The sequence below is a fragment of the Apaloderma vittatum genome, unplaced genomic scaffold (genome assembly GCF_000703405.1).
Source record: "Apaloderma vittatum isolate BGI_N311 unplaced genomic scaffold, ASM70340v1 scaffold22444, whole genome shotgun sequence".
NCBI classification, from domain to species: domain Eukaryota; kingdom Metazoa; phylum Chordata; class Aves; order Trogoniformes; family Trogonidae; genus Apaloderma; species Apaloderma vittatum.
Window position 1 is genome coordinate 1 of NW_009713539.1, and position 64,247 is coordinate 64,247.

The following is a 64,247-nucleotide window of genomic DNA, read 5'->3' on the forward strand; positions in this document are numbered from 1 at the left end:
AGCCCCCGGCGGTGATAAAGAGTGCGCGGAGATGCTCTCAGATACCTTCAGTGCCTCGCAGCCAAAACAAACGGGTGACAGAGAACTGAGCTCACTTAGCCGAATCTTAGGTGGTGGCTTTTCTTGCTTATGTCATCGTAAAAAATGCGCCTGCCCAGCTGGGTCTGCCTCCCTCAAACCGGGCCTTCGTGTGTGTTGTGCCTGTGGGGCTTTCACAACTACTTCTGCTAGGCAGAGCTGCTTTTTTGTTAGTGGTTAATTTATTCCAATTACAGAAGAAGATCGAGTAAGTAGGAGGGGGATTTTGAGTGGTGAGAAATACATTCTTTAATTGTGCAACTGATGTCAGTGCTCAGCCTGGCTTGGCATTTTGCTGCGACTGTTCGGTATAAACCAACTGAAGTACAAGTGAGGGCTTCTAGTGAGAAAATAAAGGACTTGCAGATTTGGAAAGTAGAGTATTTCTGGTTAAAAGGTGTTTTAGCTCCATGTGGGTTTGGGTGATGTGTTGTTTGGGTTTTTTTCTGCCTTACTTTTGTTTAGTTTTGTAACCTTTAGGAAGAGGCTCTTCCCATGGGCTCAGCATGCCATCTGTGAATCACTGGTGACTCCAGGCAACAAAAGAAAAATCAGTAGACACCTGACCTGTTCTTCCTTGCCTGTGCAGTCAAACTTTTCAGAATGCACATGTTACGGGGTGCACAGTAATCCCTGAGGGGAGCCAGTACTACTCAGGCCTTTGCTTAAGGAAGAGAAAAGGGATGTTTTGTTGAGTGATGAATTCAACTGCCATGACCATGAGGTCAAAGTCCAGTTCCTGCCTTGTCACTTTGTTCATTTCTCTGTGAATGAGTGCCTCAATCTCCAATACATACCGTTCTCTTTTTTTTTAGCTCTTTTTTCTTTGTTGCCATAGCTTTCAAAGGAATTTTAGATTTCATGTACCAAGTAGCTTACATAGGCCTCATGTCCATTCTGTCCATTCTAGTATGGATATTTTGGAATAATGAAAGGAAGGTGCTTTTCTCAACTTGTCTGTTGCCACAGACAATTTGAGGCTCTAGCCCTAAAGGCTGTGCAGGGACTTAATTTCGTACAAAAAGTCTATTTTACTCTCAGGTGTGTGTAGCTCATGTGTATAAAGTAACAGATGTTTTTCACCCATCTCAGCAGGTTAAGGTGGAGACCTCTTGCAGTACTTTTTCCACTAGCTAGCTTTGGCCTTGGGTTGCAAGTGTGACTTGGGGAAGCTACTGCTGTGGTGAATAAAGGAAGGTCAACTCAAACTGCCTGTCACTTGGATATGAGTCTGCCCGGAGGACATGTGCAAACAACACCCTTGAAGACACTCATCTCCCCATCACAGTCTAACAGTAGCTGGCAAGCTGGGATCACTGAAGTACTGCTATTCCGACTGCAGCACAGAGCTGTGCTGCTGGAAGTTAGCTGTGTCTTTTTTTTAGAACTGATAAATATATAGTAATATCTCTATTAATATATAGTAGTTAGTTCTGTTTCTGTTTGAACTGTATCTGCCTTCTATTTTTTAATTTACTTTCACAGTAATTAAGCGTTGTTTCATATCCTCAGGGTGCACGTGCAAAGATAGGCTGTCTTGCCTGCCTGTACTGACAGGCATGTTCAGCCCCACTAGTCTTTTCTGTCTCTTCCTGGGTTTCTGTAGATGGGAATCTGAACTCCCTTGTGTTATTCCTTTGGGTTTTGGTGCTTCTTTCTACGTCCTGTGCAGAGTACCCATAGCCTCTCATACTGGGGGAGCATTGATAATGTGACATGATGGAGATGGAAGCTCCTGTTGAAGACAGAGGATCTCCCAGCTGTTTAGTGCTGGCTTGGAGCCTGCAGATGTGAGAGAAGAGAGCGACCCTCCAGAGCCTTCTGTGGCAGCTGATCGTGGGGCTCAGGGTGGGATTTGTTGGTGATGCCCCTTATTCAAGATAAGGTAAACTTTGTCTGACTGGAGTGCACAATTTCAGAGGTTTAGGCTGTGGCCCTACCACCGCGCGTACGATTTGTCCTGGTGCTGTGTGAATGCACACAGAGCTGCCTGAGCAGTGCCCGCTGTCAGTCTTCCCCTTCAATCAAGCAGTGCCACCATAGCCTGTATGAGGAATTGGTTGCAGCTGTTCTGGTGAATCTTCTCAAGGGAAGGTTTTATTTTATCAGCTTGCTATTCAGAACCTCATTTAAAGACTTCTTGAGGCTGCCCGCTTTGGTTGGAGATGGCTTAGACTCACTAACGATATGGCCCTTCAGGAGTAGGTAACTGTTTATAGCTGGGCTATAACAGTGCGCACAGTCTCTTAGGGTGTTGCTTACGATTCTAAGAGATTCTTATTTCAGTCTGGCCTTTTTAGTCCAAATTTTTTTGTCATAGCCTTGTTTTTGGATGTTTTCCTGAATTTTGCTTTATTTGGGACATCAGGTGATATGGTGTCATCGAAACACTGCAGACGTAAAGCCATTCTGCAGTAGAATTTCTTGTCAACCATTTCCGTAAGAAGACATTAGTCAGCATGCAGTAATTTAGCCTTCCCAGATAACTCCAGTGCTTGCTTTGAATAAAAACAGCTTTTTTTTTCTTTTTTTTTCTCTAATCAGGTTCTACTGACTGCCACTACTTGTAATAGATTTTGACATCTTCCATTTAGAAAGAGAAGTACAAAGAATTATTCTGTGATCCTGTGATAAACTTGTGAGCCCTGCTTTATGGATCGGCAGGGATGAGAAATGTGAATTTGGCATCTCTTCAGTCTTTGAAATGATGCCAGCATGTTAGGTTGGGTACACAGGGTAAGACAAGGGACAGTGGGAGCTGAATAATGTTTTAAAAAACCAAATAAGCTTTGCTTTAATAGGAATCTCAGCCCCACAGTGATTGTGCACCCTGTTAATCGAAGTGCAGCAGTGTCATGTGTCCTGTGGGAAGTTATTTATCTTCCTGTGACTTTTGTTTGTGGAAATGAGACACTAATCAGCTTGGTGTCACTAACCAGCTTTGGTCAGCTGCCACCCTTGGTTTTTGCCAATGAATTGCTCTGCTTATGTTCCCTTTATCACATGGCTTCCTTTCAGCCCAGAGTTTTCTAACTAAACTTGAGCCCTTTTCTTCATGCTTACAGTCTGCATCAGTACGTACAGTGCCTTTGTGCAGCAACAGATTATGCTGGTCATTTGTAATAAGCTATTTTCAAGAAGATGTGGAAAGTTCTAGTGTGATAGCAGAGCGCTTCTACCTTAAGCTTCGTCCTTGTTCACTTGTGGTAACTAACTAGTAAAGATTTTCAAGTCTTTTGCAAGACTTGAAATAAAGCTTCAGGCATAAAATACGTATCCTCATTGAAAGTATCTTCATAAATGATATGGTACACATATCATTCAAAAATTCCCTTCCAAAGTCCTTAATTCTTACATGTAGGTGTTTTGGCAAAGGCCAGAGATAAGATAAAATTAGCCATATAATGAATTAGATACTACAGCTAAATAGGAGTGTCAAAAACGCATCTAAATGTGTTTTAGTTTGTCTTACGTTCAAGAACTTCTGCTAGCAGCAATTTGGGTAATTGGCACTGTTACAGTAGTCATTGCGGAATGTTTTTGCATAACCTCTGTAGCACAGACATCTTCAGCATTTTTGATTTTGCCTCAAAACTGCAGAAAGAAATCATGGAGGAGGGAGCCTGGAGAGCAGTTGAGCAGAAGCTCTGAATTGTTTGGGAGGAAATAAAGTAACCTGAGAATAGAAATACACTGATGTCAGTGAACTATCTCTTCTGGTGATTTGGAAATGGTGTGGAGACTGCACCTTCTTTAATTTAGTTGCATTTTGATGAGGAAGAATTTCTGTTCTGCAAAGCTTGGCATCTGTTTTCCTTCTCTGTAAAGTTCAATGTGTAAATTTGGAGATATTCAAGGTGTCCTGTCAGTATTTGTCAACATGTCAATATTTGTTCCTGTTCCATAAAGTACACTTGTGAGATACTTGTAGGATACACAGCAATGGTTATAAGTTGAAATGCAGATCCTGAAACAGGTCTTAGCACCAGGATCGTCCTTGTGAACTGCTGGGTTTTTTGGGTTTTGTTGTGGTTTTTTTTTTTTTTGTGCAATTAGCACAGCACTGATAGCCATGCCAAACTCCAGAACTGTTTTTTTCAATAGTACAGGTGCATAGATAAATGAATTCTTGCTGGAGATAAGAAAAGATAAGAGTGTGGTATGTGAAAAATGAAAGTGGAGAAGTGCTTTGTGACATAATTAGTTGTTTATAACACTTGGGTGTGTGAGGGAGATGGTATTTATTTTCTTTGTGGCCTGTAAGCAAAGGAATTTCTCCAAACAGTGCGTTTAGGTGGAGCTCGTGGTAGATACCTCAAGTTTCTTTTAGCAGCATGTAGTTCTGTAAAGTTTCATTAATCTACAGAAATGCTCCTCTAGGAAAAGGAAAAAGTTGATGTTACTGTATAAACTGTTAGTTTTGCTAAGCATGTGTCTCACACCTCTGCTAATTTGTGCTGTGATTAAGACAGAGCTGGAGAGGCTGTAGCTGTCCGGTACCAAGGGGAGCTTGGTGCCAACTGCTGGCAGCCAGGAGACTTATCTAAATATAGAAAAACATGGGCCTTTTTGTGGGTTCTTTGGTATTTCAGTTATTTGAAAAAGCTCTGGGAAGGATCTTTGTCATATGTCTAAGTGATTTGAAAGCAGCTCCTGTAACGGTGTATGTGTGGTTCTCTATGTTGCAAAAAAAATAAGAGAAGATAAAAACCCCCAAACAATCCTCTGCTGGTCGTTTCTAGCCAGAGATATGTTTTTCAGAGAAAACCTACATTAAAAGGCTGAGCAACTGCACATGAAAACGCATGGATTTTCCATTTAATTCTGCCTGCAAATGCTCACTCCTTTTGACTTGCTAAGTCCTCATTTCAAACTTGAGTTGAGACTAAGTTTGGAGATTTTGTTATGTGCTGAAGCTGTGTGGGGATTTTTTGTTCTTTTTTTTTTTTTCAATCTCTGCACTTTTCTAAAGAAATTCCAATAGATCTTTAGGTTTCTTGTATTGTATTTGTAGTACATGTAACTCTCATGTATAAATTATTCAACTTTCCCTTGCAAAAGTGTTTTACTTCCTTAAAGAAAATAGGGGAATTTCCTTTCTTTAGCCCACTGCAGGAAATTTAAACAGTATGTTTTTGCATGTTTCCCAATGTAAAGTTTAACTTTGGCTTTTGCTCTGAAGTTTTATATGGAGTGTACGCAAAGGTACTTTCCGGCTCCATTGACTAGGAAATGTAGCCAAACATAATAAATGCAGTTTGCTGAAGTTACATGAAGCACGACAGTGGTCTTGGGGAAGACAATACTTAGTGATCACTACTGTTTTTAAGTGCACGTAACAGAGTGGAGGACAGCTGGTGCCACAGGGAGAGAGAAGCTCTATTGGGTGAGTTTCCACTTCCAAAACCTAATAAGCTGAAGATTTCCACCTCTTCTTGACTGTGGTGTAACAAATAATTTATGTGCAAAGTGGTTTATATTACAGAAAAATTGCTACTATCATTCATATGTGGCAGCAGGTATTATTTGCTTAAAGAGCTTGCGTCTTCAACCTGTTGGTTCAAGGTTTTTCTTTGAGTACTTTGATCTGTGACGTTTCCATTGTCTTCAGTAACCTTTGAATTGGAAATTTTGAATCTCTTAGTTGTACTGATCTGATTTTTATTCTCACAGATAAATAAGTTTCTGCATTTTTTATTGTTTGGTTTAGTAAAATCTCTTTTTTTAATTATTAGTTTTCAGTCAGTTTTGGCATCTGTTTAAATAATGCCAAGTGATCCCTTAGCAATGAAATAGTACTGTTCTTGTTCTTTCAGTTGAGCTGTATTGGATGATTTATTTCAGTGTACTTGGGGTTTTCTCAAGCATGGAGAACTGTGCATCCTTCACAGGGGCTGCTGTAGTGAATGCTAAGCAAGCAACATCGTACTTTTAAGCAAGCAAAATAATGAAATGCCATACAGAAAAAATATTAGTCTCTTAGCAAAATCAATCCCGTACAGAAAAAATACCAGTCTTTTAGCAAAATCAAATACTTGATGTAGATTTAGTATGTTCTGTCTTTAAATATAAAAAGTCTATGTGACCAGGAAAAATACTGCTCTTGTAAAGCGTGCAGGGTAAGCTTCTATAGATTTTGGATATGATAGTATTTTGTATACTGTTACAGAGGCTGTTTTTTGTAGGCTGTCTACAGCCTATTTGTCCTGAGTGGCTCTTACTTTAAACATTTGTTTCCTGGGTCTCAAACTGTCACTTTGGAACCATAAAAAGAAGTTACAGGCATTAAAGGAGTAGCATATTTTTATAATAGGTCATGTAATAGGGCTTTAGGTTTTGTGGTAGGTACTGAGTTTGGCCTGAAAAAGAAGACTGTTTACTTCCAGCAGTCTTAATTCATGTCTGAGCAACAGAGGTATAGGTTAGAACAGTTCTGGGAAAAGATTTTTTTCAAAATGTTTGTTGCTATTAAAGGTACTTGGTGGAATGTTTTCTTAATCATCTTTTGATCTTCCTTCTGCTCTGTAGGACAGAGAGGTGGGGTTCAACATGCAGAATAAAGAGCTAATTGCCCCAAAAGAGCTTTGACTCAATTAACTTATGGATGAATGGGGAAGGTTGATAACGTGGCAGTTTTTCCAAGTTGGCTGTGCTTTGCTGACTGGAGGCAGCCGAAGACTTGTTGGAAATGCAGATGAAATGGCATTTTGCTGAGCAGAAGATGAGAGGCCAGTGCCAGGCTGGGCTGGGCAACTGGGGCAAGGGGGAGATTGCTGGTACTGATGGGAGGATGGTGACCATCCTCCCACCTTTGTGTTGGTGGTCACAGTGGTCTGACAGTAAGATTAGGGCATGGCTTCGCAGCATTTCCAAAGGTATTCACATTCTGGATTTGCCTGATGTCCCCTGAAAGTTTGTCTCGCAGGTCCATCCCCTTGAGTCCAGAATGCTTGATAGGCCCCCTTCTCCCTGCTCCACTCACGTGACCTGCACTGTCCTAGAAGCACAACTCTTCCATTGATTGACACGTGGTCCATAATATAATTAGGGCGCAGTCCATCGATGACTTTGAAAATTGGAATCAAAGCTGTAAGCTGATGTTGGGAGCTGTGGCAGGGATTGTGTAACAAGAGCGTGGGAGAGGAGAGATGACGCAGAGCTCTGTGTTTAGGGCAGAGACATGCTCTACTATGTGTAGGTTCAAGCTAATTATGCCAGAAGAAAACTGTATATGTGGTTGGGTTTTTCTTTGTGTTTTTTGGTTTTTTTTTCCAGACTAACTGCCAACCTTCATTTTCATCTCCTACAAGTAGCCATCCATTTCTCGTGTTTATGTGAGGGATTTTGAACACCATTCAGTCATTCAGAACACCTCCTTATTGTGAAGCAGGTTAGACCATCCAAGCTTTTGCCTTTGGCTTCCAAGTCGAAGGGGAAAAAGGGGATTTTTACGGCGTGCCATTAGAAGCTGCCCATTTGCTGAGTTAGAGTAGCTCCTGAGGAGGGCAGACTTGTTGAGACTTGCTTTCATACTTTAAATTGCTGATTGCTGCAGTAAACCAGTTTTTATATCCTGGAGTATAATTGTTTTTCATAAAATTATCTCTAGCAGTGCTACTTTGTGTTATGACCCTGTCTGTGCTTGCAAGCCGAGCAGCCCTGAGCTTAGTTACTGTGCATGAAGTCCACCTCTGGATTTCCAAGTAGGAGGTCAGATGAGTCAGAACTTTGAGTGATTCAAGAAGGCTGTGTAGCTGCTGCTGAACAGTACGTTACTGTTTCTCCTCTGCCTTCTACCTTTGCATTTGGGAGCTCTGCCTTCCTGATCCGCTTCTAAATAATGTACCTGACATCTGTTTTACTACTACATGCTATAGTATATGTTTGTATCCAGAACTGATGCAACAGGCACAGGTAGAAGTTCTTTAATAGTTTTGTAGGTCTGATTTAAGAATACTCCAAATGTTTTTTGGCTTTCTTCTGCTAAGGTTTTCATTATCCAGTTTGTGATTTTACAGTATGAAGTGTTTAACAGCAACACCACTTGTCTGTCTGCACCCCTTCCTTTCCCTTGATTCATATTGTGTTCTGCACCCGCTACTGGAGCATCATCTCCCGGGCACAGCTGCTTTTAGAGCATCACAAGCCAACCCTTGCCAAGCTTATCCAAATTCAGTTCCCATGTGGGTATGACATGTATCTTGGCTACTTTGCCTAAGCAGACACAAACCATTCACTTCTGATGTGGTTGTATGTTCCAGATGTGGTTGTATGTTCCACGGTGGCAATGTTAGGGATTAATTTCAGGGACATTGCAGCCAAACACAAAGAGACGTATAGTTAAGCTATGTTTGGCAAAGCCCAATACTATCTAAACAGACTGTGGGATGCTTATCTGCTTTGTGTTAAGATGTCCTTTTATCATGCATGCGGCGAGCTTTAAAGCTGTAACTCAAGGTAACACACAGAGGAGAATTTAATTGCAGGGTTTTGGCCTTGCTCTTTTAAGAGACTGAATTCTGGGCTTTGTGGTAGAAGCGTATGTTTAGCAGGAGTAGACTCACTGCTGTAGGTCCCTGAGATTCTTAGATTCTGTTTCATGTGCTAGATTTAATTCCTGACTGGTGAAGCAGAAGACAAGTGAACTAGTATCACCCATTGCTTCTTGAAGAGTTTCTGTAAGTTGATGTGCTGTACTTACTTTGCTCTGGTGCTCTTGCAAACTGATGAACTTTTTGTAGAATGACAATAGCCACTGTGGCTTCTCCAGGTATCTGCCTTTGTCTTGGTCCATGCTGCGTATCACACAATGTGGATACTTTGTGCTATTTGGAAGACCTGTGAGCTCTTTTTAAATATGCATTTGAATATAAGTATTTTACAGTGTGGTTTGTAACTTATCATGTGCAATGTCAGAGCACTCTCCACCCACTAAAATGTTCAGTGGGATGGAGTGACTTCTTTTACTTGGAGAAGTCTCATGCTGACTTGTACTTTAAGTATTATGACCAGAGTTACAGTGAGTTTTGGCTGTTTGTAGCACTTCACACCAAAAGGTCAGCTTATCCTTGGAACATATACAAGCTTAGCTCTTTTTCGTCTTTATCTTTTTTTCTCCCCTTAGTTAAAAAAAATAATCTCTCACTTTGTTTTCACATGGAACAAAGTACTTTTCAAATACAAGAAGAATCTGCTATTCGCCGCTTTCTATATGAGTTAACTGAAAACTTAATAAAGCATTCAGGGATTCACAATAAACTGTAACCGATTACAGATGTCTCTCTGCTGCCTTCCAGGAATGGATAGTGGATGTCTGTTAATGTACATTGTATAGTATGTAGTGCATAGAATGTACATACATTGAAAAACTTCAAATCTACTAAACCTGCTTTTTCTGTTACTTTTTTGTGTCTGGAGATACTTGACACACTGACTCATATCTCCTCTATTTCCACTTGTTCCCTGTAGAAAGCTTTTTGAGCTGGTGGCAATATCATCTTAATGGTCACTGCTTGCATCTCTTTGTTCTCTTTCGCTGGTTTGTTCCTGTACAGTTCGTTCTTTGGCACATGCTGAGCTGGAGAAGGGAGCAGTTGTGGCTGAAATTGTGGTGTGTGTTATGGATTAGGGTTTTTTTAAGTTTGGATCTTCTGTTGTTGTTCTGTCATCTTTCTTACTGCACAGCCATGGTCAACTGAACAGGTATATAGGGCTGAAAACAGTTTTTTGTGTTTGATATTGGAGAGAAAGGTAAATTGCACATCACATGGAATCTGCAGGCTGGTGTTAGAGATGTGGGTTGTTCCCTGAGAACATTTTATGGGAAAGTAAGATGCTTTTCCTGAGGCAGGGAAAATGCTAGAATGCTTCTCCTTATATTTTGATAGTGCCTTCATGCATGTGAAGGGACAGAGTTTCAGGGAGGATAGTCATGAGAAATAATTTGGAGTCGTTCCACATGAAAGAACCTCTGAAGTGGATTACAGTGAAGTACAAAGGTTGTTTTTATAGTGTTTTTTTCAGCTGGCAGTGACAAGTTGTATTATGAAAGCTCTTAAGTGATGTGAGTTCCTAAATCCAATTTCTCAAAAGTGACTTGGCATCTTTAATTGCATAGGCGTCTTTGGTGATTGCTCCTCCTGTATCACATAGAGAAGTCTCGGTGTGGTGTGTGCTGGTATCCAGACGACCTCCTTATGAATGAGCAGATTGGAGTGGGCTCTGGTAATTATAAACTACTTCGAAAAACTTAGAATCACTAAGGCAACTTAGAATCATTAAGTTAATATTTACTTATGTATCTTATATAAACCTCCATTTCATCATGCTGATGCTTTTTTTTTCTTACTTTTTTTTGGGTGATCTTGCATATGATACATCCATTAATGGGTAATCATATTTAAAAGTATTGAAGATGGAAAGAAATGCATCACTGTTTTCACTTGAAAGCTGAAATGCCTGGAGGGCTCACATCACAGAGCTATACTTTTGGTGGCATTAGCAGGTTTGAAACACTATTGGGCTCCACAGTCAGCCAGCAGCAGATTTGTGGCACACACTTTTCTGAAAAAGTGTGCAAAGAGTTGGCAATGTGCTGCTTCAATGTGGCCATGCTTGGATTTCACAAATAGCATTTTCTGTAAGATCCTGACATTTGTGTATTTTCTCAATCTTGAAAGGGTTATAATGCCAGGATTATTTCAGTGTTGGCTTAGCTTCTCAGTAAGAAACCGTTTTGCTTCCTGAAAGAGATCAGTCCCATTCAGCATTGCAGCCAACGGCCACTTTGTCAGAGGAGGTGGAAAAAAAGTTCTTTTGGGAATACAGTACTATTAAACTTGTCCAATCCTCAGGACTTCACAGAGAAGGCACTTATTAAAGCATGCACTAAGAGCAGAAAGAAGAAAAATGGTAAACCAAATTGCTGAAAATGGCAAAGAGCTATTGCTAAAGGGTAAGTACTTTGTGTTGATTTTAATACCTACAGAGGATTATAGCATTCTGAAATTATCAGCGTTTCTTAGCCGAAGAATAAAATCATTGCACTCTGAAATGCAGGATTATTAAATTGCTAAATCCTTTGAGTTGTAGGGTATCAGTCAACTTGATTGGTAAAGCTGTTCTCTAATCTAGTTTTGCTAAGTACAGTAGAAGTCTGATAGTAACTTCGCACATGTTTATCTAGGGATAAGTTGAAGATCTGTACTTAATTGTACACTTAATTCAGTACTCTGGTGCAGCCTAACTGTTGCATACGTTATTGTCTGCGAGCTTAGACTGTTTCTTTCATGCAGAACACAAACAAATGCAGCCTTTAGAACTCTGAACTGTTTCAGAGGAACTAATGTATTATCAAACAATACAGCTTTTTAATTTGCTTTTTGGTCCAACTGTGCTTTGTGTCAGTTTCGTAGAGGTCAAAGCTGTTGCTGTTTATAAATATGTACGTGGTACCTGCAGTGTAGTGGGTAACGAATTTGGACAAGTTTACCTTGACTTGGGTAAAATTCAGTAAACTCGGAATTTTACTGACAGTGTCAATCTAATAGTGAGGTAAATTATGTTATGTATTAGTCTTAAAATGGTGAGTGAACACATTATATTCTTAAAATACCCATGAGCGTGGATAGTTTGGCCTTTAAGCTGCAGTATCTGATGGAAGTGTGTGTCGGGGTCTGGCACGCAGAGTTCAGTGGTCAGTGTAACCGATAGTTTGAGCCTGTGTTTTAAGTACAGAGCATTTCTTTACTGCCTAAAAACTATCCAGGTAAAGATCTGCCCTTTCATTCTGCTATTCTTTCCTCTCAAACAGCCTTATTGTTGCTGGGTGGTTATCTAGTGCACCTTTGGCCTTTGTTTTAATAAAATACTGGGTCAGCCTGGAATTTACAGCTCATGCTTTCTGCCACCTTCGGTGAGAAAGACCTGGTAGCCCAAGGTCTTAACTGAACTGGCATTAACAGATTTCAGTTGGTTATTTCATTACCAATGCCTAGTTTGTAGTGTGAATGAATTTTATCTAACTAGATGCGATGCTATTTGTTTCATGTTTCTCCTATTCTTGATTTAAATATAATATTCCTAATGAAAAAACACACACCTAAACGACCTTTACTCCCCCTTCAAACCCGACAACTTAGTAAAGGTTTCAAAATGTTTTGAGAACTGTTTTTTCAGAGCCTGGAATGTCGCAATCAATCCTTCGCTTCTGCAAAATAACGAAATTCTCATTTTCAGTTTTGAAAAATATGAAAGTTAAGTCGTAAATCATGACTTTCTGGTTTTGCATGAAAAAAGTGTTCTGGATAATACTGACTACTTTGTACCTAAAGGAACACAAGTATTCCTCATTATCAGATTTGTGCTTGTAGTCAGAGTTTTCATTTTAGAAATGCTTGTGTTTCTGGCTAGCTATGTGTTGTCCATAGAGAAACAAATATTTCCAGTAGGCTGTATTTTTATTTGTGTTATTATTTTTAAGTAAGGTCTATACTTTGGACTGTTACTGATGTTGTATTAGGATTTTTGCTAAGCAGTTGGAAGTGAGTAATTTAGGAAAAGAAGCAGCGTCTGAATTCTGTGCATAAAATGTATAGTGATGTCTGAAAAAATATAATTATAAATTGAGTAATTTGTTACGCTCTACCAAGAAGGAGACTTCATAACATTCTGAGAGTAGGAATTTTGTTTAGCCCAGCCACATGTGACAAACTATGTGAATATAGTGTATAAGCAGGTTTAGAATGTGTTTGAAATCAAGGTGTCATCTACATGTTTCTTAGGCTACGGTAATGTGACAGTCTCATGATATACTTTGAGAATACTCTTAAAAGCTTTGCTCCTGAAATGTGGAGATAGGTCGTTCTTGAGCTGCTTGCAAAGGCCAAGAAACTTGTTTAGGGCCTTCTGTTCTGCAGCAATACTCAGCCCCACACACCTCCACTGCTGCTGGGTGAGGAGGAGAACGCCGTGGGAACGTGGCACAGCCTCTTGGAGGAAGCAAGTGCTTGGGAAGGTGGTATCATCGGTAACATCTGGTGAGCGCCTTCTCAAGAACTGTGTTAAAACAGTTTCTTGTGTAGAAACAAGCCAAGACCCCAAAGTAGTAAAACGGACACGGATGGATTTTTACATTAAAACTTTATCCTTAAGGCTATGAACAAACGTCTTCACAAATAATGTTGTGACTAGTAAAATTACCTGGTTATGCAAGGAAGAAGTACTCTACGTGAAAGTAATTACTGTTTGCAGCAATCCCATTGTTCTCCAACTTTTTTTATTCCTGTAGAATACCTATCTTGGGTGCATTCATTTGCTTCCGGGTCTTCTGAGAACAGTCAGTGTAGCAAATCTATTTTGGTTTTGTGGTCAAAAAAACCCCACCTGAATTCTGGCTTAATTGCCAGTTGCATAGAAATTTGCAGATATTGACACATGAAAATCTGAAAAAGCATAAGGAAATCTTAACAGAACTAACTTGCTTTCCAAAGCGAGATAAATTTTTCATACCTGAAACCATCTATAAATTAGGGTTTTTTTATTTAGCTCAGAGTCTCTTTAGAGGTAATGTGCAGCATGCCAGGGTGTATGTACAGGAGAGGCACTCCAGGGATCAGCTAATTAGCCATCTCTTTCTGAGTAAAAAGCAAGCATACAGAATGGGATGAATATAACGACATTGTAGTTGAATATAGCTGCCTGCTGTTTAGATAGCTGAAATTAGATTAAAGGAAGCCTGCACCAACTGCTTGGGTATCAACTCGAATTTCTAATCTTGGATTCTAGTGTTATTTGTAGAGAGAATATTAAAAGTATGAATTACTATTTTTTTATACTATGATTTTAAAAAGGTGTAAGATTAAATAATGTTCTCAGTACATGAGAATGGCTCAGTTTGTGTGCCTGTCACAGGCTTTGTGACCAGTGGTGCTTGTAAAATAGCGCCTGAATGACAGAAAAAAGTGGTGTTAGCTCCTCTATGGTCTGTTTCATTACTTTTTTTTTTTACTGTATTGTAGGCAATGGAGTCCATACATGCATAGTACAATTACAAGTGAGATACTAGCTCTTATGCTGCTCCAGAAATTAAATTACATTGAGGGGAGGAGTGTTGGGCTGTCCTTTGAGCTGGATTTCCACGAAGTATCTGCTGTTTGTCAGTTAGAAAGAGGTAAATAAACCAATGGTTTTTTTTCCTTTGTCAAGCCTGGCATTACAGCTCTGACTCTGTAATCTGATTCACAGTAAAATTCTTTGAAGAAATTTATTCCCTCAGTTAAGATTTAGCAGGTAGGGAGGACTAAGGCAGCTCTGCGTGCCACCGTCACAGCTCGTGGCTATAGCTGAGATACATGTCTGTAAAAGCAAAGTGGCATAAGTTTGTTATCGAAGTTCGGCTCTCCTGGGATTGATTTATTTATTTCTAAAAAGTATTGTAGGCTTCCCTGCAGTTTAGTTAGCATGACTGTGTTTTCCCCTGTCCTCTTAGCTGTGCTGACTGGCCCGAAGCTGCTCAGCCCGTGTCCATCTGTGCCTCCGGCGTGCCTGAGCTTGTCAGGTACATGGAGCTGCCGTAAGAACTGGGCAAGTGTCTCTCTGAGTTAGTCATGTCCCGGTGGAAAGATCTGAGGTTGTTTTAAGACATGCTAATTTCCACTTATTTAACTGAACACGGTGAAGTCGGGGAGTGGTGGTTTTCTTTAAGGGAGTTCAGAAACTGGCAGTAGAGAAGAATAAAATCCCGACAGGTCGAGTCATGTAGCCACTCCTGTCACCTTCTGACAGGGATGGTTCCTCTTTCGGTAGTCTGGATGAGTAGACTATCACTGCGAAGCTTCCTGATCTTTATGATAGTCTCTCTGTGCCTAATTGTTCAGCTTTACTTTATCCTCACTAATCTTCTTTATAGTTACTTTCATATACCTGTTGTGTCTGTAATTCTCTCTAAATTCTGGTTTTCATCTGTCAGTTACTAAACATAATGGCTTGCACAAAAGACTTGCACTTGGCATGCTCAAACAGCGAAACTGTGTCTCTCTGGCCTAATCCCCTTACAGTAGGAAGGCAGTATCGTGAACGCTGTCCTCTGTGTTCTTTTTTTTTTTTAATAGTAAGTAAAGACAACATAAACCTTTGGAGAACAAAATAGAACCATTCAGTAGCATATCTGCTACAGTTTTGTCACAGTGTTTTTTCTTGGCAATGAGAAAAAAGACAGAAGTTTGGACATCCATTTATTGCTTTTATTCTGGCACCTGGGCTTGTGTGTTTGTGTCTATGGGGGGATGCACACTTAGGATTTTTAGGTTTTGTTCCAGAGACCATCTTTGATATTTTGTGGAACTTGGGTGATCCACATGATGATGAACCTTGCTCCACACACCTGTGTCTGTACCTGAGTAGGGGAGCTTTAAAAAATTCAGGGAACTATGGTGGAGATATTTAGATAAACTATATATTTGTAGTGCTGGCCTCAAACCGAATTATTTCGTTTGGAAGAGAACTGGTAGCATTCAGAAATAAAATGCCTTAATTATTGAAGGATAATGAAGGCTGAAAAGCAGTGAAACAACTGAAGAGGAAACATTAACCTATTTGGAATATAGCTTGCCTGCCTCAGAAACTGAGATTAATTGGGGACTAAGGCAAATAAATTATTCTCTGTTGCAGAGTATATAGGTCCTTCTTTAAGAAATGTTCCTTGCAAAACAATCTTGCATGATGAAAACTTACACCACATAGCTACTGTCCAAGACCAAGGACTTGATAACTAAGAATGTGGAAATCTGTACGTATGGCACAAGATGGTGCTTGCCCAGGAGACTTCATGGTTCAGAATATAAACTCTCCTCGTGTGAAGCTGAGGCAAGAATTCCCCGGAGTAGCTCTCCGAGGTCACCTCTGCTCTCTTCCAAAACTGATGGAGATAACAAGCTCTTCCCATGCAAGTAAGTCTCTTCTGAAGCTGCTGGCATCGCTCGGTGGCAGACAGAATATAGTAGACAAATGTTTTATTGCAGTACATCTTGTATGCTGTGCTGCGGTCCGTTCTATTCTATTTTGTCCAAGCACATTTGTGATTCTTATTGAGGAAATGGTCATAGTCACGAAGCAGAATATGGAAAGAGATAAAATGAGATAGACTCTTTGATGCTGTGCTTTAGGACACTTCCAAAAAGTGGAGATTGCACAAAATGTGCAACTGTGGTGAAGGTGGTTTTGGCGGTCATTTAATCAGCTGTATTTAACTTAGCAGTGTAGTACTCTTCTTGAATTGGCACACGTCTCTGCAACACCCAGTCCTACACATTGGTGAAGTTCAGACAGGTCATTGTTGTAAAGAACTTGAACATAAGCTTATACTCGGTTGCTTCCTGTTGCAAGTGTACAGCGTTTGGGTGGGGTTTTAGTGGGACATTTCACTGGATCAGTAGAATCATGCAGCTTGAAAGTTCATTGTTATTTTTGCATTGTTCACAGCAATTGATTATCTCTATATACTTTGAGGCTAATGGAATTAATGCTGTAAATTTGATAAAAAGCCAACAGTATTTCTCCTGCCATTTGAACACTTCTCTCAAGATAAAAATGTTCACTATCAATCTCAGAAGGAATACTCTCTTTATGTTTGCTAATTCTACTGATTTTTCTATTGCAATTTGCTTTGTTTGGGCTTCCTGTGTGCAGGAAGTGTATAAAACCAGGACACCAAGGAGTCAAAGTCAGAGGGAAAGTCTAGTGGGAAGGAATTGGGTGGTGCTTGAAAATGCAAATGGAGAATGAGAGATGAGCTGGATGCTCTTTTAGAGAAGAGAGAGAGTGAGTTTCTGAAGAGACCAAGTGTGAAAAAATTACTAGAGGTAAAATGAAGATACATTTAAAAAATAATGCAAATTAACTTGAAGAATCATCATAAGTCACTTGTCCTTGTCAGACACAGAGAGATGGGATGAAGTAATCTTTCTTAACTAAGGATAGGTTATACCAGTGATGGTAATGAGAGGCTTGGTATTTTGAAAGAGCAAAACAATTGTCATCTTATATAAAAATCTGAGCTTGAATGTATGAGTTATCTTGACAACAGTGTGATTTTATGCATGAAAAGAGTGAGAGTTTCTGTAAGCACTGCAAGGAAAGAAACGCCCATTATACTTTTTTGAGACAATGGTAAGCTGCATGTGTAAGGTAAGGCTCCTGATGGAAGAACTATGAGAACTAAGAAAACAAAGAATTGATTTAAAAATCACTCAGTGATTTAAAAAAACCCAGCCAAACAAAACCCCAAACCAAACAAAACCCCAAACCAAACAAAACCCCAAACCAAACAAAACCACCTATTTTTTCAAAGGTTCAGCATATAGGAAATGAGAAAACAAAGCAAAGTTACTCATGACGTTGCTGTGTTTGGTTAAATGTGACAATGAGAAGATACGGCACAGACCAAAGCCTTGAAGAATCAAGTAGACAGAATTTCTGTTGATGTTGTCCTTATCATTTGCACATGTGTCTCATTTAATGAGTAAAACCTCTGTGGCACATAACTCCATTTCCTCAGCAAAAACCGCAAATGTACTTGGACTGCATTAGGGTGGAGGGGACTGCAGTGTGGCTTCCAATACATACTGCAACTAAATTGATCTTGTATATTTCTGCCAATGTAGACATAAAAAAATACAGCAAGCAAGCAGTTTTTGCAGATTTTTTTAGTTAATGTTTGGCTTTGCTGAAGTAGATAAACATTTTATTTTGATGCTGTGTGGCTACGCTTACTGATATTTTTCTAGCCGTGCAGAAAAATTCTACAATGTACAGCAATAAACATCTCTTATGTGTTGGTGGGGTCAGCAAATAAGCTGAGCCCACCTGTGCTAACTAACATTGTGGTGTTAGTTGTCAGAGCTGTGAGAGAAGAAATAGGTGCATAAATACAGCACACTGCTGTCTACGAATATTTTTGGTCAGTTAAGTGTTTTCTTCCAGAAGGCTAAAAAGACCTCTGTTTGTGAATATTATTTTTCCAACAGTTTTGTTCGAAGCACCTGTGAGCAATTTCCAGCAAATTGTACTTCTTTCCGTGCACTCCTTCCCCTCAGTGAGAACTGGACTGAACTTTCTTGTAATTTTTTCTACTTGTAGCAACTACTTTTGTAATGGTGTGGTATATGCTCACTGTGTCCAGGGGAAGAGTCTTCTGTTTGCCTGTTATGCTCAGTTGGTAATTGATTCATATTGCAAAATGTAGAGATAGTTTCATTTCAATTATATTAAATAGTTTAGTATAGCCTTGTTGAATTGATTACTTTAATCATTGAAAACATGAACCCAAAAATCCAGCTGTTTAATCTCCCGCATTTTATGTACTCAGTGTACAATACTACTTTAACTGACAGGATTTTCTGTGTGAGATAATTAGGTTTTTCTTTAATTTTCGATTTATTTAATGGTTACTTTTTTTTTGTAAACAGAGATTAAAAAAATATTCCTTGAATTGCTCCTTTCTTAAGGAGATACTCTTGGAAATCTCTTTAATTTGTGTTGGCTGAAAGAGCAGGGAGTGAAGAGTTACAGGCAAAAGAAAGGAATTCTTTTTGTCAAGCAGAGTGTAAAGGGAGCCACAGGTCTGAGAACTTACAAATAATAGAACCAATTTAGTGTGGGATTTTTTTTTCCTCCAGAGCTCATTTTGTACTGTAGTATCTTTTATTTTTTTAAAGTTACTTGTTTAAAGTTACTTGTGGCAAAAAGCTCTACTGACCTTCCATATTATCTTTTTTTTTTTTGACATTGTTCATTGCACATGTGAATGCTTTGCTTTTGCTGTACTTGGTATTACATTTGAACTTAGGAGTGCAAGAAGAGTCTGAAGAATGCCCAGTCTAAATATTCAAAATACAATAAGAGTCAAGGCATCATGAAGTGAGCACATTTGGTGTCTGGGATTAGTGGACATAGTTTAAAAAAAAAACAAACAAAAAACCAAAACCACACCGACAAACCACCCACAACACAAAAAGTGGGGGGGAACACGACAGGGATGGGCTTTGGTTGATAGTTGTTTGTACTGTAATAGCAGAATCTAGTCTTTGAATTATTCAGTCTTACTAAATCAACCTGATTTGATTGGACATACTACTCAAAAGTTACTCTTATTATTACTAATGATTCCTAAGTACATGAGAACTCTCTTGTCAGTGTTCTGTGCAAGAAATAGTTATAAAAGGGAAAATAAAGGATGATGTTGTAGCTGTGACTCTATGGGTAAATTTTACTTTGAGGTGACTTTTTATTCTATTTTAATGAAAATGGAGGAATAGAAATAGAAGAAAACTCTACCTTTAAAGTAACACCTCTGACTTAACATTGCATAACTTTAGATATTAGAAAGAAACAGATCTAACTGACCAACCAATTTTATTCTTCCCAATTTTTGTGTCAAGGTTACAAAGCTTCCTTGGGATATCTGTCTTTCTGCTCGTATCAAAACATGCTTCTTTTCTTTCTTTACAGGTCATGGCAACCATAAAGAAAATAGTCCTTTCCTGAACAGTTCGGAAGCTAGCAAGGGAGGCGATAGTTACTATGACAGAAATCTGGCTTTGTTTGAGGTAATTCTAACTGGCTTTTGTACTTCTAATGTGATTTGTGATCTTTTAAGATGGGAGGGATCGAGCACGTTGTGTAAAGTGGAGGACAGAGTGCTGCGAGGTTCCAGGCAGTGTCCTGTTATTACTATAACAGTAAGAGGGATTTCTCCCCCGCATGCTTTTTTGTGGGTGTATGTATGTACCAGTAAGCAGAGGTATCCTGTGTGATAGAAAAGCTCACGTATTATGAGCACTCGGGACTATGAGGCAGAGAGGTGTGACTGTGGAAGGAAGGAGGACCAGACTGTCATTTGGGAGGCTACTTGGAGCCACACTGAGTCCAGCAGAATCCTCCTCAAGCATCCTCACCTCACTGCCACTGCATTAAATGCAAATATGTCATGGTGCACTAAGACTAAGTTTCTAAAACATGTGAAAATGTGTTTTAGAAGCTCAGGTGCTGGGAAGAGGTGCAGAGGGTCCGTCTGCTTCTGCATCTGCTTTACAGCTGAGCTTGAGTTACGTCTTCACAGCAAGACTGGCAGCATGTACCCATTTCCCGTTCTGGGAACTCGGTGTGAGGCAGCAGGAGCTGGCTCTGCACCCCGCCAGGTTGGCGCCTGCAGAGTTCAGCTGCGTGGCATAGAGCCTGGGCAAGTCTAACTAACCTGCTGCTGGGTAGGAATGCACCGTGGAAATGCTACAACCACGTTTGCAGGCAGTGTGCTTCGGCTAAAAAACTTGGAAGCTTGCTCCCAGCTGTGGTGTGTCCTCCCTCCAAGGCACAGTAAATCTGTGATCAGGATAAACTCACTTGTAGGTCGTGGAGAGCTGGCCGCTTGTGGCACGGCTGCCTTTTTCCTAAGCAATAGCACAGTGCTGGGTCTGTGAGCTCTTTTCTCTGCCACTGAAGAGAGGGAGGAGCATCCCAAAGGCCGCGCTGCTCAGCTGAATGGGAAGCACGTGTTGCCTCAGCCTCTCTCTGGAAGGAATCAGAGTCGAGTTTTTGAAGATGTGAACTGCAGATCAGATCAGAGGAATTAGTGAGAAAGGGGTGCCTGGCTCGTGGCATCTGTTCAGCTCTTTGAGGTCAGTTTCTGTATCAGGTACAAGGCACGTAACACTACTGACCCTACCAGAAACTGTTTGTGATGATACGTGAAGGTATGATAAAACTCCAGATGGTGAAACCTTTCTTAATCAGGATTTATTTCCTGTATAAAAACTTGTTTCTCTTTATCATGCGTTACTTATTGTTCAGTTAGACATGTACAACGTTTTCATTTCAAATAGAAAGGGGAAGGGAATGGCTTGGTTCTGATTTTTTTTTTCTTTTTCCTGTTGAACTTACTTTCAGAAACAGAAGTTAGATGGCAAGAATGTAAGGGTGTGAGGCCTCGGTACATGTGGCTTTTGGGATTTTTATCTATATCCACATGAATTAGATGGCATAGTTTGAAAAATGTAATAAAATTATCAAAGTGCATGCATGCCTACAATGACCAAAGTTTAATCACAAAATCTCTGATTTTTTTGGCAACTTGACCTTTTTAAAAGTGTATCTGTTAATGTAAGCTGACATCAGAGCTACATTAAAAGTATGGATTTATTTTCTTACAGTCCCCAGGCTCAGACTTCTTTATCGCTGTAATTCATGGGTTTTCAGCTCCTAAGAAGAAGGCTGCAGACCTGTTGGCATAATCTTTTCCTGTCAGAGTTGCCCTCCTTTCAGGAAATGAAATCCTCTTATCAGAGGTTCAGGCACAGTGAAATATTCTGTTGTTCCCTGGATAATTTTCCTGGTGTGTTCCCTGGCAGCCTCGGGCATGCAGAGGAAGGAGTGACCCCGGCCACCCTTCATTAATGCTGTGAGTTGCAGAAGCTGACTGGTTGTCTTCTTCCACAGGAAGAACTTGATATACGACCAAAAGTGTCATCTCTGCTTGGCAAATTGGTTAACTACACAAATCTTACCCAAGGTGTTAAGGAACATGAAGAAGCAGAAAGTACTGATGGCTCAAAGAAGAAAGTGTCAAAAGTAAGTAAAGATTGTCTCTATGGCCAGCTGATGAGTGGGGTGATTCTGTATGTGAGTTTTGGGGAGCTGGACTCCTTTCTGCCTTATCTTAAGCCATGATAGTGTCACAAAGAAATACTGTGGAACGTTGTGGGTAACCAGATGTTCCCAAAGAATTGGGGCAGATGTAATGGTTAAGCCCTGTGCACGACAGGGCAGTTAAATACCCTTGATATGGATTTAGATAAGGAGGATAGGCTTTCAGTGGTGAATTGAATAAAGAACAGAACAAAACCCCAGGCTTTTCCCAAGCTCTGGTTTAGGTGCCTGGCAGTTTCTGATACATCTCTAAGCCTGGTAGATACGGCACAAGATTTGCAGGAGACAACACCCTTCTAGAGTGATGGAGGTCAGATTGGATGCCCTGGGGCAGCTCAGGTGTCCGTTTGGTTTTAGGCACTTAGGCAGCTGAATTCTGCCCCAAAGGATCTGCTTTTCCATGGTTAGCCCATTTGGGCTGGCCTTGGGATAGCTAGGTGGAAGGTGGGGTTTGATTGTTGGTACTTAGATTTCTATCAGGAGAGCTGTGTTCTAACTGCTCTTCTCAGTGCTCTGGCAGTCAGTTACTGCTAAATGCAACCATGCCTCGAGTGGCATGGTTGCATTTTATGGCACTTGCAGGCCTGTCAGTTTGCTTGCAAATTTTCTCAAAAGAAAGTTTTCCAAAAAGCCAAGATAGCACTTGAATTCTACAGACTTTTTTAGTACTGTCTTGTTAAAGTCTGAGCCATTTCAGAAAGAGATGGAAGTGATAATGTTGAAAATCAGCACATTGTTCTCAAAAAGAATGCATGTTACCCCATGCTGAAGGCCAGATTCCAGCTCCCTTACTCACACTCCAGTTCCTTGCTCTACTTGTTTTTTATGCTAGTGTTAACCAAGTTGTTCAGTCAACATGAGGCTCAAAATTCAATTTTATCCCAGACCACACGCGCTAAAAGTACTATAATATTTTGGTGAATGTGATGTCATTGCATGCCTGAGTTGAAGGTTGTCTGGGTGCAATAACTGCGTTCTGGTACTAAATGTTTACATTAAAAAAAAAATAATTTAAACATTTTAACTGTGAATTTCTTTTATGTGATACTGGCTCTTCTACTATTTGCTGAGTCTATCCAAAGGTTTTAGCTTTGCATTGCTAATATGAAATGTCAGCTGCACCTCTGGTTTAGCATGCTTTTGGTGGGAATAATGTCAAGCACCAGCTGTTAACATGGTGTTATTACGTAATCTAAAATAATTTTCAGGCTACTGCCATCAAAAGCAGATTGTTTGTTACCCTAGCAAAGATGGAATGGAGGGGGATACGGTAGGTACAACCCGTACTGTTTTGAGAAAGTTCTGATAAGTTTTGCAGTTTATTTTGTTATTAGTTGCCTGACCAGCTCAGACCTGGGTAAGAGGCAGTCTAATCTGAAAGCTGGTCCCATCCCTGTTGGAAAAAGAATTGGGAGATTTTTGGTGATGGGTCTGTAGTGTGAAGTTGGCTAATGCCAATGCTTCACAAAGTAAAAATGGGACAAGTAGCAGGAAACTAAGAAGGTGTTTTAAATCCTGAGTAGAGTAATACATAATGTTTGGTGTTAGTATTTCTACAACTAGGTGTGACTTATGTGAACACTTGCATATTTTTGAGACTGTTTACTGCCAGAAAAGAAGGAGTATTGTCCATGTTAAAGAAGGACTGTTGTCCTTCTGTGGTAAAATAGAGTTTGCGCTGAGTTATGCTTTCCCATGTCCCAAAAATGTGTGTTTGCAGACTTCTCAGATGTTTTTTGTGGAATGGGTTGGGTAACTATTCCAAAGGTGACAATATCATCCTGTGTTAATATCTCAGTATTTTCTGTGTAAACACTGTGGTTTCCTTATGTGAATCCTTGCCTGGCATATCTGTCTCTGGGCTAAATTGTATCAGCTGCACTATCATAACTGTAGTTTGAATTTCTTCTCCCTCTCATGCCATAAGCAACATGAGATTTTTAAACATCTTGCAGAATATAAGAAGGTTGAATATTAACGTGGCCAATAATTATAACCATTAAAAAGAGGAAATTCAAAAGCAGTAACTGTACAGTGCTATGGATTGAACGTAACTGGAAGCTGTGCAAATGGGATTCTACACCTTTGCTTTTAATCATCTTTGAAGTATAAATCAATGTGCTTCTGTTAACTCATCCATCCCAGCATGGTAGCACCAGCGTTGCCAACTGACTGGCTGCTGAGTGCTACACTGGGTGCGCTTGGCAAATACGTACCCAGCCAGTGTGACAGAAGGCAAGCTGCCCATCCTGAAGTGTCATGTACTGGGATTGGCAACTTGTAGGCAAGAATCAAGAGCAAGGACAATGAGCAGATTCTAAATCTGGTATTCAAATATCAAATGAGGAGAGCAGTCCTTTCAGCAAATGAATATATAGTTCTCTATCTGAGCAGGTAAGACAGGTCTCTCGGTGAATACCTTTCTGTGACTGGTATGCCCCTGCCCTCCAAATCCATTCAAATGACACAAAAACCCCAAACAAACCCAACCCAAAAAACAACCACAAAAAAACCCTCAAAGCAACAACAAAAATACAGACACAAAAAAAGAGACAATGAAGTTGTGTGCACATCAAGTGGCCAGATCTCCAAGGGGGCAGTGTTGAAAAAATCAGATCTCGCTTTCAAAGTTTAAGGTTAAGGGACTAGAGAACGATATGCTTTAGCTTTTGGAGGTTGTTGTTGTCAGCACCCGCTTTCTGTAGTGACAAGACCAAAAGAGACCTGAACATTATGATTTCCACAAGCACTGGAAAACACGACATGACTACGCCCTCTCTGATCTCTTGGAATAATTGCTGTGGTGTTTGCTGAAGATGCAAACCAAGATGAGGACAAAGCAGCTTAATATAAACGTATGACCCTGCCTCAGCATTCCCATCAAGTATTTTTGATAGTAACATTTTGTGTTAGATATATCAGATAAAATTAACACAATTTGGTTTCACAAAACTATTAGGAAAGCTTTTTCACTGTGAGGGTGACAAAGCACTGGCACAGGCTGCCCAGGGAGCTTGTGGAGTCTCCTTCCTTGGAGACATTCAAAACCCACCTGGACTTCTTCCTCTGTGACCTACTGTAGGTGATCCTGCTCTGGCAGGGGGGCTGGACTAGATGATCTTTTGAGATCCCTTCCAACCCCTGACATTCTGTGATTCTGTGTAATGCTATTCCATGTAACAGGGTAGAAAATGGGTTGCTTTTTATGTTTCTGAATAAAGTCTTCTATTAAAGCACTTAACAGACACAGTGCTAGAAAATGTTCCCTTCTCATGATGGAAAAAACTATATCAACTATTTTAGCTCATGTATCTTTAACAAGGCAATTAGTTTCTGCGTGGCTGTTTGTCCTCATGCTACAGAGCAACCACAAGAGCTGTCATTATTGATCAATGTCCCTGAGCCCTGCAGCCAAGAGCTTTGATAACCCATCGTGCTGGCACAATGGAAATAGTGTCCTTCAGACTCAGATCAATATTTGTATCAATTATGTGTCTGCAGCTAATTAGAGTGAGCAGACACATCATCTGCATCACTGAAATTGAGACTGTTTTTGAGATTTTTTCTGTCCTTTCTTGGTTGATCTAAACCAGCATTCTTCAAAATGTCTTTGTTTTATTTCCTTTATGCAGCATGAGGTGATTATTTTTTTTCATTTGGTGGCTGTTGAGACTGAACATAATACACTTGTTATTTCAGATTACATTCTGCTGAGGCTTCAGCACTGGTTTAGTATCACTCATCACAACCTGCTATAAAAACAGTCAAGTCACTGCAGATTACTGGTGTTAAATGTTGCTGTGAACAAGACTGGTTCAAGTTGTATTTCTGGATCAGTCTTTCATACCACTGTTTTTATTCCACAGGGTAAGAAAATTTTGAGTAAACTCTTACGCCAGAGGTACATTTAGTAATAGTGTGGCTTGAGTTTTGTCTGTGGGCAGACACACATTTCCTAGGCTGCTCTGCTCTGCCTTAGTCTCCTAACTGGACAGCTAATGCACAATTCCTCTTCCTCTGTGGCAGAGTAAGAGGCCACTTAAGAGGGAGGGGAAGGAGATGATGAATGGTAGAGCAAAGCTGCCTTCTCTGAGGGCAGAAGATAGAAGATAGCTGAGCTGTGATGGATTCTTACGCAAAAGAACAGGTGTTGGGAGATGTGTGAAGGGCAGGCTGAAAGCTCACCTGCTTTCATAGTGCTTGGAAAACTGTCGTATAGAGTATGCAATAACTGCTCCACTTGCTTCTCTGGCATCAGAGCAAAGGGTTGAGCTTCTTCCCTTTTCCCAGGTGCCAGTTTTGACAAACTCTTAGAAAACTCCTTTGCCTCCGAGCATGTCCAATAAATTCACTTGGTGCTGGGTTCAGAGATCCTGTGAGGGGGGTGCTTGGGGGGCCAGTTAGCTCAGTCGGTTGAGCATGGCACCAAGGTCATGGGTTTTGATTCCCGTTCGGTCCCCATGTGTTGCCTGATCTAGTCGAGAGGTGGCGTCCCTGGCGGCAGGCAGGGAGGCTGGATTAAAATGATCTCTAAGGTCCCTTCCAGCCTAGGCCATTCTATGATTCTATGAAAATGACGTGGAGCGTCTCTTAAAGAGAGGCAAAGAGTACATCGGCATTGTCAATAGCAGGCCCTTGTGCAGGGCAAAATCTGCCTGGCAACATTGTTCAGTCCTTTCTCCGTTAGTTTGTGCAGTTGAAGATGCAACGTGAGTCCATGTTTCAACCAAAGCATCTAAACCTCCTCTTCTTACTGAAGTGGATATTCTGACAAATACCCCGAGAAGATCCTCTGCTACTGTAGCATTGGAACAACTTGTTTAAAAATCTGTACTTTACCCTTATCAGGATATTTATGCACAAGCATCGTTTCTGTTACTATCAGTTTTCTGTCCTTGCACATAATCGTGTGTGTGGGGAGAGTCTCATTGATCTGATTTAGATTTCGTCACACATGGAATTTAAAGCTGACTTCAGAAACTTTCAGTCAGCAATTCCTGGCATTTCTAGCAGAGCTGTTCCGTTGATGCTCTCAGGGACACATTTCGTTCTTGTCCCACAGGGCAGATTCCTAATGCAGAGGGGTTGCTTATTTTGACCTAATGATCTTGGAACTACTTGATTTTTCTAGGATTTTTCTTTGTGTAATAAAATACACTCTTGACTTGCCTTGGGTAACTACATTTTTCCATAGTGAAGACAAGGCAAGAACAAAGTTTTTCAGAGCCAGTTTGTCGCCATCAGTAATAGGCTTAAGTACTGTTGCTTTTGATTCAGGACTGATTTGTCTATAAGGGTGCATGTGACCTATTTATTTCTGCATGTAGTTAATGCCATGTGGAGTCAAATTTGACCAAGTGTTGTCACCTTCCTTTAATAGCCTATCATTTAGATGGTTGTTCATGTGGTGGTTTTTGGTTTGGTTGGTTTTTTTAAATCTGTAATATGTCTTGGAATTCAGGTTTATTTATAGAAAGAAGCAGGAAAAAGGATGAGCCTTTGAGAAGTTACACTCTCTATTCCTTCTACATTTTAGCATTCTGTATAATTTTAAATGCCAAAGAAATACTCAGAAAGCAGAAGCAATGAAATAGCTTGTCAGGAAGCCACAGAGATTTGGGACTCTGAAGTGCACTAGTGCCAGGTGTGCCAGTGCAGTGCACACTCGTCTTCATTGAAATAAAACCCCTTGGCAGTGGCATTTTGATATCATTGTTGTGGGTCTGACTGTCCTCTGACAGTAACCGTTTGGGCAAAGGAGAGTTCTACAAGATACAATGTTGAATGTCAGTCCTGCACAGTTCCTGTGAAGTCTCGTAATTTACTTGTATTTTCTGTCACCCTCAAGAGTAATTCAGAGCCTGATGCTAACACTAGATCTGAGAAAGGCTGAAGTCACTAGTTTTACATGAAATTCATAAAATGGAAGGAAATACATTAATGCACGTCTCCAGATTGCTTCCAAATCTTTTCTAGTTTTAACATCACAACAAAAGTATGTTTTCTGCCATTTGAAAAGCAAGTTGTAGGGTTTTTTTGCTATCTAGCAATTCTAGCTTTTCTGCTTTTAATAATTCCAGTTAATTAATGTCAGTGAACTTTTTATTATTTTTTCAGTCACCCAGCATGGGCACCCTGATGGGAGTGTATTTACCATGCATGCAGAATATCTTCGGGGTTATTCTCTTCCTTCGGCTGACCTGGATGGTGGGAATGGCTGGAGTTCTTCAGTCCTTCCTGATCGTATTACTTTGCTGCTGTTGTGTAAGTACCTGAGTAAAATAACACGTGACATAACCTCTGGGAAACTAGTGAGAAACTTGGAGAGGCTGCACTGTAGATGAAGGTGTAGAGAAAAGACAAATTTTTTGCTAGATGCTTCTGCTATGTCTGAGCCATGCGGGGTTTTTTTCCCTTATTTTTTTACTTTTTTTTATTTGACTATTATTTCTAAACTGGCAAACTATATCTAGTGTAGATACGGTCTTAAAAGTAGCAATTGTTGAGCAAACAGCTGTTTTCTGTGCCTTCCCAGGTCATGGGTACCTGCTTTGCTGGAGTAGCCGTTGGAATTTCAGCTCTGTGACTGGAGGGACACCTGCGTTCTTTTATCTTGCTTTGTCTCAGACAGCCCTTATTTGACCTGATAAAGCAGTGGTAGTCTTTCAAGCAAAAGTGTCAACAGTGTGATAATTAAATTCCTGCTACCCTTGTTTTCGCTCGTTCTGCCTGCCAAGGCAGAATAAATAGAAATAAGTTACATTTTAAAAAATGTTGTTGACACAATTCTTACTTCTCCTTGTTTTCCCCAGACTATGCTGACAACCATATCAATGAGTGCTATTGCCACAAATGGTGTTGTTCCAGGTAAGCGTGCTTAGCAAACTTCTCATGGGTTGTTTGGTTAGTTTTTTTAAAAATAAAAAGTAAAATTTCTACAAGCTGTTAATGTGGTTTTATTCCAGAAAAAAATGCTTAAGCCAGGATACAAAGCCTGAATTTGTATCTAGTATTTCTTTGTAGTATCAATTAGATTAAAGATTCATTTATTTGTTCTTTGGTTACTCCCGCGTGAACAAAATTCAATTGAACTGCTGGAAAAGCAGATACACAGTGGATAATTTTATTGCAGTCTTGTGTATCTTTTACAATTTCTAACAATAATAAATGATAATTTTACTCTCACTTTTTCTTGATTCATAGCTGGTGGCTCCTATTTCATGATATCCAGGTCACTGGGCCCAGAATTTGGTGGAGCTGTAGGGCTGTGCTTTTATTTAGGAACGACGTTTGCAGGAGCCATGTATATCCTTGGTGCCATTGAGATTTTACTGGTGAGTAGTACTGGAGTTGTCCTGCTTTTAAGACAAGTAGCATATAGAACATACCCTAGTATTCTCATCACATATCTGTATATGCATTTACAAGTAGAGACTAGAAGGCTTCCAGTTTCTTCAGTGTCCAGTTCTGTACCACTGCACACTGCGGGTGTCCAGAATGGAAGCTCTTCTGAAAACCTGGATGGAATCAAGTAGGACTAAATGGAAGACACATGCTCATCAGTGATAAAGTTGGCTCAGTTGTAGAAGTACAGATAGAATGGGCCGTTATCCCTTGACTTTTCCTATAAACAGAAGATTCCCGGTGAAGAGCATGTTACAAATTGGAAAGTGATTTCAATTTCTAGTACAGGTACAAGAGGGCTACAGTACTATAGGCAGAGTTCTGTTCTCGTGTTCCTTCAGCTTGCGTTCTTCTTGTTTCAGACGTACATTGTGCCACAAGCAGCAATTTTTCATCCATCTGGTGCCCATGATGCCTCCAGCGCTATGCTGAACAACATGAGGGTGTATGGAACTGTGTTTCTCATCCTGATGGCAGTGGTGGTCTTCGTAGGCGTGAAATATGTTAATAAATTTGCTTCCCTCTTCTTGGCCTGCGTAGTGATATCCATACTGTCCATTTATGCTGGAGCTATTAAGTCCATCTTTGACCCACCTGAATTTCCGTGAGTACTGTTTCTGGGTGGGGAGTGTATCTTTGCCTGCAGGTCTGGAAGGTGGGGTTCAGTGGAAGTTACTTAAAAATTATGCCTAACACAAGGTCACAGCCACCGTTTTCGTGAATTGCATCAGATTTTTTTTTTTAGCTGTATGTAGTGACAGTGAGAGTCCTTAGTGTGCAGAGCTTGTGGAATAGAAGTTTTTTAGGCTAAAGCGAATGCATTATTATATTCTTTAACTCCATGGTGGAATGAAGTCTTGTGGTGAGTATCTGGATTGATGGAGGCTCACGTTTCTTTGCAAAGACAATCCAATATCGAGGCTTGCGGCTGTTGAGTTAAATTTTAACAAGAATTTTGCTGGGTTGTTTATGGCCGTTAGGAGGAAGCACTTTGACAGGTCCATTCTCCCTGGGCCAGTCAGATGCGATTGTGCTGCCTTCGTGGTTGGAAACTGTGGTGGTGGGATGTGGCTGCTGGCAGGGAGAGAGGACGTCTCTCGGGGCGTGTGGGAGGTGTGATGGTGCCACACTGAGGCTCTTGCGAAGCTTCTCCTTGGTCTGAAAGCAGATGGGTCTGCCATAGGGGCAGCTGTAGCTCTGCTCCGAGCACAACAACGTGTTCTGTGGTGTGTTGCAGTGAAACGGTAACACCATTTCCTGAGCTAGAGCAACAATAACCTGGATACATGTGTTTTACCAGAAATGCAAAACGTCCTTCCTGATACTGCTGACAAGAGGTGAATGGAATGGAAATAGAGGAGTTGAGTCCGCATAACTATTCACATCTTGAAATATTGTGACCATAACCAAGTACTTGCAACCCTCAAGTGCTCCCTTTAGATATTTAAAGGCCAGATGATTATAATGTTTTACAACAGTGGCAGATTTACAGCAGTAAAAATAAAACAATGTCTCTACCTCCCCCTTATTATCTTTTGGATTGTTCTTGAATGTTCTCCCTATCTTTCTTCCTTGGGCTGTGTTCCTTTTTCTTTTGCTGAAGTAACTGCATACTGTATTTATTTTTGATTCTGGAGCAGAAGGCTTCTCTGAAATTATAGTTCACAGGCCTGCAAACCCTACAAAAATGGCCCTGTCTTCCATTTTCCTGGCTTTAGTGACTGGTGAGACCTGTGAAGCAATTTAACTTATAAAAATGGAAGACATGATTTTTTTTTTTTCTTTTTTTCTGTGAGTGTTCTCTAGTACTGGGAAGATAAGGCGAATATACTTTTAATGGCAGCAAGCTGTTCATTATGTCTCATGTGGAACCATCTTTGCAGAAGTGAATGAAATGAATGCTGCAGTGAACTGTTTTTGTGGTTAGGTGAAACACAGCAGACACTGGGAGATTTTAGCAATTACATGTAGTGTCTTCTGGCAAGAACCACCTTTGCTTGTTGTGATTGAAGCTGAAAAATGAGGTAGCAGACTGGAGCCCCTTGAAGTTTCCATAATAAGAAAGAATTGTGGGGAGGAGCGGATTTCACTTTCCTGGCACCCTATGACAACACTGCTTTTCATGTTTCCCTTCCAGGATTTGCATGTTGGGCAACAGGACTTTGTCAAGAGATCAGTTTGATGTTTGTGCCAAAACCGTAGTGAAGGATAACATTACTGTGGCCTCTAAGCTTTGGGAGCTCTTCTGCCACAGTACAAACTTAACCTTCGAGAACTGTGATGAATATTTCCTGAGGAACAACGTCACTGAGATAGCAGGAATTCCAGGAGCTGCTAGTGGCATTTTAAAAGGTACAATTGAATTATTTTTATTCCTTTAAAAAGGAGATATGCTGAGCACTTGAAATGGGTTGAACTGTTCCCTGCTGGTTAAGAGAGAGGGGACTGAAGAAATGTAATTACAGTGAAGAAAATTATCTTCAATAACGAAAACAGTCTTGTAATCTTTACAAGAGTAGATGACACTTTTGTCCTGATACAGTACTTGTCTGCGGTAAAACTCGTTAAATTTGCCTTGTACATATCATAATTTCTGCAGAAGGTCAGCTGTAATTGAGCTATACCAACATGAGTAAGTTGTTAGTTTTTTCAGAATTCTGTGTAGGTGTGACTCGCCATTTTAGACAGGTTAAGATTACATCGTGAAAGATAAGAACACTTGTATAAAAATAACATACCTCCTTCTTTGCCTGCTCCAGACTATAACTGAAAAGTGTCCCTTATTGAAATGAGCCTCAGAGAACAGTTGCTTTGTGCAGGTGCTGACTGCCTGAGGTTCCTGTTTTCACAGAAACCAGTAGTCTGGTTTCTCAAATGGACTTCACATTTATTGCTGAAATGTCAAATGCTAGCCATACAATTCTGTTACTCTTTCATGGTCTAAAGAACAAATCTGCTTGTATCTAGCAAGGTGGTCAGTCCTGCTGCTTTGGATTCCCTGAGCTACTACGTGTGGATGTGGTGGTTCATAAAAAGTATTCAGTGTGTTTCTTGGGGTTAAAATAGGTATGAAGTTAAAAGAATGTTACATCTAGTGATATTAAAGGATAAAAAATGCTTAGACTTCTTTAGGCTGTTCATGCATATTGTTTTTGTTACAGATTCCCTTCGAAGCACGTAATATAAATCTTCTAACTTGTGTATGTCTTAATTTGCGTTGATTGCCGAGGTGCATGAATTGCATTTGTAATCTTTGGTTGTAGACCGATTATAATGAGAACAGGTTTGAGCTGAAACATGCTTTTCTTTTCTGTGGTGTGGTAATAACATTGAAGACAACTTATGGAGCAATTATTTGGAGAAAGGAGAGATACTGGAGAAAGCACATCACCCGTCTGATGAAGTAGCAGGCCAGAGGAACAACCTTCATCTCTACGTGCTCTCGGATATAGCTACTTCATTCACGGTGCTGGTTGGCATCTTCTTCCCTTCAGTGACCGGTGAGAATACTGGGGTGAGAGAGCATCTTGGGTCTCTGGGCTTTCTTCTCTCCCATGATCTTACGTTCAAAATGCATTTTCAGGTATCATGGCTGGTTCAAACAGATCAGGGGACCTCAAAGATGCACAGAAATCCATTCCTGTTGGAACAATTCTTGCTATCGTCACCACATCGCTAGTCTGTATCCTTTTAAAATGAGTAGACTCCTGGCAAATTGTGACTCCCGTGAATGTCCCTTTGTCTGATTTGTGGAACTGCTTTCAGGTGATGAACTTATCAGTGTGAATATGATTGGTCAGTGCAAAAATTTATTAGTCCTTGACCTGAAAGCATCAGAATTATTATCCTGTTGTTTTCTGTTCCCCTTTTTGCGTTGGGTTTTTTGTTTTTTTCTTTTGTGTTTCTGTTGCTTTTCTTTACTACGGAGTGATCTGTAGCTTTTCAGGGTGGTGGAATACAGGTACATATTTTTTTAGGATGCTGTGGACTACTAAGATAAGGGAAGGCTTTAAATTGGTGAGATCCTAAATTTCAGTTCCTTAAAAAAGGAAAAGAAAAAATAAAAAGAAAGCCTTTTTGATTTGAGTGACATTGAAGAATATAGGTTTTCTTGAACATTCTAGGGCAAGATAAACTGCAGTTAGAAATTAGACTTGATGTTCCCTGGGTGTATTTTTTTGGGAGGGGAAGGTTAATGCATAGTCAGTGGCTCACCAGTACCAGTGAGTTCATGTGTTTGTTTTGAAGGCAGGGGAACAAGAACATATTAAGCCAGCTTACAGGACTGTTAGGTTTTTCTCCTCCCCTTGATTTTTAACACATTCATCTGATTTAATTCTATTCCGTGGTTCCTAATCCCCAGCTGGTGTGTGTGGAAGTGGTACAAGCGCTGTGCTCAGGAGTGAGCTCCACGCAGCTGCAAGTGACTCGTTTCCTGCCTGTTTCCGCCGAGACTGAAGCATTTAAATTGCAGAATATGAGGATGTTCCTCACAGGGGATTTCTAGGTGCTGAGGGTGAGTTCAGAGGAACAGCCTTTGTCCCAGCTGAAGTTGCCGGGTTTCGTATGTTTAAACCCGTCAGGGTTTGGGCCCACAGGAGCTTTGCTTAGGAAAGACTTTATAAATCTCTTCTCTCCTGCCACAGAAGAGATGAAGCCATGGTCTTTCAGCTTCATCTAGCTCTGGTGGTGATCCTAAACTACAACTTACCAGCACCGGAGATTTTTTATTTATTTATTTTTAAAAAGGCAGTTAATTTGAGCAAGGACTTCAAAATTTCTTTGTAAGAGCTTTCTGAATAAATCCCACCCCAAGAGCAGCTGGCTGATTCTCTTGGAAATTTTGCTGGTTTGAACCTGTTTTGGTTTGGGTTTTTTTTGTTTTGCCAAAACTTGCCAAGCTGTAAATCAGGATCCCGGCTCGCTTGTCCCAGCTTCCTAGGAGTGCAGCCTTTTACAGATGTTACTTTGGGAACTGACGCAAAATCAAGAAGCCTACATTTCCTGTGAACATAATAAATATTAAAACAGGTCACAGACATCACCCCCAGCTCTAGGGATAAAATCTTTGCAGCTCAAAACTTCTTTCGTGGTGGGCAGCTTATAGGGAGATGTTCATACGCCACCCAGTGGAAGGCTTCTCTGTGATTGATAGGAGTGATCAGTCTTTCCCCCTTTTATTACTCTTTGTGTTTACAATTTCATTTCAAGGGTAGAGTTTAGGATTTAAACGTTCACATAAACTTAAATCACAAGATCAAAAACGTTTTTGGACTGCCAGATCCAAAAACCCTGAAGTATTTTGTACTCCCCAGTCCAGAAGCAGTACAGTAACAATCTCAGTATTCAGACTTATTGGTGATGTGAGTGACATCAAAGACCACAGAATGAGAAAGCAGAAGGTCATTGCTGTATGTTCAAAATATCTTCAGGCACAAGAGGACGAGAGAGAAAAGAAAGATACTTTAATATCAGTTTCTATTCTATCCTAGCAGATTAAATTGACATTTACATATAAAATTATTTCCTGAGAAGTTTTCTCCTTTATTGCAATGTTTATAGAATAGTAACTTTTTCACTTTAACTTTAGAAGGTATATAGGAGTAGTGAGACATGAGATTACTGACCAGTTTGCTGCGCACTTACAGAGCTGCTGTGGTGCGAACACTGTGGGGCAGAGGCACATAATGACCTCTCCACAATACTTTCTGTGGTTGTTTTCATCTACCGTGTCTAAATAAATTGTATTTCCTTAGCACACTCTGTACTCCAGACTTCAGTTGTGTATTATTATTTGGAGCCTGCATAGAGGGTGTAGTCCTGAGAGATAAGTAAGTTCTACAGCTTTAATGCTTTCCTTTTTCTTTTTTTCAGGGAAGGTGTGTTCTTGCCCATCTCCTACTCCCCTCCATTTTTTTGGTTGTTTTTACTTCTGGGTGCTTTTTAATCTGTATTTGTATGTAAATTGTAAAGAACATTTTGGGAATCTTTTTGGATTTGATTTGATATTACCTGGCACAGTTTCCCTCGGTTTTCCATCCCATGTCTTAATTCTTCCACCGGAGGGCTAGAGCCCTCCTTCAGTAAACTGTAATTTTCTACTTTTTCTCTCTCTTCCGTAGAGAAGCAAGATACTAATCAACAAAAATATTTTGTTTCTTTTTTTTTCTTTCTCAGATGAACCTTAATTCCTTTTCCTCGCTCATTGTCCTTTTTTTTAATTGCCAAATTGCAAAAGTTACTCTTTGCAAACTGTTACTTGCATCACATTGCCATTGAAGGTGCTACCACCAATTTTTGTAAAAGTGCTGGTGACATCAGTAGCGTACAGCCAAAGAGCTGATACACTTTCAGCCTATGGTATGTGAGCAAATAGCTTGCAAAGATGCTCCAGTCCTTCTTGCACCTGCTGACCATGGTCCCCTCAGTCAACAGCCAGTATAATAACGTACCTTCCCTGACCTATGCCAAAGAAGAATCTTAAAAGACCAGCAGCACCCAGCTGGGGCTGTACGTGTGGTATTCGTAGAAGTATTTCCATGCAGCATTTGTGATTATTTTCTTGCATAGAAACCCAGTAAGTTTGGTATTTGATTATCTCTGCCCTTGCATCATTGGTTATCAAACATTTCTGTCTGTGAACCCAAAACCAGGGTTCCCAGTGCTAGAGGCTACAAGTGCTTTTTCTGAGGACTTTCTGCACATCGATGGCTTCATTCCAGTGGACAAGGAATGAAGTGTTTGTGAATGTAATTGTGAATATAATTTGGGGAAAAAAACCCACCCAACCAACCCAAAGCCCCCCAAAGTCTTTTGTAGGCATGTCTGATACTGGATTGTGTTGTGTGTTTTAAACATTAAGCTTTTGTCTGTCTGTTTGTTTGTTTGTTAAGAACTGCATTTTTCCAAGCAAAAGTAGAAAATAATGTTGTGTTAATATATGAGTTTTATAATATATAACTGAACATTTGTTTGGATTGTTGAAATCAGGCTGCAGACACTTCCTGTCTCTGCATTAAAAGTAACTGGGAGTATTTATTAGCTTCCTGAATTTCCCAATCAAGAAAACATGTAATATTTAATATTTAAATGATGTCTTAAAACTAGATGAAGACAGCCAAGCATGAGTGTCAAATACTCTTGGCTGTTCCTCTCCGCAGGTACGGCGATGCGGTGAAGAAGAACTTAGTGGTGGGCACCCTGTCCTGGCCCTCGCCCTGGGTCATCGTCATCGGATCCTTCTTCTCCACCTGCGGAGCGGGTTTGCAGAGCCTGACCGGGGCCCCCCGGCTCCTGCAAGCGATAGCGAAGGACAACATCATCCCTTTCCTCTGGGTTCGTGTGTATTAAAAACAAACCAACAAAACCCCCCAACTCCTCCCCAAAAGGCATTCTGTACGTAGTAGCTAACCAGCTGTTTGGCTTTGGGCTCTTAGAAATCAGATCTATTTTCCCTAGTTTTCCCAGCATTGAAGTGAAGGTCAATATTTGTTATTTTTATGCTTTGTTTGCTTTTGTTAAAACTGGGAATATTTTTAAAGGAGTCTGAATAGACGTATATGGTAATTCTATGAAGAAGTGTAACTTCTAATTCAGTGAAGCACAGAAGGTCATTAGAATAATTTGCTCTTGGAGAACAAAAGTGTGTAGGAAAATTACTACTGGTTTAAAAAAATATATATTTTTTTTTCATTATAACCTTGTGACATACTTAGAGGATATGCTTAATGTTTCTTTTCCTTCAGATTTTTGGTCATGGAAAAGCCAATGGTGAACCGACATGGGCTCTTCTGTTAACAGCATTAATTGCGGAGCTGGGAATCCTTATTGCTTCGCTTGACATGGTGGCTCCGATTCTCTCTATGTAAGACACAGGGCAGTTGCTGTTTAAAGAGAAGAGAAAGTGGTGTGGTACTCTTCTGAGTTTTGCTGATTCATTTGTCTTTCAGAACCATATCTTAAACCAGTAGAGCAAATTACTGGAGCCCGAGTTTCCCTTTTATTATTCCTATTAATTCTCTGACTTCAGGCTTTGCATACACATCTGTTTGGTTTTGCTCTGAAGTATATTCTCTGAATAAATGTCTTTAGTATAGATAGTTAATTATTTTTTGGGGGAAAAATGTTATTTTTATCACAGAGCAAACATAGTGTTGTTGTTGTGTATAGATCTAAAAAAACTACTCTAACTAGTTTATACTGATAGTTCAGGCGAATAAAAATCAGAGGGATAGTCACACATGACAGGGAAGCCTTGTTTTGCCTGTAAGTCATTCATGTAGTTATAATATGCGCCAGAATCTATAGATGTGTGTGATAAAAAGTTTTCCGCTTTTCTTTTTTTGCTTCTGCAGGTTTTTCTTGATGTGTTACCTCTTTGTTAATCTAGCGTGTGCGGTACAGACACTTCTTAGAACTCCAAACTGGCGGCCCCGATTTAAATACTATCACTGGTAAGCAGAAGACTGATGTGCTTGACGCATGGGCCGTAGTCCAGAGCCTGGGTTTTGGAAGAATGCTCTCTGTGGGGGTTGGGGACATGTTTTATTTCTCTGGATATCAGTTCTAGACACGAGTACATCGCTATAATATTCATAGTGGACCAGACCCACATATTTAATGCCATAAGAGTTTCATTCCCACAACAGGATACAAAGCTGTTGGGGACTGAGGAGATTCATTGGAAGCTTTGCTTCTGCTGTCAGTTCAGAATAGATGATTTAAAGAGAAAAGAGCAAGACCATAACTGACTTATTGTAAGCTTTTCTACCTCACTACTCACTAATATATTTACTTTTCATTTTAGGGCTCTCTCATTTTTAGGCATGAGTATTTGCCTGGCACTGATGTTCATTTCATCTTGGTACTATGCTTTGGTAGCTATGCTGATTGCGGGCATGATTTACAAGTACATTGAATACCAAGGGTAAGTGTTCAATGGATAGGAAAGAATAGGAAGGAGAGCAGGTCTATTTTTTGTGAATTGTCTCTAGCCTTCCCAGTTGGAGAAAGGTGTAGAGAGATGACTTAAAAGGCTTCCCTTTTGAGTTAATTTTTTTTCTTGTTTTACTGTGTCCGTGCTAAACAAAAACCCCTGAAATGCTTTCTTGAGACTGTGAAGGTATTTGCTGAAACCTGAGTCAGGGGAAGCAGAAATCTTGCTTGGGATCTGTCATTCTGCTATCGCATGTAGTGACTTCAGGCCCAGAACAGCTGCAGGCAGCCATCCTACTCCAGTTTATCCAGTGCAAAGCTGTCTAGAGCAGCCCTCGAAAAGCTGACTCTGCAGGGTATGTTGCCCGAGATTGTTACTGTCTGATGTTGTCAGGCTGTAGTAGCATGGCTGTATAACTTAATTTTATGAATTGGGTTTTAAAATGCCTGGTATTTGTTTATGTGTGGGAAGCCTTCTCTGTAGTGGAGTGTTGGTTACAAATTAAACACAGAATGATGGTGGTGTGGGAGACATTTGACTGAAATATTTGCATTTCTCTCATGTGGTACATGCCAAGTATCACATTTGTGTATGTGCAAATGGTAAATGTCCATGTGACGCATGCTACGTACCACGGTGTTAAACTCCTAAGGTCATGATTTCTCTATAGCGTGACTGTAAGTGTGCAACTAAATGCTGATGAAACCGCATGTTGGCTAAATTGTGTGTTTCTTCACAGTGCGGAGAAGGAATGGGGTGATGGTATCCGAGGTCTTTCGCTCAGTGCAGCAAGATACGCCCTGCTCAGACTGGAGGAGGGCCCTCCCCACACGAAGAACTGGAGGTACTCCTTTTGGACTAATAGAATGCTCTGCCATGATTATCTGCTTACACTTAAAGAATTAAAGTGGACTCCAGACAGGATGCATTTTGTCTTGTGTGAATGAATTTATATGCCCAGATTATTTAAAAAAACATGTTGAATCTGCAGTAAACTGCTCCTTCACTGCCCAAGCCCTCCTGTGTGGGCCCAGTATGGGCAAAACTTTCATGTCCTTTGGACCTTCAGTCGGATTCTGAATTGCTGAGTTCTGAAGCGGAACTTGGGGAAGCTGTGGAGATCTCCGAGTACAGAGGTCCAGAGCCCTGTGGTAATTTGCCCTGTGGGGGCACAAAGAAGTCACCGCTGTCATTCTAAGATTAAAATAGTTAAAGTGGCCAACATTTTTCCTTCTGGCTTTGTATGCTGAAGACAGATGAAGTGGGCAAGAACCCTCCCCTCGGGTATGCATTGCACAGCTCTTAGGCTCTGAATAAGAGGACTAAGAATCTCCCAAGGAGAGAGTTTCATAAATCTTTTTATACTCGTTAAATCATAGCTTAAGACAGAAAGTAAGTTAATTGATGTGTAACAATACCTTAAGGGACAGAAAGCATGTGGGATCTGTGTTTAGATGAAAATAATCATGTTTCCCACATGTTTGGCACAAGTGTCCAGATAGATCTGGAAGGACAGCCTTGCAGTATGAGCAGTGTGGGCTCTGATAGTACCTAAGAGAGCCTTGAAAGTCAACCATGTAAATGAAAGCTAATGCAGGCCTCTTAAGCTGAGTATGTGAATGAGTTTTGTGACTGTCAAAACAGTGCAGCAGAATCCCCTCAATGCTTCAAATCTGCTTTGAATCGAGAGAAATAAAATATTAGTTAAAACTCCTCTAATGTGTGAGATACAGAAAGAACGTACTGTTTAAGAGTTAATATTCAAGCACAACTAAAGTGATGAGAGAGGCTTTTTGTTAAAGCTCTAGTAAAAAACACATTCCCGTTTGTGTTTTCTGCAGGCCTCAGTTGCTGGTGCTTCTGAAACTTGATGAAGATTTGCATGTAAAATACCCTAGACTGTTAACATTTGCATCCCAGCTGAAAGCCGGCAAAGGTTTGACTATCATTGGATCAGTGATCCAAGGGAATTTCTTGGAAACCTATGGAGAAGCCCAGGCTGCAGAACAGGTCAGTGGCTTAAACAAATTTCTGAGGTAAAAAGGGGTGAGTGGGCAGGCAACTTAGAAGTGTCGTAATCCTATATGGGAAAAAGCGTATCGGTAGGGCTTCCATGAAACACAGGACTAGTTGAGCAGTACTGCAGCTGTTCGGTGAAGGGCTTGCGAATGTGTTTCACCTTCCAGTTGTGGCTTTGCAATTATAGTAAGATCAATGCTTGCTCCTTGTATAAACAGCCTTACTGCATATAACTGTCTTCATTTAGAAGAAGTAATTACTATGGAAGTTTATGTATGCTGATTAATGCAGGGAAGAGGACCAATTTGTTTACTGAATATACCAAAAAACCATTTCAATAACTGAGGGATTACAAAGCTAGCAAATGTGCCGTGTCTCTTTCAGTGTGGTGATGAATTTCCTACAAAAACCATTAAAAGGTGGTCCTGAAAATTCATTAATATGTAATTTTGTCTTCCTCACCGTGTAACCATGACATCGTAGCTCTGTCTGCATTGGTATGGTATCAGCCAGCACAACACTGTTTTCTTCCCCAGAGGCTTGTTATGCAGGAGAATTGTTACAAAGGGAAATCTAATTCGTAGTTCTATGTGTTGGCCAAGTTTGTTTAGTTTTTAAATAAAGAGCATGTTATTCTTAATAGGTGTATGGTGTTTCGTGCTTATATTTGTAAATTGAATGTAATATTACAGCACGTTACATAGAAATCTGAAATTTGAAAACTGAATGAAGTTAACTAACCTTGGGTTTAAGAAGGTGAGTGTTTTAGGATTAGAAAATGGAAAGTGAGACACTATCACAGGTGACATTAACTACTACTATGTATAAGAGATTATAACATAAACCAAAAACCCCTTATCTTAATCTGTCAGAAATAATTACATTTGGAAGGGAAGTATGTGTGTTCTAAACAAGTGTTGCTCACAATCAGTGGATATTTTCTCTTCTGTTTTATTAAGGAAAGCAGATGAGCAGAACTTTGCATTTTACGTGTGGAACTGGGAACCAGGACTTTACATTCTGATCACACGATAGCGAAGTACTTAGAGTTCCTTTTGGTTGTGAGGTTTTTTTCTTGTCTATCTTGCAGACTATTAAAAATATGATGGACATTGAGAAAGTGAAAGGATTTTGTCAAGTAGTCGTAGCCAATAAAGTTCGAGAAGGAATTGCCCACTTGATCCAGTCCTGTGGCCTAGGTGGCATGAAACATAACACTGTGGTTCTGGGATGGCCCTATGGCTGGAGACAAAGTGAAGATCCCAGGTCATGGAAGACCTTTATAGGTGAGCTTGAAAGGTTCTGTGTGATGAAACCTTGTGAACAGAGATGTTTATTACACACGTGGTGTGTACAGAGGATTTTAATGAAATCCCTGTGTAACTGGTTTTGAGTTTTAGTCTGTTTTGTCTGGTATTGATTGTGAAGTAAATTCTTGCAAAACTGCTCTATGTTTAAAATGTCACCACTTGTACATAAAAGACCTGTGAAAGCTCTTCAAAGATTAATCTATCTGCTAAAATTCATCTTGTCTAATGAATGCTTAAAAAATTACAGGCTTGAGAGATCTTGTTTTTTTTACGCAAACTACAATTTGTTTTAGAGATAATCTGTTTTGTACCAGGTCCTACCCTATCCATGTCTCTTCACTACTGGAGCTAACGCGCTCCTTGCTCATAGCCCTGTCTTTCCCCTACAGTCCAGTCACATAACACAGTTAAATTAGAACAGAGCCGATGCTTTCCCCTCACGCATAGCTTTGAACATTGCTGTGATTATTTCAAACATGAAATAGGGTTCATGTCCGACCTGTCTATACAAGCCTCGCTGTAAATACTTCTCTCTGTGTAGGCAGTGACTTTTATGGTTTGATGGCCTTTGCTCAGCGAGTAACTTTTTCTTTGTTTGTTTGTTTGTTAAACCATAGATCACTCTCACAGAATTGGCAATTACTGCTCTTCCCCTTTGTTGGCAGGTACTGTTCGCTGCACAACTGCAGCCCATCTGGCTCTGCTGGTTCCCAAAAACGTGTCTTTCTACCCCAGCAACCATGAGCGTTACAATGAGGGCAACATTGATGTGTGGTGGATTGTGCATGATGGAGGCATGTTGATGTTGCTGCCTTTTCTTCTCAAACAACACAAAGTAAGGACCTAGCCCAAGAACGTTTGTCACCAAGAATGTTTGTACTTCTGTGTGCATTAGGTTAAAGAACAAGGTCCAGTAGTAGAGCACGTATTGATAAACGAGAGTGAGTCTGTTGATGAGTTTCTGTTTCATAGAGCGAAATACTATTGGTTCAAATACTGAGAGTTTATGTTCACTCACCAGGTTTGGAGAAAATGCAAAATGAGAATTTTTACTGTAGCTCAGATGGATGATAACAGCATTCAGATGAAGAAGGATTTGGCTACTTTCCTCTATCAACTCCGAATAGAGGCAGAGGTGGAAGTGGTAGAAATGGTAAGGGATTTGAGCCAGTCTTTCACTTTATGATGCAAATGGTGGTATTCTGTTATGACTTGATTACAAGCGCAATAATTTTTTTCTTATTTCTGCAGCACAATAGTGATATCTCAGCATATACTTACGAGAGAACTCTTATGATGGAGCAGAGGTCTCAGATGCTGAGGCAAATGAGGCTAACAAAAACAGAGAGGAGGTACGTCATTTTTGCTGAAGTGGATGACACAAAATGCCTTCCTAGTAGTGTTTTATATAGCTGCTGCTTAAATTTAACTCCTGTGTTCTAAAGATGTAAGGAAATACTTTTAGCGTAGCTTTTTTTGTTTCCTAAAATTGCCTGTAGTCATTTTATAGCCTGGCTGTACTTGCAAAACCATGCTAGAAATGGCTTTTGGGGAAAATGATGGCAATATTTATGCTGTAGAGACAATTTGTGTGTTCCTGTTTGCGATGTAAATGATAACTCGCCGACTTGAGGATGCAAGTCTTAAACCTTTCTTGACCTTGTTTTTGCTTTATATGGGATGTCCGGGGTTTGTCTCAATTTATAGTATATCCTGTTTTCCTACTGAAGATTTCATTCCAGTTTGGACTGTAAGGACACGTAGTTATGAAAGGTGCAGGTGATCTAATTTCTCTGTATGTATTTGTTCACCTTTTTTGTGTTGCCAGTTTTGAATCAGACTTATCCATTGTTTCAGATTATGTCAGGATGTGAGCTACACTGTCTTTTTATTTTTCTCGTATAGATATAAGTTCAAATTCCTTGTGGCTTACACCCATCAAAACTGTTTAGTGTCAGTTTGGGATGTAAGATTATTAGCTAGGGCAGATTCCTAGTATCAGAGCTGTCCTAAAGTCTAAACTGACTGTACAAATTAAAGGATGCAATGGAAGAAAAAGTCTTTTGTTGCTTAAACACAATGAGGGAACATAAAATAAAGTCTCAGAGTTCACCTTGTCATCCATGTGTCCTCTAGGCTCAGCTGGTAAAGGACAGACATTCAGTAGCACGTCTGGAGAGTCTCTACTCGGATGAAGAAGATGAGGGGGACTCTGTTCCTGAGAACATCCAGATGACCTGGACAAAAGAGAAATGTGACGCTGAGAAGCGGAACCGAGGCAGTGCGGTGGGAAGCTTTAGAGATCTCATCAGCATTAAGCCGTGAGTCTTGTCTTAGTCAACAGCTTACACCTCCTGAAACTAGATGTGCTGTGCTTTTGTTACCTTCTGTCTCCTAATCCTTGATTTGTGCAATAAACATTGAGACCTGGCTACTGAAAAGACAGCAGTTAGCCTCCTGAGAAATCTCTAACCAATTAGACATAGCACACATCCCCCAATATTTTACTTGGTATAGTCAAGTTCTAAATCGGAGCTGTTAAATTCTGCTATAACTTTCCTCCTGTCTTCCAAATACCTCAACAAAACACGTAATTAAGAACCAGACTGACAATTTCACTGATCTAATCAGAACTAAAAAAACCTGATAGCTTCCCTACCTAATTCATAGTGCAGATGCTTAACACAGCAAGGAAAAAGTTGTGGAGATGGTGAATGACTGCAAATAGAATATGTGTGTGATAAAACCCTCTAAGACAGACTCGCTGTGGAAGGAGCACTGGCATGTAACAACAGCCTTCATATTACCACATGTGTGTCCCCGAAATAGCTAGAGGAAAAGCTCTGTTTTGGCTTTGCATAAAAATGTGTGAATCTCCTGCAACCCTTTTGATGTTACTACATATTACACAAAGAGTTCACTCAGTCAGTTTTGCATATTTGGCAAAGCTCCAGATTTTTCTTTCTAATAAATCAGTGAGATTTCAAATCTGGTTTTGGCTGAATCATACTGTAGAAATTCTGCTGAATTTGATGTTAACTACCTGTAATTTTTCCTCTTCCATGCTTTCAGAGAGTGGGGAAACTTGTAAGTTTGTTATTTAACTTAGAAGTACATTAAGATGGTTGAGAGGGAAGACTTCGTTTTCTCAACTAAAAGCAGGAAAACTATATATAATTATGGAAGAAAAGGAGTTAGAGTTGAGCCATCTTAGCAATGTTTTTAAAGGGAGCCAGGATTAGCCACTTAAGCTAAGTAACATATAAATAGTTCATAACAAGCTACAAGAGTTGTCCTGACGAGAAGTAAGTCAGGATAGAAAATAACTACAAATCTGAACCTGTTTCCTTAAGCTGAGTGTGACGCACGAAGGGGGAGTTGTTACTCATTTAGAGAAGCTCTCACTCCACAGCACTGCTATGATGTTATTTCTGGCAGTTTCTGGACACTAAACAAGGCCTCTCTTAGAGTCTACACCCTCAAATCACCAGGGAGATGCCCATTTTAAATGTCTGTAGAGAATACCAAACCTTCAGATTTCCAAAACTACATGTAGGTAATAACAGTACGTTGCTTCTGGTGCTGGTTTCTTCCTTACTTCCTGGAAACGTTACCTGGCCTCTGTGTTGCCCCTGGGTTTCTGAACCTGACGTGGCGAAGACCAAGGATATCCTTGCTCTAAATTAAATACGAACATTAAATAATGAAGAGGTAATTCACAGTAGGTAAATTGTGCTGTTAATACCACAAACATTATTCTTACCTGTGCATCTTCCTTTTTCTGTCTTTGTAAGACATTTCTTTGCAAATTAAATATTCAAAGGAGCAGCAAGCTTACTAAAGACTTTCATTCATAACATGTAAAGGCGAATTAACAAAACTATAGATCCATATTTGATTCTTTTCTACTAATATTTGGTTTTAATATATTAAAATGAAGAAAAAAAAAACAAATGAAAAATCCTCAAGGCTGCAAACATATTCTCTCTTTGACAAGTCTATTTCTGTATTGTTTTTCCTGTTACGTTACCAAAATAATAGTTCTTTTCCTGTAGAAAGGAAATAGTCCCAGGCTCAAAATCCCCAAAGGGTAATTTCCAGTTGTGTTCCTGCATGAATTGCTAGTTTGTGGTATTTTCTGAATAACTGATCCTGTTGCCTCTCTTTAGCCTGGATTCTTAAGGAGATGAGGCTTACAAGATCATACTGCTTCTATTCCCTTCTCTCCCACAACTGTTGAACCAAGTGGCAACTCAAATTTGAAAGCATGATTCAGATTTTGAGGATGCTTGGGTCATAAGTGGCTCTTGTAAGGAGGCAGGCAGAGAGGATGAATAGCATCCAGCTGAAGGAAAGGTTAAAATCCATATTATACATCAGAAAAGCCCCATAAGCAGGCACACATCCAGCCACTTGTAGGCTAAGAAACTGTTGGAAACTCAGCTTTCTCTGGAGATGTCTACTGCTGTTCGCCACAAAAGGACAAGTGCGCTCCTGGGAAGTGTCGTCCGAGAGTGACGGTGCCAATCTCCTCCTTGGTTCTGATGGGTCTCTGAGAGGGAGTTTTCTGGTGCTGAGTCCAAAGAGGTGCATGGGCTGTGCAGCCATGGGAGTGTGAGGAGTGTGTCCACAGTCCAAGAGCATCTCCCTTTTTGCAAATGCATTTCAACTTCTGATACAAGACTAAGTCATCCTAATAATATATGCTTCCTGAAGAGCAACGTAACGTTGTAAACTGGAGACTTGACTCCAGGGATCTTAAAACAGATGGACTATCAGTACCTGAAAAATTCTGTGAAATCTCTTGTATCTTCATTTTAAAGTTTGAAAAAATTCACTGTGTGTTAACATTTAACAGGATATTTAGGAGATTTAAGGTATGTTTTCAAGAGCCTTTTTAATCATAATTCAGCTTTCAGGGGCATATTTCTAACAGTAAGCGTGCATGTGCTTCTTCCACAGGAACCAGTCTAATGTCCGAAGAATGCACACAGCAGTGAAACTAAATGAAGTTATTGTAAATAGATCCCATGATGCCAGACTTGTTCTCCTCAACATGCCTGGTCCTCCAAAGAATACTGACGGTGATGAAAACTGTATCCTTTCAGGCAAGGCCTGGTCCACACACAAGATCTTTATTTCTTTAATCTGTGCTCTTGAATTCATTTTGCCACAAATGCTGTCAAGCTGTAGTTTGTGACAGTGTCCACTGAGTAGAGGGTACTGATTTGTGGCTTTTCTGTAGTAATTGCTTAAAGTAAAAGTTACCACAGGTTGTTCTGGAAGCCTTGTGTGTTTGAGTTCAGTCTTGTCTAAATTTTTACTTGATTAAATTTATTAAATTAAATGTATTTAACCTAATATTTGGTAGTGGATGTAGCAGATGTTTAAGAAGGCATTCCTAGCAGCTGGTGCTCTGAGATCAGTGTCTGAACTCAAGTGAACAGGATGTCCTGAAGGAGTGGCTGTCTCAGGGATAGCTCACACATCAGAACTGGGGAGCTTATCTCCAAGTGCAATGCTCTGGTAAGATTAAAATTCAAACCCACAGTCTAGATACTTGCATCGTTCCCCAAAGCATGGCCAGAGCTGAGGGTTGTGATCTGGTGAGCCTGTTGGCATGGCAGATCTCTTGTCCACAGCTACTCTTTTGCCTGGCTTTGTACCATTAAATTAGCAAGCCTTTCATGGACCTGTGCTAAAAAATATGTTACAAGTCACAAATCACAGACCAAGTGATTGTTTTCTCCTAAATCTAGATCATAGAAGTAGTTATGGCTGTTTCACAACAGCATGCTGGCCAAAGAAAGGATAAAAACATTCCTCTTTGCACGGGGGAATTTCGACCACAGCTACTGCAGCTCAAGAGAGCTTTTAAACTTGAGTTTATGGGTGAGGATGCTTATTCCTCCACACTTTGCTGGAGAGGCTGAGCCACTGTGGCTGAAAAACTCTAAATATAAGTGGAGAGTCGCTGGGAAGGGAGTATGACTGTGTGACCTGGTGCCACCAGCATCGCTGATGGGCTCAGCTCTTGGCTCTGGGTTTGTTTTGGAGCTGGCTGAAACTGGCTCTGTCCAACGTGGGGGCAGCCCATGGTCTCCTCTCGCAGAGGATGCACCTGCAGCCTCCCTGCTACTAAAACCTTGCCAGATAAACCCAATACAGAGGCTAATCACTGCATATTTTCATTTTGATATTTCTTTTGTCCTTGACTTTGCTGAAACAGACATGGAGTTTCTTGAAGTCTTGACGGAGGGTTTGGAGAGAGTATTACTTGTTAGAGGAGGCGGCCGAGAAGTCATCACAATTTACTCCTGATTTAGTACGCGCTTCTAACTCTGGTCTACATTTACCTTCTTGGCGATAACAGACATTCCAGTTTTAATTGGAGAAGAAAAAAAGGTTTTTTTGCCTAACTTTCTCCTCATCCAGTCCTATTCATTGTCTTTCCATTTGCAACATACATATCTTTTGGGATTGCAGTATTGTTACACCATCCAATTAGCAACATAAGTTAATTGTGAAGCTGCCACATTATTCAGTTTCTGCTTTGGTACTCCAGCATTTGTGCATGTAGTTTTAACACTAAACCTATTTTTAGTCAGCACTGCTATGTGCAGTATTTTTAGTAACTGTATGTAGTTAGGACATGAAAGCCAGTTACTGTAAAAAGATTTTAAAAGCTTTTTATATTAGGTTTGGGGTTAGAATTACATTATATAGCAGCTAGTTTCTGCTGAAGTTCAGCTATAAAGCATTTTCTAAGAGCACACTAAATTGTAAGAGAGGACTGAAAAAGCTTTGTTTTTCTGGGTTTATTTCCAGAACTAAACTCTCACTATTGGATAAGAATTTATACTTTTAATACATCTATTGATAGAGATTTAAATAAATTATGTTGATATAGTTGAAATTATGTATGTAGCTTGCTACAAATTGTGTTGCTTCTGAGACTTGAGGTTCTGGGAGGCCAGATCCCTATTTATTTTTGTATTTATTTGTCAGAAATATTGGATACACAGATACAGACTGATTAGGATAACAGAGATCTCACGGTAAATTTTGAATCATCAGTGGATTGAAGGACCAGTCCTGTGCAGTTCTTCCATGCTTTAAATTTCTTGCAGACCATCCATCAAAGTACACTGAGCATGTTGGAGTCCCGTGTGTAGAGCCAGGTGCTACGCTGCACGCACAGCGATGGGATTGCACTTGCACAAGTACAGGGGACCTGCTGCTTCATTGTTTGCTTTATGCCCTTAGAGGAAACAGAAGAGAAGACGACCTATATTAACCAATAAGTCTCTGGAGATTGTATCGAGCCCATTAAGTTGTACTTTATGTACAGACATTCGTATTTTTTCAATAAAATGTTGCATACACTTTGAACCTATTCTCTGTTCTGTGTGCTGAGGTGAACAACGTAGGAAAAGCCCTGCGTCTGCCCGTCCCTGCGCTGAGCTGCCGGGATCCAGCTGCAGCACGTTGGATCTGCGGGTGAGGGGAAGGCGGTGGGGACGTGTTGGTGCTCACCCACAAGGCGCGAGTACTGCAGTGGGGAGGTGCCAGCTCGGTCTTTAAGCCGTGCCTAGGTGAGTAAGGCACTTAATAAGCTGCTGGCTCCGGAGTTACTGCTGTACCGAATAGCCAGGTAGAACTCCACAGACTATGGCACCCCTGCAGGCTGGTACCCTTGCAAGGTTTCTCGCCGTCTGGCAAAGCAGTAATCCCATACAAGGGATGTGTGTGAGCTAACCCTGTGGGATGCATGAGTAGTATGGGAAGAAAGGTGGGGATTGGCACATTTCCCTGACCCATGTGCACTTGCTAGTTGCTATGCTAGGTTTGTAACCCTGTCGGGATAGTACTCCAGGTTGTTTCACCACTAACAGTGTGACCAATTTGTCTGTCATGAATCTTCAGACAGAAATCTGAGGAACTATCCAGGCTATTACCTCGAATAAGAATAACACAATAAAAAAAAAATTTTTATGAGAGTTTAATAGTTAAAACTTAAGTTTGTCCTCTGCAAAATAGGCCATACCTGATGGGAGCAGGATGGCACCAGTGCGTGGAAGATCCCTGCAAGGCAACAGCCAGGAAAGAACTCTGTGGTGTGCTCTCTACTGGGTATTTGTTACTTTATTTTTTTTTTACAACAATCCATGCTTTTCTGGTTTTGAAAACCAAAATTCAGTTCACTCAGATCTTAAAATGAAGGGAAATAATAATGTTTGCTTATCTGTAACTAGTGTGCTATTGGTAGAGCAATCATTTTCACATATTCAGATGACTGAGCAGTAGTACAGCAACCATGAGAGTTAACACCTATTTGCAAGCTTTTTTGATTATGGGAGCAATAAAAAAAAGGTTATGAAAACATTTTTTATTCCTTTGACTTTTTTTGGTTTAACTATGAGATATTAACTTTCTTTTATCAAATGTAAATTTGTAATACAAAACATGCTGAGAAATATGTACTTATCCTTATGAACTTTTATATTTTTGAAAGATGTAATCACCTCATAAAAGGATTTCCCTGCCATCTATTACCTGAGCCAAGTAACCTGTTTGTGGCTTTATTATGTTTTTAACATCAAAACAAGTGACTATCCTTTCAGATACATTAGATTAGGTTTTCAAAGGTGTTTCTATACAGAAAGGAACTAATTCAGCATTGTGTGGACCCTAAGGTTTTAATAGACTCCAATTATGTAAGACATCTCTATATACAGAAGGTTCAATATAAGTTCCTCTGACAATTTACATTGGAGTGCATGTCAGTGAAACCTGGAAATGGCATGGAAAAGGTTGTGTAAGAAAAACATCAGTGAAAAAGATAATTTCTAGTTGAGTCAATTACTGTGAAGGTAACCAGATAGTTATCTTCCATTTCTGTCCCTATGCTAAAAATATTTTTTTTTGTAAGGAGATGATCAAACTGCAACCAAAACATGATAAAAGTTGATTTAAGCTCTTCGTATAGAGGTATAAATAATTACACTTACAATCTCTACAGTATAGTTTTAATAATTAGTGGGTTAATAAAAAAAAGCCCTACGGTAGCACAAAGATACTACTGCTTTATATTTCACCTCCAGAAAACTCCCTCAAAAAGCTATTTGACTTCCCGTGAGGAGCAGCAGCGTGTTGCTTTTCTCAGGTTCACAGCACTGGCATGGTCCGAAAGACACGTTCTGCTTTAACCACTCACACCAGAAGAGGGCACTGGGCTGCCTCCTTTGGTAGCTCCCCAGGCCTGAAGAAATACCTCAGCAGTTACCCAGACTATTTGGAAATGAATGTTTTGAGTGGTAGTTTTTCATCCTATTTATCTAAACAGTACTTCTTTGAATTCTCGATGCATTGATAGGAAAAGAAACAGGATAAATTAAAAAAATTTCCATTTGAACAATACATCCTCCTCCCTTGTCCCCATTTCTCATTTTCTCATCTGCGTCATCCGTGATAATGTTTGCTTCTTCAGTAGTTCCCTTGGGAAGGGAAAAACTGCCTCATGCTGTGCTCCAGAGGTCAAAAGTTCTCATTCCATTCCAGAGTTGTTATCCTGCTGCAGAGTCACTGGCCCAGGTCTGTAGGCAGATGCTGCGAGCTGCAGCACCAGCACCGCTTTCCCCAGGTGAGTGGTACCTCATGGCTCTGGATTTGCTGGGCCAGACAGCAGCCGTCAGAACTAGAGCAGGTGTTGGGTTTGGGAAGAGAATTTCCCACAGTAGACACACTCTTACCTTCTAAGCTCAGGCAGCTCTTTGAATAGAATGGGCCCTGATGGTGGACACTCAATTACAATGCAGTGTATGGTTGGCAACTTCTGTCCAAAATTCTCTCTCCACTCATAAAACAGTGCAGGCAGGGCTCTTGCTGTTGGGAAAAGTGTCGTAAGGGCATGTCTCTTTCTCTAGCTGGGAAGGAGCCTGCTGGCCGGGTGGATGCTGCTTTCTCCTGGCAGGCCTAATGTTCATTTCTTCTGCCAGTTCCTGAAGCAAGCCTGTCCTAGAGCTTCAAGAACTGCTACACAGCCAGTGCACTCACTATATGTGATGGGATAAATCTGGGATGAGAAACGGATGAAAGGCTAAGCAAACAAGACAATTTCAAAAGTAAAGGGATACCTGGCTTGTGCTGAGTGGTAACAGGACATGTTCCTAATTTATCTCTGCACAAGCCTTTGTCTGACGTTCTTTCACTTCCCAGCACCACCTCGTGGGACTCCCAAGGTGGCTGTCAGTACCTGGCACTGTGAGCCCTGAGGCTCTTTAGCTTGCAATTTCTGCTATTCCCTGGCAATGTCAGTAACGTAGATGTCCCTATTGAAACAGAAATGCAGCAGGATATATCCGTGGCCTACAGAGATGGCATTGCTAATGGTTAATAATAAAGTTAGAGACCTCAGGCAGAGGTCTCAACCCTTTAGTCGTCTGTGTCATGCAAGCAAAGCAGTGATTCTATGACATTAAGAGAAATAGAGAGATAGGGATGTATGCCGTGTAAATTTCTTGGATAAGTAAAACAGAAATTGATTTAGCTCACCAAAGAAGGTGTTTTTAGAGAATTGCTAGAATGACCAGCTGGGCCACTAATGACCAGAGTGACCAGCTGGGCCACTAATCTTCTAGGTGAAGTCAGTCAGGATCTATGACAGGATATTCTGGGTTAGCTTCCACAGGAGGATGAAAGCAGCAAGCTACTATTTTGATGCTTAAATATCCAGTGCTCTCAGTTTCTCATAATCTGTTTGTGGGAATTCATTTTTGGTTGGGTCTTTCAAATGTCAGGCAGTTACTGTTTCTACAGAAGACCCACTCTCAATCAGCAAACATCAGGATTATAAGAATTACAGCTTAAAGCTGAGGCATATTTCTAAATACAAGACTTAATATAGGTAGCAAGGTCACAAGTCATAAGAATGTAGTGTTTTGCCAAACCTGCCTGCTTTATATAGCCAAATACATAGGATTTTCGTGCCACACATTTGAAACAATTTCCTAAGTGTAACAACTGATTTCAGTCTGCTTTTAAATTTAAAGCTTATGATTAAATACCTTGATTCACTTTCTATCAGATTTAAAAAAAAACCCACCCACAAAAAAAAAACAGTTCAAAAGCACTCAATTGCTGGGGCTTAAAAAAAGAAAAAGAAAAAGAAAAGAGTTTCACCACAGGAACACTGAAGATCTAAATGGAGTATGTAAATAGTCCCCATCAAAACAAGCTGGCTGCAAGCAGGACTGAACGTATTTTAGTTGGCTTCTCTCATGTCCTTCACTAGAGTCCATACAAGCTGTTCCCACAATATAACTCTTTGTGGCTTATCTGCTCTTTTCTCTTTCAAGGACAAGTACAATTGGCTTCCTCAGAGTCCAGCTGTGCTAGGGGTGAAGCACGGCCCTGTCTATTGTTCAGGGGCTTTAAACTAGCACAACTCTTGTCTTCCCAGAGCAGCTTCAGCTCTGGTTTTCATAAAACCTATGTTTGGTTGGGCTCCGTTCATTACCATTTTCAAGAACTTGCTTGCGTTTATGGAAATATTTCTCACCTCCAAAACACTTATTGAAGTGGTCAGCCAGGCCAGCCAACTGAAATGGACATACTGAAAATAAAGAGCAGATGAGCTTCACTCCAGCCTGTCTCCTAGGTGGATTCAGTTTAACTCCTGTGCCATGTTTTTCACACACTAAAGCCAAAACTGTGTAAGATTCTGCCCTGAGCAAAGCTTGGCAGTTAAATTGTTTCCAGAGTGGTGTATGGTTTCTACAATGTATTTTTTTTGTCTTAGATTTTTAAAAACAACTCCTTTAAACACGCATGATTTATTCCCTGTGTTTGGGGACAGAACACTCCAGCTACTTTTTTCTTTCTGCTAGCTGCTATGTCAGTAATTAATGGAAACTGGTGTAAAATCCACATCACAGGTAACACAGAAATGTGTTACCTCAGCATCTGTACAGTCAGGCCACACAAGTTCAGAATGCCTATTGAAAGTATGTAGCATTGTCTCGAAAGTCAGTGTGGCTACGTCCTAACAGCGCTAACGTTTGCACCTTCTGCTATCTCATGCCCAGAATTTTTTCTCCATTCCTGTATAGACTGTACCTTGGGTACAGTGGCAGCCAGGGATGGCGGCTTTGGAGAAAGTAGGTTATTCTTTCCGTAACAGTTAGAGATCTTTCACTCTGAAGGTTCCTTGACTGCCATGGATGTAAACTTCCATGCAAAATGAGGGAGAATGATTCCAAGTACTGCCTCTGATCTAAAGCACATGTCTATTTTTAATGCACATAAATAAACACTAATGCTGTTGAAAACTGCATAAGACAGATCTAGTTACTTGATATGTGTTACTTGAATGTTATGGCTGTAAAGGCTAGTTCTTGTTGGAGAGGAGGTAAAGGAAGGATGGATATGTGAGATGAGAATGCTAAGTCATAAGTTTCAGACCACGTGCCCTCTAAGGCAATGGATTTATACCCCTGCACTTTCCCTTCCCCGTTAGCTTTTCTCTAATACTGGAAGTGGTGTTTATTTTCCCAAAACCCTCGTTTTGCATGAAGTGAGAACAAAAATGACGATAGAAGTGACAGAGAGACTCGTTACTATTATTTCTGACCTACACAGCAGTAGCAAGTCAAAGAAAACCTACTGGGAGATGGAAGTTAAAGGTAGTCTTAGTTCTGTGTTAATTCACCTTTGTCAGAGAGAGAACAAATTATGTTAGAATTCACAGTGCTTGTTTAATTGGACATTTGCGATTATGCTACGAGTTTACTCTAGTGGGAGTATGTGTGGGGTGCCTCTTTTTCATATTGCAATTCAGTGCTGTGGTGTTACAAAATGAATAAATTTGTGTGTGTCATTGTAAAGCTAATATAGCAGTGTGACAACATCTGTCACGTTACGTTTAGTGTTGCAATCTAGTTAAAGAAAGGCGGCTCTTAGTGCAGAGTCTGTAAGGAGGCAAAAATCACTCTAATCTCTTCAAAGTCTAACACGATTAAGAGGCTGACCCTTCTCACATCAGGCTAAGGATCAAAATCTAATTAGAATCTCGTTACTAACCGTATGTCCACAATCAAACCCTGGGTACTGCCTGTCAGTATTTTAACGGAAACTCAATAATGCTTTTAAATTGGGCATACAGTGGCGAATTTTCTAAGAAGCAGAGAAGGCAACGTAGGAAAAAAAAAAGTCGATAGTCCTACAGATAAAAGGTTTAGAGGAAAAAGACTACATATTTTAGCAACACTGACCTTCTCTTGCTGCTGACATTTCTTTTGCTTTAAGCTGTATCTCACAGATGCCAAAACTGGCCAAGAAATTGCTCTCACCTTTGTAACTGAAGAATTAGACATGCTTCAACCCCAGATGTCCAAATAATTTTGTATACTGGTATCATCAAAGAAACCCTTGTCAAACACTCATAAAGAGACTCCAGACCTGCCGCATTAGAGTGCCTAGCCTGTGACATCTATACATGTCTTGGAGATAGCAGAGCTCATAGAAGTCATTGAACTCTTCAGAAAAGAAGACTCAGATGTCATCATGCTAGGTGGGGCCAATTTTTCAGTTAAACTTTGGAGTTTAACATGAACAGTTGAAGTTCAGTTTAATCAGAAATTACTCCAAAGGCAACACACTGAGTCTGAGTTACTGGATTAAAATGGAATTTGGATAAAAGTGTTGCAGGCTGAGGGCATGTCCACAGGTTATTTGTACCACAAATAAAACAAAAAAGAAACCTTAACTAGGTGCAGGTACCTCTTCTAAGCCAAAGGGAGAGGATAGAATTCTTCTGGTGTTGAATTACTCATCAGAATTACATTTGAAAAAGTTATTTACCAGCACAAATACACACTCCTTCATACTGCTTGCTTTACCATCAAAAAACAGCCAGACAGTAGCAACATAAATATTTATCTTCTATTTCAGTGAGCAGGTTCCATAGTCCTGTGCTTAAATATACATTGTTTTCAAAAGGACAGTTAAATTTTGTTAGTTTTAGTGTCATCTTTGTTGCTGTACCAGGAACATGGAATAAAACTTGCCTCCATCAGTGCCTGGTGGACCATGGACAGTCTCAGGGAAAAGTCAGTTGAGATTCCTCATCCTTGCTCTCAGTAAAAAAAGTCTCTGACTCCACTACAGCCGGTGCAGTGGCCACTTGCAGTACATGAACTGAATGAGATAGGCCTTTCCACAGATCAGCAGCAAAGAAAACCCACGCATTTTTTTACTCATTGCTTTTTTTTGAAAGAAATATTAAGCATGTTATGAATGGACACAAATTCCATTAACGTCACTGGGAAATTGACATTACGTTGTATCTCTAGCAGTGTCTTTAGCCACTTCTAAAAGCCTTCTGAATTCTGAAAGAAAACAAAGATGTGCTCGATATACTGATGTCACGTTTCTCAGGACGTGCTGTAGGCATAGGAGCCTTAGGAATTTCTGTAATTTTTTGTTCACAACTGGAACTGTGCAATCAAATGTTGCTTATTCTTCTACATTTCAAAATGTTTTATTTATGTGTTCACTGGTAACTCCATAAGGTTTCATATTTGAACACTTGCTTTCAGGAAGAAGTTTGTTTTTCCCTGAATTGATACATTTCAACAAAAGGTTTATTAAGCAGAACTTGACAGGCACTCAGCTTTTCACTATGATGACATGTGAATAGAGACAGTCAGCAGTACCACTCTGTAGGGGCCTATTTGCCTGGATAACACTGTTAGGCCAACCAAATTCTTGAGTTCATTTCTGTTTCAGCACCTGCTCTTGGTAACATTAAAAGGAGGGCTTTCCTTTCTCAGCAAAAGGCTTGTCCTCCTCTGCTCCACATTTTCCCTTGTTAGGCCTCCAGCATTTCCTCTCCAGTACCTTCTCCATGGCCTGGTTTTGCACGCTTTCTGAGACATCAAGGCTTGCAGTCCAGCTTTCAGGAGGCCCTCTATATGCTGTTTAGCAGCAGCCTCCAGCTACATGTTTTGGAACATGAGAGCAAGGAAACCCACCACCGGGTTACTGGGGAAAAGTCTTGAATAGCCAGAGAGTGCACCTGAGGACACCACGGGTAACACAGAATTCCTCACTCCTGGGGGCAGTAATGATCATTAGCTACTCAGGGTTTCTGCAGGCCGGCAGTGATTGCCCCTCAGGTGTGCAGTTCTTCCGAGAAGTATTAATACCACCTGTGGTAAGAAGAGTTTTGTTTCCTCAAGGCTGTAACTATGTTTTTGAAGCTTCTGGTTAGTGAAGCTTCTGACTTGGTTAAAACAGTGAAGTTTGGGGGAACAGTGTGGTGCTGCGTGTCAGTGATGTCTGTCTGGTGAGTTGCTTATCTTTCCCTGCTGTATCTCTTTGGAAGTACTGGTCATCTTCTGAGGCTTGTAAAGAACTATTTTCACTACTGTTCCTTAAGAAAGTAAACTCTGGTTCTCACTGCGTTAGCTCCTCTGGTCCTTGCAGGGTTTATGATTAGTATGATTTCAGATTTTGATTATTCTTTCTGTTCTCTTTCTACAGTTGGATTTGATGATCTTAAGGGTCTTTTCCAACCTAAATGAGCCCTAGTGGTCTGCTGCAGTTATCTGTTATTAAGCATTTTAAGCTATTTACGGTACAGCACTCCAAATGTGAGAATTCTGCAAGCCTACAGCTCTTGCTCAACAACTTTGTGAGAGGCATTTTATGTGACACATGTGATGTCTGTGACTAAAGCTGTTACTGATTCCTAGCATATGTTGTGCTCTGGAGTACTTTGGTCTTTGGGAGGACTGAAGAACAAGGTCTCGCCAAAGGTGCAACTGTATTCTTGGAGTAGCTATACCGTCTCTACAAATGTCTGTTATTTATTTTGTCTTCTTAAAACAAATTCTATAAGAAAACTGTGGGGACTGCTTGTGCCACCACATGCAGGTAACCACAGAAGGGACTTTGAATTAGGGTCTCTGGAATAAGCTAACAAGCATGTGCATCTTTATTATGGACTAGTAACTGGAGAAAGGACAAGCACATTAAACACCTATAACTCGGAAAAATCCACCTCTTCTATTGACTAATTTATCAGCAGCAAATACAGAAATGGGCTCCCTAGTGTCACTTCTCTTTAGCCAAATCACTTTGAGCAGCATTGGTCCTGAAAGGCAAGACCAAGCTCCTGAAGGAGCAGCCTTCTAACCAGAGGAAACATGTGGAGAAGGTCCTTGGGTACGAGCAAAGAGAAGGGCAAGGTAAACTACTCCTTTTAAAACCTAAGACCTACGTGGCAGTTTCACAGGAGGACTAACTGGGAAAGGTAGACCTCAATTGTTTTTCTGCAACTGAAGCAATAGAAAAAAAATCTTACAGCAGAACAGTAAGGACAACTAATTGAAGGTGGAGCTGAAACAGCTCAAACTAGCAGGATTCTGTTTTGTTTATAGTTAGAAGACAGTGGATCTGCCCCAGCCAAAATACATATTTAGTGTGAGAATTGTAATCGGAGCTGGCTGAGAGACAAAATTTCAACATTATGGAAAGAACTGTTGTTTATAAAAACATCTCCTAAATGGAGACAAAGTAAAAAAAGGCTTTTTGTATGATGCAACTTGATGATTAAAAACCCGAATCTGACGGCACCCTTGTCTGACTTGTGTTGCCCTGTTCCAGATGTGTACATGGCACATAGATGACTTGTCAGAGAACAAAATAGGTCTTTGCCAAAAGTTTTTATAAGGAGTTTGTTTCACGGAATCATCACTTTTAACAGCCATTGTATAAAAATAAATTATTCTATTGGCATCTATTTTTCAAGAATAATGTCAAAGCAATTGCTGGAGCTGTATGGAAGAAGTGTAGCAATGCTTCTGGAATGCTGGTACCCATGTAAGTGATGGTACCAAGCTCTATTTCTGTTCTGCTGAAAGTCTGGGACCACTTCTATTTCTTCCATCAAAGCTGAAAAGCAATTGTGTAGATGCAAAGTAATTGAAGTTAAAGATGTCCTGTGAGTTGGTAGTAAGTCTGATTTGGGGAGAACGTACAGCTGGCAAGCTGTACAGTTGAAAAATTTAAGTAGGGAGACAACGGCTAATTTAATCAAAATTAAAGACATTAAGTCTAAGAGAGCATAAAGAAAAAGGAAGGAGGCAGACTCTATCTTCCCTTCTACCCGAACAACTTATCTTTTATTAGTTCTCTTAGTCCAGTTACTGAGATACGGAGTCTGCTGTCAGTGAGCTGCAGTGGCTGGTAGGGAGTGTGCTTCTACTGCATGGGAACAACTGTCAGTGGCGGTGGAAACTTACACTGATCAGAATTAAAAGGTGGGGAGAGGAAAGGAAGGCTGCATTTCTGTGCAGTTTTCATAAAGTGTTTATTTTGTCTTGTTAAAACTCTTTTGGGTGATAAATACTTTTTAGCAAAGTAGGGAATCATATGTGATGAAGCTTCTATGCTAATTGCAAGCTTGTTGAGAATTTGGGATTATAACTGACATCTGTCATCTAAGGACAATGCCTCTGACTATACTAAGAAGTCAAGCTTTAAGTTAGATATTCAAAAATTAGCCATGTTTTTGACAGAGCAGGAGGGAGCACTACAAAAAATAAATCTAGTTTTGTTTGAGTACTGAGTTGCCTCCTGGAAGCTTGTGGATTTTTTAGTGTCTGCTTTACAGCTCACAGATCTTCCTGAACCCTTGTTGTAGATGGAAACTTTGCACTTAGAGATTCAGAAAGGGCAGAGTCTGCTGAAGCAGCAATGACAGCAAGGTAAACCCTGCAGTAATGTGACTTCCTACACAAACATATCCCTCCAGCAACTACCTGTCCATCCCCGGTTCCCTTGCTGAACAGGTACACTGCTGCTCAAGGGGAAACAAACAGCGACAAGGAAGATGGATCACCCAGCTTGGTGGTGTTGCCAAGGGCAACTGGGGCTACTCCTTGCATCAACACCTCTTCTGTGAAGTATGAAAGGCGAGTCATTGTCATAGGTGACTTGCTTTTGAAGGGAACAGAAGGCCTGTTATGCAGACCTGGCCCATTCCGTAAGGAAGTCTGCTGCCTTCCTGAGGTCTGGGTTAAAGGTGTCAAAAGTAAGCTTCCTACACTGACACAGCCCTCAGATTATGATCCACTACTGATTTTCCAAGTAGGTAGTGATGAAGTACAAGCAAGAAGTCCAAGGACAATGCAGAATGACTTCAGATCATTGGGACGACTGGTTAGGGGATGAGGAGCACAGGTAGTGTTCTTCTCTATCCCTGCAATTTTCTGTACTGATGAAAGACTTAATAGGAAGCGCCAACACATCAATAGCTGGCTCCACGCCTGGAATGGTTGGCAGGACTTCGGGTTCTTTGACCACGGATTAACTTACCAGACATCAGGCATTGTGGCACCAGATGGAATAGACCTGCCACAATGGCGAAAAAGGATTTGGGTGTGTTAGTTGATGAGAGGCTCAACCCAAGCCAGCAGTGTGCACTTGCAGCCCAAAAAACAAACCATGTCCTGGGCTGCATCAAAAGGGGTTGGGGAAGGGGATTCTCCCCGTCTGCTCTGCCCCACCTGGAGTACTGCATCCAGTTCTGGAGCCCACAGTACAAAAATGACATAGATCTGCTGGAGCAGGTCCAGAGGGCCACAAAGAACATCAGAGGGCTGGAGCACCTCTGCTGTGAAGACAGCTGAGGGAGCTGGGTTATTCAGCTTAGAGAAGAGAAGCCTCTGGGATGACCTGGTAGTGGCCTTGCAGTACATGAAGGGGGCCTACAGGAAAGCTAGGGAAGGGCCTTTTACAGTGCTTGTAGTGATAGCGAAAGAGGCAATGGCCTGAAACTGGAAGAAATGCTTCACCATGAGGGTGGTAAAGCAGTGAAACGAGTTGCCCAAGGAGGTTATAGATGCCCCATATCTGGAAGTGTTCAAGGCCAGGTTGGATGGGGCTTTGAGCAGCTGGAACTAGTGGGAGAGAAGTGTCCCTGCCCAGAGCACAGGGGTTAGAATTAGATGATCTTCAAAGTCCCTTCCAAGCTCTATGATTCCTAAACAATATAGAACTCAACAGGCCTGTGAACTGATACACACCAGGGATCTCATCCTGGAACCCTGGCACAGCAGGTGATGATATGTCTGTAATGATGTTCGTGGGAGAACAATTAAATTCTGTGTGGTTTTTTTTTTTAAAGTCCAGCTTCTGCTGTCTCACTTGTAGCAAAGAATGGTTCTTGCAGTAAACTATTATACCTCACTTGACAGCCTATTAATGTGGTATTGTGGGATTTCTTTCAGCTGTAAGAGGGAACAATGTACAGAGATGTTGTGAAAACACAAGGCAAATAGTATTTTCACAATAATTGTTTGTGGTGAAGAAAGGAAGTAAGTGCCAGGCAAGAAAGGAGGAGTATAGGAGACAACAGAAGTGTAAAATATGTCATGCAGTAAAGAACACATTCCCCAACCTATGTTTGCTCTACCCTCTTCCCCAAATATCAAAATATTCCTGGGGTACTTTGTGTCAGCCATTGTGACTTTTGCTCAAGCTTAGCCTATCTGTGATATGCAGCTAATAGTACTATTATGTATCCAAGACAAGTGTTATACTAACTTTAGTGCTAATGTGATTATGAAAGAAGTAGGTAAGGTAAAGCGGTGCCCTCGTTTTCTGCCATTAGGAACTTTCCGTCAGAAAGAACAGTGGAGAATTTCAGGAGGAATGATGGCAGGACAAAATCCAGAGCAGTTGCTGAAGCCTGAAGAACCTCATGGAATCAGGCTTTACGTTCAGTGCATATGTACAATTGCACTGGTAACTTTTGTTCTACGTTTTTCATTACTAGCAAAATACCCTATTTCTTCTCCTCATGGGAGTCTTTTTACATTCCACCTCGAAGATCTCTCAGCTCATGCACTGAAATGGCCAGAGATAGTTACTGATACTTTAGCCTACGGCTTTCTTTAGCTAGGAAATAAATTGTGATTATCTTCAATTCTCAGAACAGCAAAGATAACTGGCTCATGTTTTGAGTTTAGGGCAGTGTATTGGCTTGACCAAAAGATGGTAAGCTGTAAATTATGGTGGGACTGAACTAAATCTAATTATTCTGTGAACGTGGGAAAACAGAATATCTCTTTTCAAACTTGAATTCTACATTTCAAATAGCTGGGTTTTGTTGTTTTTCTGGTTTGATTCTTTTTTTTTCCCCAGCTACTAAGATATGGGGTCTAGTTCAAGAACTATTTTCAAGCCTTCTAATTTCTAACCTAGATTTATTGCAAGTTTATAGGCACTTGCTCTCATAACAAAACTGCCCTTTAGCTTAAATAACTCTTCACCCTCACTGGGTTTTTTGTTCCTGGTAATATTTATAGATAACAGAGTCCCATTGTTTAGCTTTAATTCAGCTATTTTTCCTAGGTTGCCAAAGTCTGTAGAGAAGAGTTTATGGCTTGTACCAGCTCAAGAAGAAAAAAATTAACTATAAAAATGGGAATACTGATTTTACTGAGATCCTAACAACAATTCATTAGGTTCACCTGGTGTTTGGCAATAAGTTTGGACACTTCACCCCTGTCATTCTTGCAATGAATACTGCAGTGTGAATAGGAACAGGGAAAAGTACTATATACAGATCATGAGCCATGATGTGAGGCCAGTTTTCTGTGAATGCAGGCTAACAATGTACGATCTCAGTGCTCTTTGTCACACACGATTTGGGATACTGGCAAGGTGGTAGGTCTTCCACCAAGTAGAGCAGAGACTTCCTGAGATGACAAGACATCTTGGAGTCTTCAAAAGTGAGGGTTGCTAAATTTTCTTTGCCTTCCAGAATTGCATGTTTCTTCCTGCACAGGCTTCCCTGCTCCTCTGTAGAATGGAAGATTCTTGGCACTATTTAGGCCTTCTAAAAGTACAGCAGTGTCTGCTGGTTACCTTTCTGCCTGACTGATGAAACTGTCTGCCCCGCCTGCTGAGTGCCTTCAGCTCACAGCTCTTGCTTAGAAACGTTCTGTCTTATTTATCTAGCTAATTTTTTTATGACTTCTTGTGCAGCCATGATCAAAAGAAATAGCTGAGTTTTACTTCAGATAGCAACTCTTGAAGGAAACAAATGTAGGACAGGAAATTGCTCCTTTTGTTTCCTACAACAGACCCTATCATCTGATAATGTCATAACCAGCAGTCCTTTGCTTGACTAACTTCCAGACATTTATTTTGTAATCTATTCCCATGCTAGACCATGTGCAACACTAAGGAAGCAAAAGGTGGCAAATTCTGGCTAAATACTCAAGTTACAGCTTGCCTTAAAAAACACTGCAACAACAAACAAGTCCCAATTGCTTGTCCAACAGTGAGCAAACTATGTAAACAATCTTGTTTGTCCCTTGTGCATATGATTAAAAGAATTTTAACTGCTGCAACTTAATTCCTTTAGCTGAATCAGACCTGATGAAAAGCACAAGGAGGAATGTACTTAAGAAGCAGAACACTCAAGCTTTTCAATTTGCTGCACGGCCTGAAATAAAACGAGAAACTGCAGAATATATCTGCTGTAACTTAGTGTTACTATCTCTTACAAGATTTTATTCTCTATTCATGCTGTGGTGAGCTAAGGGGACTTAAAATTTTGTTCTAACTCCTGATACGCAGTAGCTCCCATCAACTGAACGTAAATTCTGGAGACTCCAGCAAAACTACACTTACTGTATGAAACAGCAATTGGAAAACTTGATGGTATAAAGATTAATAAAAATGGTAAGCCATGCACTCTTGAATGGGGATGCATGACTACAGGCCATGCCTGGAGTATTCACCTTGTTTCTGTTCCTTACTGTACAGACAAAGCATTTCACACTGTGATAGGTGAAAGCAAAGCTATTTCATAGGTTGAGAATACAGCAACAAGTTGTCAGAGTGGAGGCCACTGTCAGAAGCCTCAGCAAGTGAGGCTTTATTTTATTTCAACGCAGGCTTAGCTTGCTTGAGGAAATGGTACCTCAGTACATATATACTCTTGTAACGCAGTAAGAAAGGGTTATCAACATGCAAATGTTAAATGGTCGTCTTACAACACTGACCTAATAGCTTGTATGTAGCTACAGCTCTGGTGGCTGTGGATTTTCTCAAAAAGCTTGTCTAAAGAATAGCAATACTAGAAGGTACCTGTGTAGGAGTAAATATAACCTTAATATCTCTTGCAGTGTTTATTCTTTGAGAATATTTGTGATTTTTAGCAGAAATTATACTTTACAAGCAGCAAGTGCAAAGACCACCTTAGTTCTAACTGTTTACATGGAAAGACATAATAGGTAATTTCCCAATTTGCTAACTTTGCTGATTTTACTAACTGCTTCTAAGTCACGATTAGTAAAAATGTTTTTCTGAAAAACAGTACAAATACTGTCTTCCACCATGAAACTAGTGCAGAAGTCTAGCTGGTAAGGGGAAACAGTAATTTTAGTTTTGCTGACATCTGGGCAATTTACCAAGCCAGCTGTGCTAATGTTACTGAAGAATTTGCAATAATAAGTGGCTATTTCTCATCTTCCCTCCACCCTAAACGCTACAGCTGATGCTCAGGCAGGCCTGTAAGCATTAAAAGTGAAAGAGACCACTCCTGCCTTTCAGTTTTCTTTTGCACTAGCAAATGGCATTTGCTATAGGCATATTACCTGTGAGTCTAATTCTAGATATTTCAATAGATGGTAGACACCAACCTCTAGTTATTTATGGCAGCTACTTAGATGGGAAGCGCCGGCCAAGGCCCTCTGGGTAGGCGGAGGCTCCGCAGCCGCCGG

General features: G+C 40.4%; 1 protein-coding gene across 2 annotated transcripts; it reads left to right on the forward strand.

Moving 5' to 3' along the window:
• Nucleotides 1-10,986: 10,986 nt before the first annotated feature.
• Nucleotides 10,987-48,837, forward strand: SLC12A4 (solute carrier family 12 (potassium/chloride transporter), member 4). 2 transcript variants are annotated; one of them, XM_009868423.1, is made up of 24 exons: nt 10,987-11,032; nt 19,585-19,682; nt 21,568-21,699; nt 27,895-28,041; nt 28,590-28,644; nt 28,981-29,111; nt 29,544-29,785; nt 31,319-31,533; nt 32,517-32,681; nt 32,765-32,863; nt 34,955-35,012; nt 36,342-36,516; nt 36,927-37,045; nt 37,536-37,634; nt 37,988-38,107; nt 38,856-38,960; nt 39,958-40,126; nt 41,226-41,421; nt 42,111-42,280; nt 42,467-42,598; nt 42,697-42,801; nt 43,582-43,766; nt 46,408-46,554; nt 46,601-46,658. In XM_009868423.1, exons 1-24 carry the CDS (start codon nt 10,987-10,989, stop codon nt 46,656-46,658), a joined length of 3,168 nt encoding a protein of 1,055 aa, XP_009866725.1. The 2 variants fall into 2 exon arrangements, with proteins under 2 accessions (XP_009866725.1, XP_009866724.1); XM_009868422.1 differs by lacking the exons at nt 10,987-11,032; nt 46,601-46,658 and adding exons at nt 15,854-16,025; nt 47,675-48,837 and having other exon boundaries at nt 46,408-46,541.
• The last annotated feature ends 15,410 nt before the right edge of the window (nt 48,838-64,247 follow it).

Bases quoted from the DNA above. Each gene is read 5' to 3' on its own strand.
- SLC12A4 (XM_009868422.1), top strand. From the start codon at position 15,854: ATGTGGAAATCTGTACGTATGGCACAAGATGGTGCTTGCCCAGGAGAC. The intron at 32,864-34,954 runs GTATCCTTTTAA...TCTGTACTCCAG, and splicing joins CGTCACCACATCGCTAGTCT to ACTTCAGTTGTGTATTATTA. The intron at 38,961-39,957 runs GTACTCCTTTTG...TGTTTTCTGCAG, and splicing joins CCCCACACGAAGAACTGGAG to GCCTCAGTTGCTGGTGCTTC.